Source organism: Pelobates fuscus, chromosome 2, assembly GCF_036172605.1.
Source record: "Pelobates fuscus isolate aPelFus1 chromosome 2, aPelFus1.pri, whole genome shotgun sequence".
In the NCBI taxonomy this organism is placed as follows: Eukaryota; Metazoa; Chordata; class Amphibia; order Anura; family Pelobatidae; genus Pelobates; species Pelobates fuscus.
In genome coordinates, this window is record NC_086318.1 from 113,696,698 (window position 1) to 113,768,786 (window position 72,089).

Consider the following 72,089-nt stretch of genomic DNA (forward strand, 5'->3'; position numbering starts at 1 on the left):
CATCTTTTTTTAGCACATACACACTTAAGTTCTAACCTTTTTAGTATCAATTGAAGTAATCAAAGCACAAGCCTGACATGCATTTCTAAATTACTTTCTTTTGACTCAATATCATGAGGTACAACTAATGTATTAGTTTATTGATAAGTATTATTGTTTTTATTGGTGTGCCTGGGACCTGTCTGGACACACCTTCTCTGTATAAAACATTTGTTTCACCATTAAAGGATCACTCTAGTGCCAGGAAAGCATACTCGTTTTCCTGGCACTAGAGTGCCCTGAGGGTGCCCCCACCCTCAGGGACCTCCTCCCGCCCGGCTCTGGAAAGGGGAAAAGGGTTAAAACTTACCTTTTTCCAGCGCTGGGCGGGGAGCTCTCCTCCTCCTCTCCGCCTCCGTTCCTCCCCGTCGGCTGAATGCGCACGCGCGGCAAGAGCTGCGCGCACATTCAGCCGGTCACATAGGAAAGCATTCATAATGCTTTCCTATGGACGCTTGCGTGCTCTCACTGTGATTTTCACAGTGAGAATCACGCAAGCGCCTCTAGCGGCTGTCAGTGAGACAGCCACTAGAGGAAATAGGGGAAGGCTTAACTAATTGATAAACATAGCAGTTTCTCTGAAACTGCTATGTTTATAAAAAAATTAGTTAACCCTAGCTGGACCTGGCACCCAGACCACTTCATTAAGCTGAAGTGGTCTGGGTGCCTAGAGTGGTCCTTTAATCATCCTTCGTAATCTTGGTCTGCGAGAGGCCTCTTCTCCCCAACTCTCTGTTTGTTTTCCCCAAGGTTCAGTCCTTGGTCCCCTACTGTTCTAAATCTATACTACATTCCTTGGTAAACTCATCAGCTTCTTTTGGCTTCCAATATAATTTCTATGCGGATGACACTACCTCTCCTGATCTCTCCCAGCCCCTTTTGAATCATGTCTCTGACTGACACAACTTCTGGTCTTAAGTGTTGCTATTCCTGTTTCTACCTCCCTCCACATTAACAGCGTTACCATCAACTCCACCATGAAGGCTCGCTGCCTAGGTTTTCTCTTTGACTCCGACCTCTCCTTCACCCTCATGTCAAGTCAATTGCTGAATCTTGACGCTTCCATCTCAAAAATATTGCGTGCAATCGCCCCTACTATACGCCAGGCACAGATATTGTGCTGGTCTATGCCACTATCTTTCCTTGCCTTGACTACTGCAATCCTCTTCTCAGTGGTCTCACGTATTCCCAACTTGCCCCGTTACAGTCTATAATAATTACGGAGGCGATGCTCATCTTCCTGTCCGCTTGCACCTCAGCCCTCTGTCAGTACCTACACTGGCTTCGCGTAAGATAAAGGGCTCAATTGAAAATTCTGGTTCTTGCTTTCAGATCTCTACATAATGCAGCTCCCAACTATCTATCCTCCCTAATACACAAGTATGTCCCGTCTAGGCCCCTACTCTCTACCAAAGACGTAAGTTTATCCTGTGTTTCGTACTACACCCTCTAATGCTCCACTGTTCTTGTGGAAATCTCTTATCCGTTAAATGGTCACCCACTCCTTCACAAAAAATCACTAAAACTCACTTCTTTGCGAAAGCATATCAATTAAACTGTTAATAGCTCCCAAGTGATTCCTCTCCTGCAAATGTCATTATAAATGCACACTAAGTCTTCAGTGAATACTCTTCTAGCAATCTACTTATCTGTTACCCTTTGTGTCCCTTTACCCCACTCCCTCTAGCATGTAAGCTCATTGAGCAGGGCCCTCAACCCCTCTGTTCCTGTGCGTCCAACTCGTCTGGTTACAATTACTTGTCTGTTAGTCCACCCATTGTACAGCGCTGCAGAATTTGTTGGCGCTTTAATAAACATATTAATACAATTTAAACAGGCAGAGTAAGCTCAGAATTACATGTTGTCTCAGTGATTTTGTTCCCCAAGCATGCTTGAAATGGCAAGTCAGCGGATGGATGTGATCTATGAATCATGGGAATTATTTTCTAACAGTCACTGCATTCACTGTCAGCCCCCCAGCCTTATTATGGCTCCCCAAACTCTTAGGATCCCACAAAAATCAACACAGAGAACTGGTGACACAACGCGGAGATAGGCAAGTACTAAGCAGCCACCAATGACTAAGCTGACAAAGGACGTGTTACTACATATAACCTCTTTTTCCTAATTTTTTTAGTTAAAGGGACACTATAGTCACCCAGACCACTTCAGCTCAATGAAGTGGTCTGGGTGCAATGTCCCTCAGGTTTTAACCCTGCAGATGCAAACACTGCAGTTTCAGAGACACTGCTATGTTTACATTTGGGGTTAAGCCAGCCACTAGAGGCGCATCTGCGATGCTGGAGGCATATTATGCCTCCATCACGCAGAGCGTCCATAGGAAAGCATTGAGATATGCTTTCCTATGGACACTTTGAATGTGCGCGGCACTTGCCGCGCATGTGCATTCAGGTCTGCTGACGTTGGACGGGGGAGCTGACGTCGGCAGGGGAGGAGAGGTCCCTGGTGCGGAGGGAGCCCGGCGCTGGAATAAGGTAAGCTGCTGAAGGGGTTTTAACCCCTTCAGCGCCACGGGAGGGGGACCCTGAGGGTGGGCGAACCCTCAGGGCAATATAGTGTCAGGAAAACCTCCATGTTTTCCTGACACTATAGTGATCCTTTAACACCGTTTAAAAAAACGAGAAGGGGCAGATCAGGGGAACATATAACACAACATTAAAATATAGAATAATGACATGGCCGCTTTAAGAGAAAGCAGCCTCACACAATCCCTACATGGTCACCCCCTGTCTTTTCACACGACGTGCGCGTTCCAGCTCAGTCCAACGTGCGCGTTCCAGCTCAGTCCAACGTGCGCGCGCGCCACGTGCTCGCTGCTCCAGAAGTCAATTCAGGACTTGGTCACATGACAGCGCCCCCACGTGATCACGTGAACACACACACAGAGTTCCAACACATAGTTTCAAACATGGAGGGCGACGAGGACCGCGAGGCGCTCCTGCCGGGGGCCACCGACCGGCCGAAGATGGCGGCAATCTGCGATCCCAGCCGGCTCGCCCACAGGATCGTGGTGCTGATCCTGATGTGTTTCCTTGGATTCGGTGAGTGAACCCATCACACTTCCTGAGCTGTAAGGGTTACCCTGGTCCAGCATTTATCCCAAGATCGGTGCTCTCCTTCATTGCAATATCTCGCTTTACATTCAAGTGTACAACTCATGGGGTGTACTGTGAAGTTCAATGGATTCATACTAAACCTGAATACTGTTTGACACCTCTCCCCCCCTCCCCCCAGGGGATTTAATGGAAACACGTTGGACTAGTATGTTCACATTGTATGTTCAATGGGGCTACCGAATATACTAGTGATGGCCTATGCCTTGTTATGGGGGGATGATAGACTTGGGGTGATTAAGTGGGGTTTGCACACTCGGCAATAAAAAAAAGCACTCAAGACTGGTCAATTAGGATTTGGAGTAACTCACAATTTCAGTTTTATGCACAGCATAATCTTTTAGGCGGGGACTTTGCAGAGAGTTAGAACTTCTAAGGGTGTGACTTATAGATACTATAGGCACCAAAACAACTTTAGTTCTATGAAGCAGTCTTGGTGTATTCATTGGTGTATTACACTCCGGGCACCAAAACAACTTCCTCTAAATGAAGATGTTATGGTGCCAGGAGGCCCTCAAGGACACTCTTATCTCAAGGCGTTAAACTGTACTTGAATGGTTTAACCACAAAGTTGTCTGCAGAGGCGATTTCCGCTCCCTACAGCGTGGCATCTGAAGCGGAACTGTCGCTCTCAGCCAATCATTGGTGCCTCCCGACGGCAGTCTGTGCTTCCTGAAAGTGCAATTTCATAAGCCAGATGCCACGCTATTTCTTGTACGTTAATCACACATTACAGGCTAGGGACACCTCTAGTGGCCATTCCTCAGATGGTTACGAGAGGTGCTTCCTGGGACAGTACTGCACTGATATTCAGTGTCTCCACCCTCTGCATGGAGACACTGAACTTTGATTCAATGCATCTCTATGAGGAGATGCTGATTGGCCAGGTAAGCATTTGGTTTCACCCCTGTCCCGCCTCCTTGGCTTAGCTCATCAGAATTGACAATCTCAGCCAATCCAGTGCATTCTTATGGAAAAGAATTGGGATTGGTTGAGATCATCATCACTTCTGATGTCAGTCAAGGAGGCTGATCAGGGCAGAGCCAACACCAGCAGACTGGAATAAAGGTAATATTTTACTATACTTGGGAGAGCAAGGGTGGGCTGTGGGAGGCTAGATAATGATCTTAACACTATAGGGTCAGAAATACTTGTTTGGGGCAAAGCTAAATGGTGCTTGATTCATGATTTTCAGGTTAAAACATTTGTGAAGAGTGAAACCTCTAAAGGTAAGCAGACACCACGGACTTCCTTTAAAGGACCACTATAGGCACCCAGACCACTTTAGCTTAATGAAGTGGTCTGGCTGCCAGGTCCATCTAGGATTAACCCTTTTACAAATGGGTTAATCCAGCCTCTAGTGGCTGTCTCATTTACAGCCGCTAGAGGCGCTTCTCACTGTGATTTTCACAGTGAGAAGACGCCAGTGTCCATAGGAAAGCATTGAGAATGCTTTCCTTTGAGACTGGCTGAATGCGTGCGTGCATTCAGCCGATGATGGGAAAAGTGGAGGAGAGTCTCCAGCGCCAAGGGAGCACGGCACTGGAAAAAAGGTAAGGGATTAACCCCTTCCTCCAACTTCAGCCCGGCGGGAGGGGGACCCAGAGGGTGAGGGGGACCCAAGGACCCTATAGAGCTAGGAAAATGAGTGTGTTTTCCTGGCACTATAGTGGTCCTTTAATCACACATAGGAGGTTTGACTAGGGCTACATAGACAAAACTATTTTAATTAGGATAGTGCAGGGACATGATCTTTATACAAAAAACACTTCATCAAACTAAAGTGGTTTTTGGTGCTTCGTGTCCTTTTAATAGGTCAATTGAACTAAGAAAAACTGATCCAAATGTTATACCCCCACCACTAAATCTTACAGTTGCTACTTTGCAGCCATAATGGTAGCTTTCTTCTAGTATTTATAAAACCTTGACCTTTTTAATTACTATTCACAGTCTAATAATCACTCCAGACAACACTTTTGCAATTATCTAAAAACCTATAATCTGGTAGCTTTGTACTAGTCCAGTTGCTGCTTAGCAGTACATGCATACATAGATAGGTATGTGGAAAAACACAACGAGGGAACCGGCTGTTAATCTAAATAAGAATGAATAAAGAAAAATATAGTGTAATACAGTTTACAATATAAACACTGCACAATATGAAATGCACTCACAGGATTTCGAACAATTCAAGCTTGTAAGGTGCCTCCCCTGAAGATGGGGGGGGGGGGGGGGGAGATAATATCCCCTGGATATTATCACTCCAACACAGGACTCCGGGTGAAGTTTTGAAAAAGCGGCTTTAATTCAATATTAAAAAATAAAGATAAAATGAATATAAATAAGGTCCTACGCGTTTCGTCCCTTTAAGAAAATAGGGACTTCCTCAGGGACCACAATATTAAAATGCAATTGATACAATACAATCAAAAAAGATATAGATAGGTATGTGTTTGTCTGATTGACCAAGTTTTAGTCTTTTGTTTTTTGTTTTACATTTTTTTGTATACTTCTAATAAACTGTAATTGTGATCTAAGCTTTAATTCACTTAAGTGTACATATGGCACTATATATATATATATATATATATATATATATATATATATATATACACAATCTGTTATTTTTAAAATGTGTTTATTAAATGTTTAAACTCACATCAGCATTGTAGTGTACAATGGTCAGTTAAAGGTCATCTGTTGTACTATTTATTTTTACCAAACAACGTATTTCACATTAATAATATTTTATGTGCTGCAATGTTTCTGAAGTTTCTTAAGTTGAAATGCCTTTTAAAATTTGTTTATACAGGTAATGGCACACTTGATAGGGCTCATTTTTTGGGAGGGATTAATTTCCTGGAGTTACTCCCTTTCGTGTGATAACACTGCTAAGGCTTGAAGCCCAGACTTTCATTTCCTATTTTTAACTTTCCAAAGAAAAGAATAGAGAACACATGCAAATACCATGAATACGCTGAGTAATATATATATATATATATATATATATATATATATATATATATATATATATATATATTGTATATTTTTTTCTTTTTTTATAGTTTTGCTAATGTTTGCATAATAATATTTAGTTACTAAAAGGGCTGCCATACTTAAGGAAATCCTACCATTTACAGAATTCAAATCTAGATCATTTATTTTTAAATAAAGCTGCTACATGATTGGTACTTTGAAATTTGATGGTACATTAACAGTACTTTTTAAACAAAATCTCCGCAGTTATGTTAGTGAAAGTTATATGAACAGGAAGTTATCGACCTTCATACAAGAAATTGCAGATCAGTTCGTAGTAGGAAAAAAATAACTTGCTTTATATATGCGGTATCATTGTTTTCAACAATAGAAGTAAAAATGTCTATGGGAAAGGCATGCATAGACTTTCACTTTGTTTTATTAGTTTTTTTTTTTTTTATCCTAAGAGGCCATTTATATCCAGTGTATCTTTATGCATTCCCTAAAGCAGCCAGAGGCAACATTTGGCACTCCAGATGTTTTGGACTACACCTCCCATGATGCTTTGCCAGCGTTATGGATGTAATCCACAACATCTGGAGTACTGAAGGTTGCCTATCCCTGCCCTAAAGTATTATAAAATATTTTAGATCGGAATTGTTAACTTAGAAAGAATGGTGTTGCAACAAGTTGTTAAAATTATTGCTTTCACTCTACTTTTCAGTTCTGGATATTTGCTATACAGCACAATGAATAATTCATATTTTGCACGCACACAAAGTACTCTGTACTAATCTTAATGGTACAAATAGTTAGACCCTGAAAAATAGCCCATTTTCCAAAGTGTGTGGGTAGCATCTAACCTAAAAAAGATCTTGGGAAACCTCCAGAAACAAAAGCTCAATCATAACTGCGTGTGGATGTGCAACAAAAGTGATGAATAAAGTGCATTTTTTTGTTTAGTAACAATCTTTGTATTTTCTTACAGGTAGCTATTTTTGCTATGATAATCCGGCTGCTCTGCAAACTCAGGTCCAGCTTGTAAGTTGATTCATTTTGTTTTCAATGTCTTTTGTTGCTTTAGAATGGCTGGGTATCAAACAAGTGCGTACATTAAAGGAACACTATAGTCACCTAAATTACTTTAGCTAAATAAAGCAGTTTTGTGTATAGATCATTCCCCTGCAATTTCACTGCTCAATTCACTGTCATTTAGGAGTTAAATCACGTTGTTTCTGTTTATGCAGCCCTAGTCACACCTCCCCTGGCTATGATTGACAGAGCCTGCATAAAAAAAAAAAACTGGTTTCACTTTCAAACAGATGTAATTGTATCTCAATCTCTAAATTGAACTTTAATCACATACAGGAGGCTCTTGCAGGGTCTAGCAAGCTATTAACATAGAACATAGAAACAGAACTTGCAATAAAGAAAGCCTAAATAGGGCTCTCTTTACAGGAAGTGTTTATGGAAGGCTGTGCAAGTCACATGCAGGGAGGTGTGACTAGGGTTCATAAACAAAGGGATTTAACTCCTAAATGGCAGAGGATTGAGCAGTGATGCTGCAGGGGCATGTTCTATACATCAAAACTGCTTCATTAAGCGAAAGTTGTTCAGGTGACTATAGTGTCCCTTTAACTTCTTACTATTTTTGGTACTGTCAATGAAGTTATATCTGTCTAATACTATGAAATCATGACTTAGCATGAGCTGAGTTGGAAAATGGATACAAAGTGTAGGCATTGGTCATCAGATATTCCACAGTGCACTCTGAGCACCAAAACCACTACAGCATTAGCTGCCCAACTGTGGTTGACAATAGGCCAAAATATATAGATCTATAAATTAAATTGATATTCCTTGCTCAATATTTGATCAAAAGTCCACATTTAACTGTTTTCTTTTCTGACTAAAGCAATGTTTTTTTTTAAATTTTTTATTGCAGCATATATTTTTAGGATTACTAATCTGTAAAGCCTGCTGCTGTTAAAGGTCCACTTTAGTCATCCAGGCCACTTCCTCTCCAGGCAATCCTAAATTACATATATTTACCTAAAAGATATTGTCATAAGTAGGTTTTGATTTCCACATCCATGGTTTACAAATATAGGTTTACTGTTTCTTTAAATGTAGGTTTGTATAAGCTAATTTAATGGTTTTTATTAAACTTTTTTTTCTTTTGCAGGACATGAAAGTGAATACTGCCAGCTTCATGCAGCTGTATGCTTTTTACTCTTGGCCCAATGTTGTTCTTTGTTTCTTTGGAGGATTTCTGATTGATCGTGTGTTTGGAATTAGGTAATCCTGGATTAAAGTGAACATAGATATTGGCTGTATAGTTTGTTCCTGTCAGCTTCTGTAGTTTTTACATATTGTAAGTCTGGCTGTACATGTCTATCGGGAATTAGTTCATTAGCACAGTGTGCTACACAGGTGTTGCTGTCCACTTGACCTACATGCTCAATTATACTTGGTGTATCTCAATTTGTACATTACAGAATTTAAGGAACAGCCACCAAGTGTTCTATCTAGATAGACGTATCCTTATGCGTGTTTGACTGTGCAGTGAAGTTATTATGTTGTGGTTCATGACCTTTTCTGTCTCCTTGTCTCATAGGTGGGGCACTATAATATTTAGCCTGTTTGTTTGTGTTGGGCAAGTAAGTACCATCTTATATTTCATTTTCACCATAAAATTGTGTGTTCGTGGAACTAATCTTTTAATCTGCTTCAAGTGCCAATGTCATCACAGACAGTGTAGAAGAACATGATATGCTTATACCATAATACAAATAGTTCGTACTTTTTTTTTTTTTTTTTGAAAGACACATGACAAGTTTGAAGGACTGCTAAACCTTACAAACAAACATTATTTTTAGTTTAATGGTGCAAAAATGTAGAATTACATCGCAACTGTAAAATAACTTTTACATGAATCTAACCTTAAACGAGTGTTTCACATATATTTATTTCACCAAGTTCATTTCAGTTTGTTCTTAAGAAAACCAATCTTGATACATGATTATTTTTCAAAGTTATTTCTTTTTTTTCTCTCCTCTCTTAGGTAATATTTGCTGCAGGTGCCTTATTTAATGCCTACTGGTTGATGGAAACTGGGCGACTAGTATTTGGGTGAGTGCAGCTGTTTTAAAATAGGATCCCTTCCTTTTAGTGTTGTGGTCCTTGCAGATTTACTCGCAACTTTAGCAAGTGTTGCACAGTTACATCCCACTCACCATTAATTGTACTCTGTACTCCTTTTCAGTATTGGCGGGGAATCACTTGCTGTTGCTCAGAATACATATGCTGTCAGTTGGTTCAAAGGAAAGGAACTGAATCTGGTGTTTGGATTGCAGCTTAGTATGGCAAGAGTGGTGAGTACGGACTATTATAATGATCGCCCAGTCACAGGAACTTTACATGATGTTTGCTGTTATTAAAAAAAAACAAAAAACATTTAAATTCAATTGTAAACAATCAGGGTTATTTACTAAAGGGAAAATTGTTGTGAAAGTGAATTTTAAGGCAAAAGTAACCGCACTGCAACATAGCTGACTTAGGGATTTTTTTTTTTTTTGTTTAGCTATTTTGGCCTTTTAAAATTTCCTTTCAATTTTCACTGTCGTGAATAACCCTGAATGGCCGATCTTAAGTGGAAAATAACTTTAGTACTGCAGTGTTAAGACGCAATTGGAAGTAGAAGTAATTGTTATGCAACATATATATAAGCTTCTGAAATAATGGAAACAAATTGTATTCATTTTTATTTCTCTTTAGGGCAGCACGGTGAATATGAATATTATGGGGCTGGTGTATTCCCGGATAAAGGATCTCATGGGCTCTGCTGGTTATACGACACTTGGTGTGACACTCATGATTGGTAATTGCCTCTTAGTTTTTTTGCAGGAGGATGTATTTAAAAAATATATAAAAGTAAATCTTTAACTCCTTAAGGACACATGTCATGTCATGATTCCCTTTTATTCCAGAAGTGTGGTCCTTAAGGGGTTAAAGTATGCTTTTAGATGGTGGTTGTATAAGCTACAAGGAGTTGAAACAGATTAAAATATCCATTCCTGATTAGACTTCATACAGCATTCCTTCCTTACAGCTGTCTGAGTCCACATAGAGATGTAATAATATATCAAATATTTGTAGGCAGACTATAGTGTGCATTGTCTAGAATTAACTTACTGACTTGCATGAAGGCATACATTCTTCCAATTTGTTGTAACAGAATATTTTAATAACCTTTCTTCTGTTTATTTGCAGGGGGTATAACGTGCCTGTTTTCTTTAGCATGTGCGTTAGTACTTGGTTATTTGGACAAGCGAGCTGAGAAAATTTTGAACAAAGAGCAGGGAAAAACAGGTTTGTAATCTAGGTAACTGTTTACCAAAGGTGATATTCTGTAGGTAAATGTTATCTGAAATCCAAGCAGGGTGATTGACTAAAATCTAATCTGTCAGGAATTCAAAGTGAATTAGGCCATATTAACTGAAAAGTCATAGCTGGGAATTAATTATGTGTTTAGGCTATTTAATCGTGCAATATGAAACTTACTTGAAATTATTGACAAGTCATGCTTCAGAAAGTAGAGCGTATTAAGGACAGACAACTGCTTGTGTTTCTGCTTTTCAAACATTTCTTCTACAATTTAACACAGATCCTGAATTTTATATTCTGACCCATTGCACACATTTGATAATACATGTTATTAAAGAACGCTAACAGCATCATAACCACTTCAACCTACTGTATTGGTAAGGGTGCCAGGAGTGTACTGGTGTACTCCTGGTGTTTAGAATGCTTTGACAACTTACCGGGATCCTGTGCTCAAGGATCAGAATACAGGACCGCTGTCAGCTGACGATCTCAGCCAGCGACCGTAGCCCTACTTATTTCATTGGAGCCAACTGGATACTCCTGCAAGGTTTAACAAATTATAATGGGATGTTCCCATGGCGCTTTTGCCACCGTGACAGCAGTCTGTAGTAATGGTTCTTTTAAGAACTGTTTATACATATATTTAAAGTGCACTTTTGTAAGAGCAGTGCATAGATAAAAACTATTGACTCATTATATATTATATTGTGTGTGTGTGTGTATTTATGTGTGTAACAAATATATATTTAATACAATGTTAAACAAAAATCTGCACACCAGTCAAGCCATAAGACTTGCTATTCCTAAAGAAATTACAAGTTTGCAGTGATGTTACTACTACAAAGGATTCTGGGTGGGCATATGCAAATTAGTTCAACAAAGGGCACTTTAAATGTGTGTGTGTGTGTGTGTGGTTTTTGAATTAATAACAAAGGGAAATTACATCTGTAACATTGATCAACGATTTGTCCCTAGCGGGTCTTTTTATATATGTAAAATTTGTATCTTGTTATAATTTTTTTTTTTTTTATTGGAATAATAGTATACCAGCTCTTCAAGTATTCTGCTACTAGCCAGGCCCTAAACATTACTCACCAGTGCAAAATTTTTACTCTCCAACAGTGAGTGTACATTTTGAGCTCCATATACACTATTAACATATATATATATATATGTAATTTCCATATTTTATGGGATGTGTGAATGCTATAATATTGTGGCCATCAAGAATACCACAACCACAACGTAACTCTTTTATATGTAAAAATAAAATGCTTAATTGTCATTGGGTAAATGCAGAGTTTAAAAAGAAACAATGGTACATTATTATATTATTTTGTATCTTTAGCTTCGTACCAAAAGCAGTTTGAAACCCATTCTTCCTTTTTACTGTTGTGGTAGAGAATTTTAAGTGTGCTTTCATTCTACAGGTGAAGTCATTAAACTAACTGATGTCAAGGACTTCTCCCTCTCTCTCTGGCTGATATTTATGGTCTGCGTGTGTTACTACGTTGCTGTGTTTCCTTTTATCGGGCTTGGAAAGTAAGTATTCTGTAACTCTCAAAAGTAGGTATTTACTCCCTTTTTAGGAATATTGCGCCCAGGTGTGTACATGTTATATGTACTCGCTTTTTTTGAGAATCTAAATACACTTGTTATATAGGCTAGTGTGGTTTACTCTACCTTAAACAGATCTGGCCACATTTATCAGCGGATTCCATATGATGGAATTGCAGTAAAGTTTGTTCATGGTCAGATAAATAGAACTGTTCTCCTCTTCAGAATGCACTAGACTGTTGAAGGGTACATGTCATGACAATACAACTTTAATCTTAAATAAGAGTATCTATCATCTGTACATTGTGCTAGCAGAATTTCCTCCGTCAGTTCAGACTTGTACAGCAACTTGTAATTTGATTATATTAATAACATTAATGTTATTCTTTATGTAATTCTTTATTTTTGTTGTGCATAAAGATTAACATTAACAATCATGCTTGCTACGCCACAACAGCAGACATAAACATTTCAAGAGACAGGATATTATGGCATGTGATTGAAACTGCACTTTTTAATTTTTTTGAAAAGTGAGACAAGTTAAATCAAGATGTGTCAGTAAATGAAAATGCATAAGGGTTAATGAAAACATGCTTTGGAGCCTGATACTGAGTGAGTAAGTATAAGATTAGTTACGTGGCTAGTATGCAAGCTAGGTGAAGTAACACAAGATAAACATGCTGGGCTAAATACAGGCTAATTCAAGGGTGAATATATTCACTGTGGTCTGGGGTCCTCTTGAGTGTCATGCTGCCTGTTAAAGTTCACGGTCTCGTTTGTGTGGCATGGCAGGACCATGTTAGTATATGGTCGTGTTGCAATGAGTCCAGGAGGCCTTGGGTAGAGTCGCTTTCATCTGATGCATTCTTTCAGGGAACAGCAGGAGCCCATCAGTGGTCTGCTGCTGTGCAGGTGTGAGTGTGGTTCCCTTGCAAAGTCTCATGCCCTCAGATTTTTGGGGTATTTACCTGTTTTTATGTCGCGTTTGTCAGGAACTGATTCTCTGCACATCTTTCCAGCCCGGCAGTTAGGCTCCGCCCCATTTTGGGAACTTTTAACATTTATGGGAAAAAGAGAAAACCCAGAGGGGTGTCTTACAAGAAGACAACCACAAGGGTAGGAACCCAGTCCAATCTTAATGTTAATTAAGTAGCAAAAAACTTTATTAAAGTCTATTAAAAACTGGGACAGCTGAGTGATGAACAGAGTCATATAAGGAGAGAGATAATGGCATGGAAGGATGGCTTGAAATAAGCCAAAAAATGAAAAAAACCCTCACAAAAAAACGAGAGGGAGACAGTATGCTAAACCATGCAAAAATCAGGGTACAACAGCAGTAGGGGAGAGAAAAAGGGAAGGAGGGAGGAAGGGAAGATACACACTCCCAAACTAATCCCTTGCTCACTGTGCTAGCCCTTACTCTCCTAGATAACTCCTTCGTGGGTGTTCTAATCTAGACTCAGTCCACACATCTAAAGCCCCAGGTTCTATACACTAAACAAACATAAGTACAGAGTGCTAAGTGCTCAAGAAAGTGAAAACAGACTAATCCCGACGCGCATTTCGGCGTAACCGTACGCCGTCATCAGGGGTATCTGAAGAAAGGCTGTCCCCGCGGTTTATTTTATATCTGTACCTCATTAAATCCACCTGTGTAGCTGCCAATCCGGGTGCTCGAAACATTCGGCCGTTTTGCGAGTGGGGCTGAGGGGGCGTGGTATGACGCACCGCAAGCCCCGCCCCCACTAGCACGTAATGAACGGCCGGAGAATAAACGAACACGCACAGATCGGAAGAGAGGGGATTAACCCTTAGAGTGCACAGTTATCCCCAATTGACGTTATGGATAGCAATACTTTAGTTTACTGTGGTATATACTACATGTAAAAACGGAGGAAAAAAGTAATTCATAATTGTAACCCATGAGTGAATATCAAATAGCCAGATGGACAATTTTGTGAGAACCTGGCAAAAAAGAAACAGATACGGTGTTTCCACTTATGATGTATCCAACATTATCAATGAATCAATAATTGAGTATACTCCTAAACAGTGCATATACACACAGGTAATAGTCTTAAATTTAAAGGTCATAGCAAGGGATATATAATAAGGCACTCAGATAAAGGAGATTAGGTAGATAACATGCCATCAATACATGATGGAAATATAGACCAGGGGTAGCCACAAGATGTGAAATAGAAATAATAAAGAATTATATACATATATACAAGCTTAACTTTAGATATCATTATTTATCAAAATTTGGCAGTACTTTTAGATAAATGGGGAGTAGGAGAAGCCTTCATTCAGCCCCATGGGTGACAGTGTTTTTAAATGATAAATCCAAAATGCCTCCCTTTGTCTTAGTCTTAAGTCCCAATTCCCTTTTCTAGGAGGTTGTGGTATGTGTTCGAGATCCATGAATCGAATGCCTGCTGAAGAATGGTTGTGGTGTTGATGTAAATGTCTTGAGACAGGCGTCTCCAAATGTCTCCTGACAGAGTTCACGTGCTCACGTATCTTAAGTCTAAAATGACGAAACGTCTTGCCCACATATTTTAGGCCACAGGAGCAAGTCAACAAATAGATTACTCCTGTTGTGTGACAGTTGAAAAAGGAACGAGGTTTGAAATTCTTCAGATCACTACTGTCAGGGACCATCTTGGATTGTCTACTGATAAATGGGCACGCACTGCAGTGGCCGCATTGAAACGTACCCATTGGTAAGTATTTCTGAAAATAGCCAGAGGGGGAGGTGGTCGAGAGATGGCTAGGTGCTAGAATGTCTCTCAAGTTTCTACCTCTTCTTGCTGTAATCGAAGGGAATGGTGGCAGTATTTCTTTAAGGTGCTTATCAGATTTAAGGATAGGCCAGAACTTATTAAAGACATTTGACATAGTATCCCATCCTGCATCAAACGTACCAATGCAGCGTATTTTGTTTTCCTCAGTCTTACGACTCCCATCTGTAATCAGAGTTTCCCGTTCAGTATGGATTGCCCTAAGGTATGCTCTTTTTAGAACCCTATTAGGGTAACCCTTGGCCTTAAACATATGACGCAAGTCATTCGCCTTTAGTTTAAACTCTTCCATGGTAGAGCAGTTCCGGCGAAGTCTCAAGTATTGGCCTATAGGGATTCCAGATTTGAGTGGTGTGGGGTGATGACTTGACCAACATAACAGGTTATTGGAGGCCGTCTTTTTTCTATACAGAGTTGTTTCGATTTTGCCTCCAGATACCTGTAAAGTTAGGTCTAGAAAACAAAGTTTTTGACCCCCTACTTCACTAGTGAACCGTAAATTGAAATCATTAATATTAAGCAGACGTACAAATTCATTGAATTTGTCTGATGTGTCTAGCCATATTAGAAACACATCGTCGATATATCTTTTCCATTAAAAGATCTGATCGATGTAAGATTTCAGCTTTGGGTCTATCCTGATACATCTCTCCCACCAGCCAAGATGGAGATTGGCATATGAGGGCGCGCAAGACGTCCCCATAGCTGTACCAGTGGTCTGGTGGAAGATTTTGCCATTAAACAGGAAGACATTACGAGTTAGAATGAATTCAAGTAGTTCAATCACAAAATTCACATAGTGTTCAGGTAAGTCCGTTTCAAGTTTCAGCAGTTCATGGGTATGTTTGATACCAAGGTTATGGGGAATTGAGCTATAAAGGGCCTCCACGTCTAGGCTGCATAGAATAGCGTTTGGAGGTAGGGTGAGGTTGGTTAGTAGGTTCAGCATTTGTTTGGTATCTCTGAGAAAAGATGGTAGCTTCTGTACTACTGGAGACAAGATTTTATCAACATAAATGCTCGCATTTTGAGTTAAGTTGTCACAACCGGAGACAATCGGCCTACCGGTTGGATCTGTTAGCGATTTGTGCACTTTAGGCAGACAGTAAAAGGTAGATATACATGGTTGTTTTGTGCACATAAACCCAAACTCATCTAGATTGATGAGTTGATGATTAACTGCTTTTGTAAGTAAGCTTTTTAACTCAATTTGGAATTGTTTCGTAGGATCTTTAGCTAGTACACGATAAGTACTTTCATCAGATAATAATCTTTCAGCTATACGAATATAGTGGTCTTTATTGAGTACCACCACATTCCCCCCCTTATCAGAGGGTTTAAAAATCAAATTCGTATAGTTCTGTAGTTTTTTCAGAGCTAGTACTTCCTGTGAACTGAGATTACCGCTGGGGGATAGATCAAAATCCTCCATATTTATATTTTCAATTTCCCTAGTTACCATTTCAAGAAATGCCTCCAGATTTTTATAATCTTGAAAATGTGGAGTGAACGTACTCTTGGGTTTCAAATTAGTATATGGAATGTCATGATGTGTAGAACCATCCCCAGAGTTAAGTAGTTCCACAAGAGTATCAAGGCACTCCAGGTCTTTTGGTGATAGACCCAAATTTTGTTACTTAGTTTCTTTTCGTACTGCATGTTATTTATATAGAGCCAACTTCCTCACAAATAGATTAACATCCTTGGTCCAGGTGAACTTGCTAAATGTCGGAACGGGTACAAATGATAGTCCCTTCTCCAGTACGCTAAGTTCAGTTGCACCAAGGGTGGTATCTGAGAGGTTAATGACGCGCAGAGAAGACTCTTTCATTCCCTGCGTCGTCTCTGACCTCGGTATCTGGTGTGTGGACCCTAAATTAAGTCCGCTTGTCTCAGGCCTAAAAAATCCACCCCTTTCTTAAGGATACTTTTGGGTGGATTTCTAGGGGTGGGAACTTGGGACTTTTCTGTTTCCGTATCTGTTGAGTCATACTCAGATGTACTGAATTGATCAGAGTCCACTTTTGACCTCTTTTTAAAGGAACGGTAGACTCTACCTTGTTCAAAATCCTTTATGTCTCTCATGTATTTCTGATGTTTCCTCACTTTTATTATATGTGAGAATTTATCCAGATTGGATTTCAATTTTATTTCTAGTGTCTCAAATTGTGGTTCTGCTTTAAATCCCTGGACCAACTCAATTTATTTGTCCAATTCAAGTTGAACATTGGTTAATTTCATAGACTCATATTTACAGATGATATTCATAAAGGTATTTGAGCACTTAGATGCTGCCTCATCCCATTCCTTATAAAACTCTTCCATCTCAACTTGTCTTGCCGGGAAAGTCTGAACCCTTAACCCTCTAGGTATAATATTTTTGGAAATATATTTTTCAAGGGTAGAGACTTCCCAGCTTATCTTTATCTGCTGTTTGAAGAGTTTGGTTAGTTTATTGAAACTAGTATGAATATTAGGGGGAGACAGTGTTTCTAATGTGCTATCTGTACAGAAAACGGAATCAACGTCCGCACACCAGGTACTTGCATTGGGCTTATTGGATAGAAAGCCAGCCATTACAAATTTAAAAAGAGTAACAAAACTGATAAATAGTAATGATGGTGACCATTTAGGTGAATAACACCAATTTATGAAAGAGGATGTATGAAGAAGATGTTGTTTGTCTTACTGCAAGTGTAACAGCCACTGAAAACAGCACTGGTGCTCTCAGCAAGAGTCAGGGGTGTTGGAAATAAGTTAAAATATGGCCTTTTATCAGTGTTAAGGGAAGAAACACTTAATTGTATGACGTGACTCAATTCAGATAATTAGAAAACTGCAAACTTCTGTCATGGGTTTTTGATAAGCAAGTTGTTGACTAGGCCCATTGATCTGTAAAGTTGTGTGTAATATTTGTTTTCCTTCTTTTTAGGGTCTTCTTCATAGAAAAATTCAATTTTTCACCATTACAAGCAGGTGCAATAAACAGGTACTTTTTTTCCCTCCGTTTTATTTTTCCTCCTTTTTTTTTTTTTTCCCCCCTGACCTTTATTCATACTCCCAAAATCTTATTTACCAATGTGTTGAGAATGTACCTTTTGCTGCCTGCATATAATAGTCTCTATTATATTACTATTATAGATCCACCAGTCACCATAACCAGCATAATCTCAATTACGTTTTTATGGTGCCAGGAGTTCGAGTGCCATTGTACTTGTGAATATGGCATCAGTCTGCTCTTCCTGGCAACTTCTGCCAGTGGTCCGAGGCTTCAATCATGAAGCCCCCAGGCTTGGCGCCGCTGATAGTCTGTGAATGTCAGCTGAAACTCTCAGCCTATCTATAGCTCCCCATTTAGAACACTGAGTGATAAAGCTACGGGCAGTGCTGCTATATTTTTCTGCACATTTTGAATACAAAAACAAAGCAATTTGGCTTGCAGAATTTTGATGAAGATGATTTTCTTTTTGTGTGTTTTCTCACCAAATGTAGTGTGGTCTACATCATCTCAGCGCCTCTGTCACCCTTATTTGGATTTATGGTTGATCGAATTGGGAAGAACATTATCTGGGTAATGTGTGCGGTGGTAGCGACACTCTGTGCCCATATGATGTTGGCCTTTACTTTCTGGAATCCTTGGATTGCTATGGTAGGTTGTCACTGATACAATAGTTCACGTCTACCATTTTCTTCGAAAGTGTAGCATATGGTTTAGCCTTGCTGACTTCTAAATACCTTGATTTGCTTATGGCTTTTAAAGTCCTTTATCTGCCTTTAGAGAAGATACTGTTGATATTTGTATATTGTAATCAATCTGTTTTTGAAATGTGTTCATTTTTCTCACCCCTAGAGTTTACTGGGAGTTTCCTATTCTTTGTTAGCTTGCGCTCTGTGGCCCATGGTAGCTTTTGTTGTTCCAGAACATCAGCTGGGTACTGCATATGGATTGTAAGTATTACCAATCATCTTTTATTATATTTATACATTTAAGATGCTGAATCTTTTCAAGGTGTATTTAGTTTTTTTTTATATATAATCTGGCAGAGGTAATTTGTCTGATTTATTTTTTATGTTTTCTATCTTTCAGCATGCAGTCGATCCAGAACCTCGGTCTTGCTATTATTGCCATTGTTTCGGGTATCATACTGGACACTAGTGGATATCTCTTTCTAGAAGTTTTTTTTAGTGCTTGCATTTGTGGTAAGTCTTGCATGCATTGATTGCAGTTTATTGGTAATACAAATATACTGATTGCTAGACTTTAGAAAACAAAAAATGCCTACCTTTTTCCTCTGTTAGGTTAGTGAAGGAGAAAAATAGTCTTTGTGTATGAATTGAGTGAATAACCCATCTGGCAAAGTCTGACCACTCACTGGTCAATCTGATCACTTCTGGCCATGTATATCAGAGGACCAGAGGCATGTGCTATTATACCTGGCTGGTACCTTGATTGATTAGACATTAGAGCTTTTCTAATCGTCACCAAAGGGCTGGAACTCAGCAATTTCAGAAGTAGGGGATAATGGACGATTAGTCCATACTTACAGCTGCACTACCCAAAAAAGCTCATGGTGTTTTGATATACAAATTTATCTGTTTGTTTTCAATGGATTCATACAATAAAATTCTGAGAAACAAATACCTATTTTTTTTATTTTTCCCCTTATTATTTGTATGTATTTTAACACTTTTCTCTTATTCTCAGTGGCCATTATAGCAGTGGTTATGCTGTATTTTGTCAACCTTGTTAGAGGTAAGAAAAATGTTTTTCTCACTTTTTGTCTGTCTGTGCGAAGAGATTTAACAATATGCTTATGTTTTTATTATGCTTTTGTAGCTGGTGTTTCAGATTTCCATTGACATGTTGCTCGTCCACATCTGTTCCTTTGTTCACTCTTCACACTTTGCACCATTTCTTACACTGGCTTAAAGTGCCACCACTTCCTTCTGCTGACGGACTGACAAAAATTGACTATATCTATGTTATAAATGGTTTAATAGATTCTGGTCATGGCTCAGTCTTTCTTGTGTTTATGCTGTTCCAGTTGATGACCACTGTCCTCCCAAGCGCACATCTAAAATCAATATTCTAGTGGCTTGCTACATTCCTTGCTTCCTGGATCTCTATGGCATCAAACTCTTCGTGATCTTAATGATCATATTTACAAAAGTCCTATTGCTGAGCGGTCATAAATATTGCAAGTAGGAATGTGCATACTATCCTCAGCATTGTGATGTCTTTAAGCCCATACTGTATAATTTAGGACTCCAATAGCCTCTCATGCCATCGTTGCAAGCTGTTCTTCAAAGACCCCATGCCAGCAGTGTCCTACTTATTTGCCATTAGCAAATGTAAGGTCATTAAGGTGTTAAAGTAATTACACCCAGACATCACACTCTACTTGTCATCTGGTTATTCCACTGTTCCTCTTCCATTGTGTTTAGCCAGACCTAAATTCTTTTGTTGGAAGCATGTAGACTACAGTGATTTATAGATAATGTAAATGTGTTTTGTTCTAGGTGGAGATCTCAATTTATCTTCTTGGGAGAGAGCGAAACTGCTGAAGCAAGCGGCTATTGAGTAAGTAGTTTTGTTTTATGTTTTATAATGAAAAGTGTGCATATTTGCATGTTTGTCTTGCATATCATTTGAGCCTGCTGATCTAATCTGTATTATTAATTTGGCATATAATCGTACATGATTTGTCTTGGTGCTGAATCAAATCACGTTGCTTTACCCTTGGAATTGTGGTCTAGTTTTCCCTGTGCTTATTTCCCTGCCTCTCTCCATGTAGTTCTTGGAATCCTTTGCTTTGTGCTTTTGGCTTTGCCATTGATGTTTAATAATTCTGATTTAATGGACATGTCTGATCACTTGGTGGGTAACTAGTGTTTTTTTTTTTTCGTTTTTTTTAAACCGACCGGTCTGTTACTATACATAGGTCACGAGGTCATGTATTTAGACTGGAAGAAAGGAGATTTAGTCTTAGGCAAGGGAAATTTTTTTTTTTTAACAGTAAGAACAATAAGTATGGGGCATCCTCTGTCTGAAGAGGTGGTTTTATCAGTCTGTACAGATGTTTAAACAGCAACTGGATGAATACTTGCAAAAACATTTCAAAAAACATAAACAATTTCTCAACCGCAGAATGGCAGTCAAATCTTTCCTTGGACCAAGGAGCTGTTGCACCACTAATTAAAAATTATATCCCTGCTTTCAAAGGAAAGATTTGACTGCCATTCTGCGATCAAGAAGATTGTTTTTGGTTTTTGAAATTTTTGTTTTTTGAAATAGTTTGTTTTAAAATTGCAAAGCGCTTCAAACTGGGTTTTCTGCCTTCTTTTGGATCAACATAAAAAACAGATGTGAGGATGGCTGAACTTGATGGCACATGTCTATTTTCAGCCTATGTAACCATGTATGTTTAGCTAGAGATGCTAGAGATCAGGATGATGCTTTTGTAGTATTCTCTCCCAGAATCTGTACTACTTTTCTCTATTTCTGATCTAGTGTTTTTTTTTTTTTTTTATAAACAAAAGACAAAGTAGGGACAACTGTCTTCTGTATATATCCTACGCCTGACATTTTCTGACACAATGAGGATCTTAAAGGATCACTATAGTGTCAGGAAAACAAAGCGGTTTTCCTTACACTATAGTGCCGTGAGGGAGCCCCCACCCTCAGGGTCCCCCTCCCGTGGCACTGAAAGGGTTAAAACCCCTTCAGCAGCTTACCTTATTCCAGCGCAGGGCTCCCTCGGCGATGGTGACCTCTCCTCCCCTGCCGACGTCAGCTCCCCTGTCCAACGTCATCAGAGCCGAATGCACATGCGCGGCAAGTGCTCCACGCGCATTCAAAGTGTCCATAGGAAAGCATTTCTCAATGCTTTCCTATGGAGGCATAACATGCCTCCAGCGTCGCAGATGCGCCTCTAGTGGCTGTCCGGAAGACAGCCATTAGAGGCTGGCTTAACCCCAAATGTAAACACAGCAGTTTCTCTGAAACTGCTAGGTTTGCATCTGAAGGGTTAAAACCTGAGGGACCTGGCACCCAGACCACTTAATTGAGCTGAAGTGGTCTGGGTGACTATAGTGTCCCTTTGAAACAGGAAATGGAGCTGATTTAAGCTCCTTCTTTGGTCAACGAAAGTCAAGTGTAGTAAAAATACATCGGACAAAGTAGTCCCTTTATCTTAAAGAAAACTAGATCAGAAGTAACAAAAAAACAAACAGATTCTGAGAGAGGTAGAGGAAACAATAGGATAGAGGTAAGTTTGGCATGATGGTGCCGTTTCAAATAATATATTATTTAATAATTACCAACCCTGAAAGTTTACAATCCTATTTAGGATGGGACTCAAGTACTTAAAGGGACACTCCAGACCTTTAAATCACTTTGGTTTGCTGAAAGGCTTTGTGTACAGTGTGCCCTTTATTTATTTTAAGCAGACAACCGGTCCTGTTACTTCCGGTTTGCTCTTGGCTCAATAGGGCTAAACTCAACGGGCAGCAATTGCCCAGATCACTTGGCTTGCGAAGACTTCATTGAGCTGCATTGGAAAGTCTGTAATTGGACAGTGTCAAAGTCTGGGCGGGGTTAGAAGAGGAGGGCTTGTAAAGGCAGCAGACAAGCAGGTTTTTCAGGCTGTTTTTAGATATAACCCCAATGGAAAAAATACACAATTAAATGCACGTTTTCATTTGGGGTATAGCTACAAACCAATGATTGTTTTAAAACCTTTTTTGGCATTTGTACATTGGAGTGTCCCTTTAAAGGGCTGAGATGATCAGCTCATGCCCACAGCATATCACCGGCTAACCTTTTCTCATACAGCAGTACAGGGAGGAAGGAAGCTGGCTGGCAGCTGTGTCCGGCGTTTTTATAATCTCTGAAGATAAGGAGCGCAGACACTCTTGCCCCCCTAACCACTTAAATCTGCTTCCTGTAATCTCACATTTTCTAAATCACGGAGATACATTTATACCAAGGCTAGTATATGCAAAGGCTTCTTGTTGAAGGAAACATGATCTAAGATAACCGGGTGTTAAGTGTATATCTTGCTTTCCTGTGAGGAGTTAAACATTTGCTTGTGAGCTATGATCAGATAAAAAAAAAAAACCTGCCATATTTTGACTTTGTGGCTTTGGGTAACCCATACATTCTTTACACTGGATTTATGGAATATTTGGTTATCTGCAGTCTTTCATGTGACTTCATTAATCCACTCATTTGGATATTCAGGAAAATGCATAGTTCTCTGGGAGACCAGCTTGGTAGTTGCATTTTTCTTATTTATTCTTGTCATTGAGGTCATTGACAATTTTTACAATTTAATCATTTTATTTAACAAAAATGTTTACCAATTCAGTGAACATGCCAACCATATGTTATGGAAACATTTAAACAAGCTAGGGTTTTATCATAGAGGGAGGAAACCCTACAAATATGTGTATACAAGACGTTGCCTTATTTTTTTTCCCCTTAAATTTTGGTCTCATTTTTCCCACTCTTGTCAAATAAAAGCAACTCACTTGGGGTTATTTACTAAAGTGAGAAATGACAGAAATTCTAGGTGATTTTCTTATTTAAGAAAAAGTTAATGACCTGGAAGCACAACAGACTTGGAGAATTTTCCCAGCTCAGCTACTTTGGCCACAATGACTGTTGGAATTTCACTGAAATTCCAACTAAATAGTCAAAATATATACTATGACAAAGTAGTGACTACTTTCTCCTGTATATTCTCTATGCCAGACAAAACGTAACAAAAGATGGAGCTACCACTTCAGGTTTTGTCATTTCTGCCAAGCGCCACTAGTGACTGAAAGAAGGCATTGCCTATGGATCTGTTGCACTTTTGCGCATGTGCGAGAGTACAAACTCTGTGTGCTCTTGGCAACTGAAGTGCCAGCAGCTGAGGAGGACTGAACTGACGAAGATGGATGTGTCCTCAAGGGACAACTTCAGGTAAGTAAGCTCATCTTTCCATGCACCCTGCAGTCAACATCGGGCTTTTTGCAGAATATGCAAATACCCCAGATGGTGAAAGAGCCACTTTACGTAAAGAATTCTGATCTTTGTCACAAAAAATTTAAAGGGACCCTCCAGCCAAGCCTCTTTACTCACCTGGTTCTAGCGCCGGGAGCCTCGTGAAGCTGCGCCCCCCTATTTCGTCGCACATGCACACATACTTCAGAGTGCGGCATTTATGCCGCCCTCTGAAGTCCTTAGCGCACTACCGCGCATGCTCGCGGTGTGTGCGGCCGCGAGCTGAGCTGAGTGACAGCTCAGCTCGCGATCTTTGTCCATCCCCCTCCTCTGCTGACAGGCTGGAGAGAGAAGGCGCGCACACAGTGCCTTCTCTCTCCTGCACACGTCAGACGTATTTTAATATGTCTGACGTGTACAGGGCCTTTTTAGGGCCCTGCATGATAGGAAGTCCCTCTGGTGGCCGTCTGAGTGACGGCCACTGGAGGTATTCCTATCAATCAATGTAAACACTGTATTTTCTCCGAAAATACAGTGTTTACATTAGATTGCCTGTAGGGAGCTATAGATCATACCTGAACAACTACATTAAGCTGTAGTTGTTCAGGTGACTATAGTGTCCCTTTAAATTATAGAACTGCTTATAAGCCATTCATCACTAAATATATTTCACTGTTTCTTCTTGACACAGTATACCCCAGTAACGTTCAAATATGACTGCTACCAGGGAGTTTAATATATGGTTTTATCAGAATTGGAGCAAATGCTATGTAGGTATAAATTAATTTCTAATGTAAGATTATGGTTTAAGTATATATATATATATATATATATATATATATATATGTATATATGTATATATATATATATATATATATGTATATATGTGTATATATATGTGTATATATATATATATGTAACATTATATTCCACTATAGAAGGCATAGTAAATTTAGCTTTTTAGGATGGGATGCTTGTTTCAGATTGATGCGTTTTTGGTGTAGAAGTTTTTCTAGTATGTCTACATAAACCGATATCAGGTTAGTTTACTGATTTCTGACTATGCTGTTGTAATACAGAACGTTTTAGTACCAGAATAAATTGTAATGATTAGAACAACTTCTAGAACTCCCACCATCTGATCATCCACGATCGTGTTGACTAAATTGTTGTATGTGCTTTGCATTAACTTTTATTTATTTTTGCATACACTCTTGGCGGCTGTTACCTGCTTTCCCCGCTCTGTCTTTCCATAGCAAGTGTAAAAGATGTTTTATGTAATGAATGTAAGGCCTTGTTCTTTTTCAGCTGGAATTGTCTATGTGGAGATCCATAAAGTTAGTCTTCTGTTAGAAATAAGTTTTAAAAAAAAAGTTAATATGACCGTTTTGGCTAACCAACAACTTTAGCTTTAGCTTAGAGAAAGTATGAGCATTTTGTATCTCCTGCACGGTTTATTGAACTTTAAAGGGACACTCAATGCAACGCAACAACTTTAACTTAATGAAGCAGTGTTGAGTAGAGATTTTTCCCATGCAGTGTCACTGCTCAATTCTCGGCCATGTAGGCTTTAAATCAGTTTTGCTTCTGTCCATACAGCCCTAGTCACACCTCCTTTGGCTGTGACTCCCAAAGCTTGAATGAAAAAATATGTAATTTTCAATCAGATCGTTACTTTAGAGGTTTTTATCCCCTGCTCTGTAAATTGAATTTTAATGACACACGAGGCTCCTGCAGGGTCTAGAAGGCTATCAACAGAGTAGACTATAAGAAATTAAACAGACCGTAATTAAGGCAGTTTAAACATTAGATCTCTCTTTACAGTAAGTGTTAGGAAGGCTGTGTAAGTCACATGCAGGGAGCTGCGACGGCATAAGCAAAGTAATTTAATTCCTAAATGGCATTGAGCAGTGAGTCTGCAGGGGCATCATCTATACACCAAACCTGCTTCATTCAGCTAAAGCTGTATTTGTGCCTATAGTGTCCCTTTAATCCTTCCATGTGAAACATTGCCATTTTTGTAGCAACTGCAATGTTTACGTTGCAGGGTTAAATTCAATTGTAGTAGCTGTCATGGGTGCCAAGTCCTCCAGAACCAAATGAAACTCCATTCTGGTATTAAATGGTATTATAGCAGCATTTTATTGGAGAACTGTGGTGTTTGGCCGCTCATTCGTATCTCCAATTCAGTGCTTCTCTATGAGGATAAGCATTTTGGATAATTCCAGCAGACATGCTGACGTCTTTCAAGCCAGAGGGGGCAGATGCAGTGGCAGAGTGTCTGCGCTGGAAACGATGTAAGTAATCATTTAAAGGGACACTCCAGACCCCTGAAGCACTTTGCATGAAGTGTGTGTTCTCTCTTGGGACTTTTGTAATTGATACAACCCCTGGCTGTCAGACAACCCATTCTCAGAACACATGTCTTGCAAAGACTTTTCATTCGCTGTATTGGGAAGTCTGTGATTGGACAGCCACAGAAAGCTATGGCAAAAAAACACATTATTATAGTGGATACATATTTTCATTTGGGGAACATCTACCAAACACTGATTTTTTTTTTTTTGGGGGGTGTTTGGCAGCAGGGTGTCCCTTTAACTTTTTTTTTACTAGCAAAGAGAGATGGTTAAAAGGTAACTTGTGGTCTAAAAGGGACTTCTAGATGCTTGTGGCTCTCTAACTTTCTGATGTGTGCAGCTGCAGTCCACTGGTGGAAGCTCAATATTGGTGTAAACAATCCTATTTTTCATGTAGCCAAAATACGAAATGGATAGTGTTGGCTTATCCTATCGGTTTATTCACTAAAGTCCTAGTTGTAGGAAACTGACGTCTGTATGGCAAAATTAAAGCTAAAATAAAGGAAAATAATCTCCACTTCAGCTATATAGTCACAGCTTAGCGATTTAAGCTTTAATGGTGCCATTTCAATGTCACATGTGAACTTCAGTGAATAAACTCTTTAGGAATTCCTTCTGAAACAATATTTCTTCCATGTAGACTTCGTAAATCTATAGATCAGAAACACTGCAACCTTATACATCAGAAAGAAGCCAATCAACTGGAGCATTTACTTATTAAAGTGTTGGTTGCTTTGTCATTTATAGACTTAAAGAGGCACTCCAGGCAGCAAAACAACTTCATCTAACTGAAGTTCTTATGGTGCCAGGAGGGCCCCAGATGCACTCCCTCCTTACCTTACGAACAGTTTAACCCCAATGTTGCCGCAAGTGCCAATATCATCTCCACAGGGGACTGTTAGCCAGTATTAAAAGGCATAAGCCATTTTAAGATCTTTTAAAATGGCTGTGACTGTTGTAATGTAGCATATATTAAAGGAACACTAAACGGTCAGGAATACAAACATGTATCAGAAATTATCTCAGCCAATCACAATGCTCTCTCATAGGAAAGCATTGGATTGGCTCATATCGTCAGTTCTGATCTCGGCAAAGCGGGTGGGAGCAGACCCAAACTCTGCCCTAGCTAATCAGCATTTCCTCATAGAAATGCGTTGAATCAATGCATGTCTATGGGGAATGTACTGCATCTCCATGCAGAGCGTGACGACGCTGAACATCAGTGCTCCACATTGTGCAACACTGACCCACGAAGCACCTCTAGTGTCCGTCTTAAGTGTTGGCCACTAGAGACCTTTCCAGGCTGTAATGTAAACACTGCTTTTCTCTGAAAAGGCAGTGTTTACATGAAAATGCCTGAAGGGATTGATTATACTCATCAGAACAACTACATTAAGCTCAAGTTGTTCTGGTGACTATAGTATCCTTTTAACATACACTACAATTCATCAAAGTGGAACCTCACACTAGTTATCATTTAAATGTGCTTTAATAGGTGTAAAGGATGTACATTTTAGTTAAAAAATAAATATACATTTATATATGTATGTCTCTTAATGCAAATTGTTCTGTTATCTAGATTAGTGTCTATAGAAGTACAAGTTATAACTTTTATATTTCACAACAATGTTTTGCAGAGATGAAATTTGAATAGCAAATGTCTACCTCAAGTATGCAGAATACGGGCAACAACATGTCAACTCGAAGAGTCTTAATGTCTTCTGAGCTTGATTACAAATAGCTATATGCATGTTTAACAACCTGTTTTAAACTACGTGTACAGTAAGACTGTATTTTGGCTGATGGTAATTAAGGACCTTTCGGTACAATAATCATGCATCTTTTTTATTTTATGTATGTTTTTTTTTTTATTTCTGTCAATGACATGATAGTAATGGATCTTTTGGTACATAACAGCATATGTAATTTTATATAGAAGATTATGAAAACAAAAAATATCTACAAATTTTAGGTAGTTCGTATGTTTGTCTTTAACTTGATCATGTAATAGTTTTCATTACTTATCTATTTTCTGTTTAGTAGAGAATTGTTTGCGATTTTATAGCACTTGACTTTGAAGAAAAAACATTACTAATTTAGACAGCAGCTTTAATTTGTGAAAATTATATATTTTTTATTTAAGCCTGCTATAAGGATTGTAATTCTGTCTTGCACGTAACTGCTTTGTTGGGGGTTGATTTCTTTCTTTCAATATTGGCTATATGTGTATATATATTTTTATATATTTCTGGAGGGCTTTAGTTACTGATCAGAGTCCTTTGTCTGCTTTGATAGCAGAGTGCAATGTTCAGAGTGTCCGTGCTGTTTAACATACTGTATTCCGGCAAAGCAAAAACAAGCCATTATTTAATTTTTTTTATAACAAAAGTTTACTCATACCTTAAGGGTATTGGTTAGTTTTTTAAGCGCTCTGTCGCTTTATGAGGTCTTTGCATATTTTGCAAAGACTCCAGATGGTGACTGCTCTGCTTGCCTTTCAGATTGCGGGCAGATTGCGGGGTTGGGGAGTCCTTTTTTGTCTTAATAAATCCCAAAGTTATCTATCAGCCGCACTTATAGGTTATTGAAAATGTTACAACTTTTTTCCCTTGCTTTTTACTTTTATATTTGTAAGCACTTATTTTATCTTTTTTTTCTCTCTCTCTCTCCAAATGTCCTTTATTTAGGGTAATAAGGGTGCATGTTGCCCCATAATTTAGCCATTCTGTTAGAACGTGCAAAATGCCGCTGTTATTGTAAAAAATGCTGGGTGATTTTAATATAAAAATAGATTCCATTTGCATCAAAGAGAGTAATTGTTCACTGTGTCGTGCCTAAAGAAATCATAAAGGGAAAAGTAAACTCTTGTGTGTGACACAATACTAATGCCGTGACATATTTTATCCTGATTTTATGGTTTTGTTAGTCTGAATGATTTGTGTCATATATTCTGTTTTGCTTTTGACCTTACACCTGCTGGTTATGACATTTCTTACTTGCTGTTATTTGATATGTACATTTAGGAATAATGACTTTTCCCCCAATGAGGTTCCCTTTATTTAAGGTACTTACTTGTTCCTGGCTTAGATCCTTTTGATATGGTCTATTCCAGGTATAAAAAAACATTTGCATAACATATGTTTTTTTATGCCGTGAAAAAAATGGAAGCGCTGCAACTCTGTCATTTTAATGATTCTTTAAATACATCCAAATATTGACCTGCCAAGACAATTAATGTTGAAACATTGAATGGTCTACATTTGGATGTGTTATGTCTTCTACATTGAATTAAAGTTGCAGTGTTTCCATTTCCTCATGACTCGTGGTTGTGATCTAAAGTTTGTAGTCCTTTAATACTGTTGATACACCGGGAGACGAGTAGCAGTCCTGTGTTCACTGTCTTCATATATATTGTGTGTATATGTTATGGCTTGGGTGACCACTGTCATTGGATCTGAACAACAAATCATGTTTTCATTAGGTCCTAAAAGTTGCACAAATGGCTCTGTCATATAATCTGTTCAAATGACTTCCATGATGGTTATACATGTGAGCTTACCTGAAGAGATCCAGATATGTGTTTTCTTTACATAATGTGGATTTGCATTCATTGACTAAAAACCCATACTGCAAGTTATGATTGTAGTCTTCACGTTTGTCATAGAACTGTCTGAATAGTCCTGTAAAATCTTTGCTATTATCTAGTTGACCCTATGGTTTCCTCTTGGGTTAGTTAAACTTTCTTTTAGCTTATTTAATGATCAGGTAACAAAATGATTTCAGAACAGTATAGCCATCCAGTCTGCTGAGTAAATCCCCCTGGTAAAAAAATATGGTCTAATTTGTATGGCTGTTCTGGCTTATACAGTTTGTTTTCCCGTTGACTGCAATGTCTGGCTTAATACACCGCTTGGGGTCATCTATTTGGTTTATGACACTCACTCATTGTGTTTGTTTTAGTATTTTTTTTTTCTTTTTTTAATTTTGATTTATAATGATTTGCTCAGGGATAGTTTTCATGTGAACCTTTATAAACTTGAAGCATGTAGTTTAATGCAGATACGCATGTACTTTATCTAACTTGACATAGATAAATTGTGCCACATTTTAAACCATTTTGGAGAGTAGACATTTAGTAGTTTGTTTTTCTTGTTGTTTTTATGAAAGAGTTGTCTGAAATTTAATGAACCATGCATTTAAATCTAAAATTTACAGTATTTGTCTTTTGAACTGTTAAAAAGCACTTAATGTCTCAACAAATTTTGTCACTTTGTTTTATAAAAGTAATATACTACAGAAATGTACTGTTTTTGTTGGTCTTTCACTGTTAACTTTTTATGACATAGTGATTATATTAATTTTTTATTGATCCTGTTTCCTGGACTTTAATAATAAAAAAAATAAATAATAATAAATTACTAAATAAACATTTGGCGAAATAAATGATTTGTTGTGTGTTTTGTTGAGCTTTCTTCTCAATAACAGTCAGTTTTAATAATTTCTTGTTTGGTTTGTCAGTGTTTTTTATTGGACAGTGACTCTTATTTGAGAAGTTCAATCCATTGAATGTGATTTATTTATTTTTTTCTGTATTCACAGGGCTGAGAAGGACAGGCTGCGACGTGAAAGTGTTGACTGGAATAGGATTCGTCCAATGTCTGCCTTTGCTGTGAGAGTTAGATATCTTTCCAGGCTTGGAGCAATGGTATGTATAAATACAGAGTCTTTTTAAAAAATATATTCAGGGTTATTCACTAAAGTAAGAATTCAAAGTCAATTTCAAATTTAGGGTCTAAATAACCAAAATGGAAAAATTCTCTAATTCAGCTATGCTTTCAGTTTGGCTACTCTGAATTTGAAATTCACTTTTTCACTTTATTTATTTTTTATTTTTATTTTTTTTACTGCGAATACAATGCAAGCAGAATCGGCTCATACCTCTCCCAAGCCAGGAAGAGGCTTCTTCAACCAGTGGCCTTTTATTCTGACTTTTTTTCATAAGTTGTTCTTGTTCCTTGCACAACTTGGGTGGATTTTGGATGTTGAAGGAGGAAGTAACATTCTTTATTTGATGTTGCTGGGAGAGGGATGGGCAATGTTAGAGTTGCAGCTATATTTACAAATAGAAATCGAAATGCTAGACGTGCTAAAATAGTGTGAGTGGGGGACAAAATGAGAAAACAATCCCTCGCCACCCAAATCTCTAGTATATTACAAAAACCCAGTGGTTTAAGAAAAGATTATTGATGCAGCTTCACACCTGTGTGTTGGACCCTCTCACCAGCACCATCAAAATTACCAGTTATATATATATATATATATATATATATATATATATATATATATATATATATATATATATATATATATATATATACACACACATACACACACACACACAACAGTGGAGCGGCAACTTCAAATTTTCTTTGGATATCTGGTTTAGATGCCAGTAGGTGAGTGTATGCAGCCGGACGCCACTACTCACAAGTGTTTTGTTTTCCTGTGGAACAATCTCTGCGTGCTGGACAAGTGCAGGCTCCAAGCGAGTGATCGTATAGCTAGTTGGGAGAATATACCGCCGTTACTCCGATATTGAAAATTGCGAGTCTGAAGTAATGGCGTCACTACATCTACGCGTTTCGCAGTAGGCTTCCTCAGGACGTCCGGATCACGTTCAGATCTTAAAATAATTGCAAACACTTTTTTTTTTCCTGAGGACATACTATTATCTTAAAGGACCACTATAGTGCCAAGAAAACAAACTCGTTCTGCTGGCACTATAGTATTAATAGGTCCCCCCCCACCCTCATGGCCCCCTCCTGCTGGGCTGAAGTGGGAGGAACGGTTTAAAAATCTTACCTTTCTCCAGCGCCGGGCTCCCTCGGCACTGGGGACTCTCCTCCTCCTTCTAATGTCATCGGCTGAATGCGCATGCACGCCAAGAGCCGCGCGTGCATTCAGTCAGTCCATAGGAAAGCATTTCTCAATGCTTTCCTATGGACGCTGGCGTCTTCTCACTGTGAGAATCACAGTGAGAAGCGCAGAAGCGCCTCTAGCGGATGTCAACGAGACAGACACTAGAGGCTGGATTAACCCTATTGCAAACATAGCAGTTTCTATGAAACTGCTATGTTTACAGCAGGCAGGGTTAACCCTAGATGGACCGGGCACCCAGACCACTTCATTAAGCTGAAGTGGTCTGGGTGCATATAGTTGTCCTTTAATATTAAAGTAGAACTTTGTCAAATCCCAGTCCTGCCTCTGTGAAATATCTGCATACTTAAGTAAATCTTTGAATTTTGCACATTTCCCTTTTTAATAGATGTAAAAAAGCAAATGTAAAGTATTATTTATATTGTACAGAAACAAAGCTTGTTTTTCTTGCAATATGAGCTATCTTCCGCAATTTGCCTTTATTATCCCGCATTTTGCACAAGGTGTTTTTCAGTGTAAAGCATTGTTTAGGCCTTGTCTTTATTTTTTTTGTTTTTTGCTTCCCAAGCACTACCAAGCCTTAATAGCAAACCAGTAACCAACCTCATGCTGATGATTTGCATGAACAATGAAACAGCTGTCCATGAGTGGTTCACTAGCTTTGCATCTTTTCCCAAGTTGTGTATACAGCAAACACAGACTCAAAGGAATCCATGTTTAAAATGGAATGAGGCAAAATTGGGATTCTTTGTAAAACTAATTTGCATTTGCCCACCCAGAATCCTTTGCGGTGGTAACATCACTGCAGATTTGTGATTTTTGTGGGAAAGGCAAGTCTTAAGGCTTGACTGGTGTGCAGATTTTTGTTTAACATTGCATCAACTATCCACAGACTATAGGTGGAAGGGGTTTTCAATCACAATTTTTTCCCCACCATAGCCTTTTTGTTTTTTAAATTAAGCATATATTAAACATGTTACTCTTTAAATAAAAGGAATAGAACTGTGTGATCGGGGAAAGATGAAACATGAGAGACTTTGCTTCCAGCAAGTTTGGTGTTGTAGCTTACTGATTACTTGCTCTGGCCTATATATCCTTGACCCTTTTTGTTGCCAAAGTGTGTTTTGCTCTAAGAAGGGAAGCTCCTGGGAAACAGATCTGTAAGTGGCTGACCTGCATCATGATTTTGTGCCCCATTATGTGTAATTGCTTTATTACTAAAGACTTTCCTTTTCAAAAGGGATGTAGAACACACAGATGGCTATGACCTTTCAAAACAGAATTTAGTTTAACAGAAACAAGGCATTTAGTGACTTCTCTAATAGTGAGAATATGGAGCATTTTCAGCAAACTATCTTCTTTGGATTTTATTAGAGTACGGTGTAGAGTGTCGGGAATCAGAAGTGAATTTCAAATTTAAGCAAAAATAACCAAACTGGAACAATTTAGTTTTTTTTCTTTTTGTTTGTTTATGTTTTTAAATTCACCTTTTTTCACTTTAGTGAATTACCTTACCAAACCATGTATTCACAAGTGTAATGTGTATGTATAAAACACACTCTTATTTTTCCATATTTTCTGCAGATCTATTAAACATTTGCTATTTACATAAAGTACAAATACGTAGAGAGAGAGAGATATATATATATATATAGTTTTGTGGTAATTATAGGTAGGTTAATGTATTAAAGGGACACTATAGGCACCTAGACCACTTCATCTCATTGAGGTGGTATGGGTGCACTGTCCCTGTCTGTTTAACCCTATAATCTAAAACATCAGAGAAACTGCTATGTTTACATTGCAGGGTTTAGTCCAAATCTAGTGGCTGTCTAATACGTTAGGGAGAGAGACACTATTGCATTAGGAATACAAGTTTGTATTTCTAATTCTGTAGTGTTTCTTTAAAGATCCAAAAATGCAAAATTGCCAGATATTGAACAAAAAAGGATATATTCATACATGTATTTTATAAAACGCCTCTTCTTGTTTATTCTTACTAAAGATTAATATTATTTCCTTTTCTTCCGTAGCTGCCGGACCATTTAACCAGCCATCAATCGGCACTGAGCCACAGGAGTGTTCTGAAATAATGTTTTACCCAGGGAATGGTACTCATCGATGTCATATGGTTTACATAGCACATGGTTTTTCAAACCTCCTATCTTGCACATAGGGTTTATATAAAATCATGTGTATACTCTGTGTCCACTATTCTACACAATACAAATCATGTGAAGAAACTTGGTAGATTTGTAAGTGGAATATTATTTTTTTTCTATGGCAAATTGCACTACGACATCTAATATTACCTTTTCAAGCTGTTTTCTGTTGGTAGCATCACCTTCACCTTGGATGTGTGATGCCATTGTGTAGCAATATTAACATTCTAATCTAAAATCCAACCATTTCATTGTCATGTAATAACACATTGGAAATCCAATAGTGTAAAAAAATTAAAAAACTTTCTTACAGGGATAAACCAGATGTTAGATTTTAAGAATCTGTTTCTCTGAGTTACCAATTGCAATAGAATAATCTAATGTTATAAGCTAGACACTATATGGTAAATATTGTATTAAAACTGAAATGTCATAAAAAAATGCAAATGGGCAAAACTAGTATAAATGCTTATACATAATGCTTTATACTAAATACCCGGTGTCTGAGCAGAACTTTAAAGTGGACTTGTCACTTCCTATGTTTATATAATGTTATGTTTACTTATCCCTCTATATAAAAAAATGTGTATGAGGTGTAAAAATGAAATATAGATATCCCCACCTCTTTATCCAGCTATTGGGTGCCTCTATATAAGCTATTTCCTTTGCACCTGGCAGTCAGCTTAGTGAAAACCTACAGAGAAGGTGAGAAATTAAACAATATTTCTGTTTCACCTTTTCATTGCCTTGTCTGAATGGGATTATGACATCCTTTGCTAAATCTATAATATATATATATATATAAAAAAAAAAAGGTTTACACAGGTTATGGGTGATTTTCAATATTTTATTTAGTGGTGTAAAATTCAGAGAAGCTGCAGTTCCTCTTTAACACCCCTTTTAAATTAAGCTTTAAAAGGCTCCTATAGAGCTCTTAAAAACCCCGTTTTCCTGGTACTATAGGGTTAATAGGTCCCTCTCCCGCTGGGATGTAGGGGTTAAAAACTCTTTCAGCCACTTACCTTAATCCATTGCAGGGCTCCCTCGGCGCTGGTGACCTCTCCTCCCCCTGCCTTCGTCAGCTCCCGAGTGGAGCCGCATTCAAACCTGCCCATAGAGAAGCATTACTCAATGCTTTGCTATAGGGATCTTATTTGATGCTGGACTCCACGAGCCATCCAGTGTGCGTTCTCGTTGGTCTTTGAATGGTGCAAGATTTTTAAAAACTATTTTTTTGTGTATTCCAGTGCCTTATGATGGTGATTATGATAAAACAATTGATGGTAGCATAATGGGATAATGAACATGATTTCAGCAAGCATATCGTACCAACTGAAGCATGTGTAAGGGCTCTGCTTGTACATACTACATTAAAATATATATATTTTTTTTGATCCAGTACCATCACACACACCAACACACACACACACCCTCCCCCCCCCCCCCCCCCCCCCAATAAAAATATCGCTGCTTCGTTTTGTATGTGCCATGATTTTTCATTGGAATGTGGTTTTCTTTATAGTTCTAAATTCAGGTATTAGCATATTTAGAAATGGTTTTGGCGAAAAAGGTCAGGTGCACATGCTGTGACTCACACGGTGATGCACCTTATATTAACGTGCCAAAGTCGGTTGCTGCCAAAGAAACTTCGTATGCTGGATTTATTGCAGGTTAGATAAATTGTAATCACTTGTTACATGTTTTTGTTATGATTTTAGAACAAAATATCAAATGTGAAAAAGTTTTGTATGAAAAAATTGCACACTGTATTATTACACTAATTGTACTTTTATGATTGTCGTTTTTTTGTAGCAGGGCTTGTCATGATTAAAGATTGTGAAATAGAGGTAGTAACTACAGGTTTAACATGTGCTAAGACCAACAAGTTAACTTAAAGTACGGATTATTTATACGTTTATTCCAAAAATTTTATCTGGATTTTACCTTTATTTTTATTTTTTTTTCTTATCTATTCTCGGAACACTCATTTCATTAATGGCATTATAAAACACTGCACACATACTGTATATTCTTCTAAACACAATGTAATAAATTTAAATGTCAAGTGTGTCGCATATTTGTTTTATAGTGACCCAATAAGCTGTATTGCTTAACATCTGATGAAATGAACCCATAATCTTCTTTACGGGTAATTGAGTCATGCTGCTTGCAATTGAATGTTTCTGGTACATTGGTTTGTTGAGTGTGTTTTTTGAAGTATTTCGTTGTTTGTTAGGTTTCTATGTAATGTGTTCCACCAACATAATGAGACTGGTATATACTTGGTTTGTATGAATTTTTTTTAATTTTATGTATCTTTTGAATTATTAAATGATGTTTTCATGTTTTTTTTAATATGATGATATGCAAGAATGAAGATGTGACTCTAAATAAAAAAAATAATTCTATTATGTTTGAAGTTAAACACTATCAGAAACACTGTTTGGATTCATTTATTGGAAAACTGGAGATTTAAGAAAGTCTTGTTTTTTTATTTTTGTTTTTTTAACTACCATAGACAAAATGACATGCCTAACAATAAATAAATAATCCTTTTAAGCATTGGTTTTCCATTTTAACTACACATTTAACTACACATAAATGCTTCCCCTCCAATCTCTGATTTAGGAGAGAGATCCCTTTTTACCTATTTAGAATTTGCAGAGCATCTTATCCCATCATACATTGTACAAAGGGCATAAAACACCCATAATCTAGTAAACATTTTACTTTTATGGGGTATGGTGAGTATCTTATGCCTTGATGCAAAGCTCCTATTTACTTTTTATACTCCCGTTTTACTATTTTTTTTTTTTTTTTTTAACTTAGAAAATGCCAGATACATGATTACAGGGGTCTGCATCTAAATAAAATGAGATAAAACTTTATTATTTTACATAATATGCAACAAAACCATTTTCTATTTTATCAGAGCTATCTCACTGGGTATATTTCTGGTGGTGATCTTGTATATTTTATTTTTGTATGATTTCACATCACACAGTGGTAAATGTGCGTCATACACTATATCAAAAAACGAATGCAGCAAACATTCTATTGTATAGACAATTTGAGAGGGATTTGACAGTAAGATAATCTGAGCTCACGAGCCATCTATTACTACAGTGATGCAAAGTGCCTGACTCCCCCAAGTATAACAGCAAGACAAAAATGTGTGGTGATTGTCATCTAGGCTAAACACAGCTATGACATTTTAGAATCACAAGGGATATCCAAACAGGCTAGTAATAGGTACGTTGGAGTGCTATGGTAAAAGGCAAAGTGAAATAACATAGGTGGCATTAATAATATTGTGAAGTGGACATCAGCCAGCCGGGCTCCCAGGAACATTGTTAGAGGTGCCAGGTGATATTCTTGGGCCACCATCTGGTGTAAACTGAGCAACCCTCTTCACATCCCAGCACTAGAAGGAGCTGCCAATAGGTTGTAATGCAACTGCATATGGACGATGCCAAGGTTCTGTAGTAAGGCAGCAAATTACTTGGCCTCTGTAAGCTTGAAGGGTGTCTGCTATCTTTAGTAGTATAAGGCAGGGCTTGACAAATTTGCTTTCAGTCAAGGAGCTAGCTAAAAAAAATTAGGAGACATTTTTTTCAAAGTCAAAAATACAATTCTTAAAGGGACCTTATAGTCACCAGAAACACTGCAGCTTACGGTAATTTAGTGACTGGTGTCTATAGCCTGTCCCTGTAGGTTTTTCAATGTAAGCACCTACATTCAGCGTGGAGGCGGTGCCGAACGCTCCCCATAGAGATGCGTTGCTTTAATGCTTCACTATGAGAAGATGATGATAATCTCAGTTATGGAGGCAGGCCAGCTGCAGCGAGACTGGCACGGCATTGGAAAACAGGTGAGTAAAAACACCATTCCCATGTGATCGGAGAACACACATAGACACACACACATACAAAAAAGGTGAAAAGTTAGTCACTGTTTCCTACCTTTTGGGGTATGAGAGTGCCTTCCCTGGGGTCTATTGGTACTGGGCACAGCAGCAGACAGATTGTTGGGGATGGCTGTGGCTAATGGGAGTGGGCTGCTACTGGTCAAGACTCCTCCACCTGCCTTTGTTTTTTTTTTTGCAGTATATGTTCACAAGCTGACCTAGCCAGAGCCCGACCTTTGCATACGACAACACAACACAGGGTGGTCCCTATTATTGGCAACATATATGTGCACATTTTAACAGAATTGTGAACTTGTAGCATGGTACAATGATAACTTAGTTAACACTATAAGTATAATGTAGTCTGAGTTATCCCTCAGGTCATCTGCATATACAACGGCATCTTTAGGAATTCTGCTCCATACCCTATAGCGTGAGGGAGGAGCCAGGAGGGGAGCGCAGAGGCACCACAAGGCCCCTCCAAAACAGGGGGTGCGGACATCCCGACTAGCCTCAGAAAGCACCACGGGGCAGATTAAGCGCTCAGTGGGCTGCCGTCCCACGGCTCCCAGAGCCTCTGGAATGCTCCCGTGGACCCCGTACCCTAGCAGTCAGATCATCCATTAGGTGGACCTCTTTAATCCTTGTTATTACACTTGCTATGTGTGGTGCCTCTTGTTGTAGCCACGTGAATACTATCACTCGTCTTGTGGCTATAGTAATTTTGTGTATTAGTGTTAGCTTCCGTCAATGGATCTATTCAGTAGATACATCCAAGGGCCTCCACCTGTCTTGATATCACATACAGCTCACTGTGAGCCAGAAAGAAGTGAAGGGATCTGCAATTACTTCCTCCTGGCGCTAAAGCCGTGCAGGGTAACGATTGTGCAGGCGGTCAGGTCTGTGAAATGGGGGCGGGCGGCAAACAGAGAAAATTTTACCAGGTGTCCTGCTAGCTTGCTAGTTCTCTGTGCGGCCTCAGCACCAGGAGAAAGTAATTACAGATCACTTCCTCCTGGTACACCGGCGCACAGAAAGCTATGCGGGGATTGAAATAGGACGAGGAGGAGTAAACGGGCTGACCAATCCCAGGCGCCAGGGCAAAATTCTTAGTTGCCATGGCGCCTGGGATTTGTTGGGCCCTGGGTTGCCCCAGCATTCTGGAATGTATAAGCATCATAGAATATTAGTCACAGATTTGGACAGATCAGCATGGATAGATACTGTGTGTGAGATTCAAATATATAAGTTGAGCTGCACACCTGACAGGCATTCTTTCCATGTTGATCACATATTGAATAATCACATCTCTTGGAGATGGTGGTGCGTTAGGTGATTTAGCAACATAATAATAGTCGTTGATAAGGATGATCTTAGATTGCAATAAACCATGAAATAAGGTTTTTATGAAAGGCTGCAATTCCCCCACATCTATGGCGTCAGAGATGCCTCTAACCTTTATGTTTTTGAAGTGTCTTCTTGGGCCAACAGTTTCAGCAACAGCTCATAATGAGCTTTTAGTTGCTTTAATTGAGTATTTAGAATAGAGGTCTGCAGGGATCTTACATCATGGAAGTTTTTTTCCATGGCCATTACTCTATCTGTTAAGGTATGAATGTGCTCCCTGATAACTGCTCGGTTTGCATGAAAAAGTAGCTTGATGTCTTATACTAAAGATTTAATATCCTTTATGACTGGTGTATCTTCATTGGAAGACCAGAGGTGTAATCCATTTTTATTTATTTTTTTTCTCTTTGTGTTTTCTTTTTTTTTTTTTTTGTCCTCTTTCCTTTGTCAACTGGAGTGAATAGGACTTACTCGAGGATAAGTACATCCACATAAAGTGGGTAAAATCAATTCTTTTCTGCTTTATTATGACAGACAAAGAAATGTCTGCACTGTAGGGCTGTTGCTCATACCTCCAAAGAAACACTTTCATACATAACTACATACTACTTAATTTCGAATATACAAACAAGTCAGGCATTACTCACACGCACACTAATGCACTTCACAGATACGCATCACACAAATAACACCCATACAATATCAACATACGTTAATGCTCTTCACAAATGAACTCCTGCATTCACACACAAAAACTGAAACACTAATCAAATAACTGCTGAAATACACTAATTTGCACGCGCTGACCTAACATAGAAATATACCCCTACCTTTAAACAATCTGATAATGTTTTTGAAATATACCCGAACACTCTCTTGCATACTCCATAGATTACACACACCTTGGTCCACACACCGAGACACTCTGCATTTGCATACATAACACATGAAAAGACAATTTTGTACACAAAAACATTCTTGCGTTCACCCGCTCCAATGTGTTATTGAATTCATACATACAGATATTACAAACAAATGCACACATATATTTACAGTAACACATTATGCATATACATAAATATAACCGGAGTGTTACTAGATAAACAAGCAAGCACCTATACTCACAATACACACAAACATGCTTTCATACATGTTCCCTTTACACTATATGCACACATACAAATGCACACACAGTTTATACAGTAAACTTTACAAAAATTGCACAATGTTGGCCAAATTTAGAAACATTTTACAACTCAAATATTTTTAGCCTGTGTATTTTGCCCAGAACTTTAAATTTCATTGTCTGGTCTCCAATTTTCCATATTTTGTGTAAAAGTAACTATTACTATATTTGTACATGTGTATACTGGACAAGGGGGCCAAGGAACAAAGTTTGTCTGTGAGCTCCGATGGCTGTCAGCCCATCACGGTCTTTCAGTTGGTTCCATTGAGGTAACGGAAGTGACCGGCACATTTTGCTAGTGTTCTTGCCTTCTTTTACAAGTGCCTGTAAGCCAGCATCCACAGGACTCCATTACCTGTCCTCCATGGCTGTAGCTGTACTAACCTGTGCCACGAGCCAGCCAGGGTCCTCTGCTCGAACAGCACGCTGCTCGAGCACTTCTGCAGCCACACAAGCCACGCACGGCTCTATCACTGTGCGTTCTGAGGAGGCCAAAACGAACTGTTGTGCGGTCCACCACGTGTAATTAAGAGGGGTGCGACCACGCTTTTAAAGGGGAAATGGGAGCCCCAAGTAGTTTCTGGCTCCTATTGGTCCTTGTACACACACATTTTGGGGATGCAGGTTTTACGTGGACCAATCATAAGTTACTGTTAAGGTATTTAAACATCCCTAGCCCTTTACTATGTGCCCAATTGTGGTTTTTGTTCCTGTACCCTTTATTGCATTTCTTGAGCTATTATTTTGTATTCTGGTATTGATGTTGGCTTTGTTTCTGACTCCTTGTTTTAACCCATTCCTGTGTTATTTGCCTGTCTGACTGATTACAGTGTATCTGACTCCATCTAGTTTTTGTTTTTGCTGTCTTTGTTACCCTGACCGTGGCTCATTACTGACTAAGCTTTTTCTTGTCCAAAATTAAGTCCGGCCATTCTTAGGCCCGGTTATGCTTTATTTCTCTTGCTGTCCTGAATCCTGCGTCTTGGGGTATTACACCGTGACAATGATTAAACTGGGAAAAATGCTTCTGATAAAATCAAGTTTATTTAACTTTGACCCCAAGATAATGCACAAACTGTTGGCTATTAACACAGGAAGGCTTTTGTACATTTGCATTCTTGGAGACTTCAATATTCCCATTAACCCACCTTTGACCCCAGCAGCCTCTAAACTACTTTCAATTACTTCCTCCCTCGGACTATTGCAGTGGGCTAACTCTCCCATCCATGTAACTGGCAATACCCTCGACCTTATTTTCTCTTATTCATGTACAGTATCTAATATCTGCAATACTCCATTTCCTCTCTCTGATCACCACCTCTTATCATTTGCTCTCAATTACCCCCTCACCCAACAACCTCAGCCTAACCCCCCTCAACTCAGGACGAACCTTAACTCTATTGACTTCCAGCAGCTGTCAGCTGACATTGATTCACAACTGCTATCCATCCCTTCCCTCTCCTGTCCCTCACTGGCTATCTCCACATATAACACTACCCTCACCTCTGCCTTCAATGCTGCAGCCCTGCTCCAAACATGCAGCTCGAGGAGGACACAACCCCAACCTTGGCATACTAAATCAACACACTATCTGCAGTGTTGCTCCCGTTGTGCTGAACGCTCCTGGAGGAAGTCCCGCACCCAGGCAGACTTTCTCCATTATAGATTCATGTTGCATTTATACAGCGCAGCCTTTGGCCTCACCAAACAGTCATACTTTTCCTCTCTCATTAGTTCATGCTCCCACAATCCCAGACGTCTTTTTGACACCTTTAACTCACTTCTGCGCCCTGCTGTGTCCACCCCCCCAAACTAACCTTACAGCTGATAGCTTTGCATGCTACTTTACCAACAGCTAAGGAAACAATTCTCCCCTCCTTGCCGTTCTCTTTCTCAACCACACATAAATCATGCCTTCCCTGCCCTTCAGACTTTCTCCCCGGCTACTGAGCAAGAGGTGGCTGCACTTCTCCATTCCTCTCGCCCCACCACTTGCCCGCTCGATCCTGTCCCATCTCACCTCATCAGATCTCTCTACCCTTGTCTTGTGCCTACCCTAACACACATCTTTAACTGCTCTCTCTCTTCTGGCACTGTTCCTGCTGACCTTAAACATGCCACTGTAGTACCTATCCTGAAAAAACATCTCTTGACCCATCCTCCCCCTCTAACTATCATCCCATATCCCTGCTCCCTTTCTCATCAAAGCTTTTGGAAAGTCTTATCCTTACCCGTGTGTCTCGCTTCCTCAATTCCAACTCTCTCCTTGACCCTCTTCAGTCTTGCTTCCGCCCTCTCCACTCTACTGAGACTGCTCTCATCAAAGTCACTAATGACCTAATCGCAGCTAAATCCAAAGGTCACTACTCCATATTAATTCTCCTTGAACTCTGCTGCCTTTTGACACCGTTGATCATGCTCTCCTCCTTCAAACTCTTCAATCGCTCAGTCTCTGTGACTCTGTCCTCTCTTGGTTTTCCTCCTATCTCTCCCAACGCTCATTCAGTGTCTCCTTTTCCAAGCATACCTCCTCCCCTCGTCCTGTCTCGGTTGGAGTTCCCCAAGGCTCTGTCCTTGGTCCCCTTCTATTTTCTCTTTATACTGCCTCTTTTGGATTCCACTACCACCTGTACGCTGATGACACCCAGATATACCTCTTCTCCCTGGACCTCTCCCCTGCCGTCCTGCAACGTGTCACTGCTTGCCTTTCTTCCTTCTCTGACTGGATGTCCTCACACTTTCTGAAACTCAACCTCTCTAAAACTGAACTCCTTGTCTTTCCTCCTCCTAATACTGTTCCTCCTCTCTCGCTCTCCCTTCAAGCCAGTGATATCCACATAAGTCCATCCTTGCAAGCACGCTGTCTTGGCGTCATACCTGACTCTGGCCTTACATTTGAGCCTCACATCCAGTTTGTTGCCAAATCCTGTAGGTTCCAACTCAAAAATATAGCCCGCATCTGCCCCCCTTTTTTTTTTTCTTTTTTTTTTCTTCTTTTTTTTTCTTCTTTATTTTTGTTGTGCTTTGGGTAACATAACAAATAAGCTCTTGGTGCCCCAATAGCATTCCTCGAGCACATTTTCAGGCAAAACAATAGGGACATTAGGATTATCAGCACACATTTTGTAAACGAGATATTAGTAATGATTAGGACATGGTATTGGCAAATGTAGGTCGCAATAAACAGCGTTGTGGGTACAAGAGGTTAAGACACATGACTGAACAAGGCTATAGGCATGTACAATTCTTCGTTAGTGTGTTGGTCTTATGAGGCCTATGCACTTTAATTTATGCGTTGTAGGCAGGTTAAACTAATTGTCTAGGCATAGAATCTAAGACATTAACATACATCTACATGAACATAGTAAAAGGTGATATGTCTAGGGTTTCAGTAGGTTGGTTAAGCGGATATAACAAATCTAAGTATACCAAATAAAAAGTACTGTTAGACTATGAAGGTATGATGCTAAACAGTAGTTTGAATCTGAGAGAGTCCTATCAATGCAGTGCATAACGATAAGCATATCTGTGCGTCAATATCTTAAAACTGAAAAAAGGTAAAATTAGAGAGTACTGTGAGTCCACAAACCAGTCCCCTTCAACCCATGCCGGTTCTTGGCATGCCGGGCTTCGGTGTCAGCCCGTGGGTGATTGCTGTCAGGTACGGTGTGGTGGCTCCTGGGCATCCCCGCTGATTAGGTCTGTGCTGGTAGCTGCCTGTACCGACCTGGGAGACTGGGGACTTCTCGTTCGCAGCGTGAGCCGGGATGTAGACTCTATCGCTGTGGGCCTTGCGCTTGCCGGTCGTCCGTGGTCTCACTGATGTGGGTCGCACGCCTGGGTGCTGTTTCGTCTGCGTGGAGGCGGGAGTCCCCTTCTGCCCCAGGGTTGCATGAGGGCTGGTGCTTGTAGGCCACGAGCCTGGAGACCATTGTGGGCCAGGTTCAACCCTTTCGGGATGGTGCGAGGAATCATGGCAGGTCGCTTGGGGCTTCGCTTAGCTGTTCCCCGCTTGTGTGGCCGGCACCTCAGGGGCTTGCCCCTTGTTGCTCTCAGCCCGGGAGGGCTTAAAATGTGGGGATCGGACTCTTGGGTTGTGGTGTTGCCCTGAAGCGGACCCTCACTCACCCGACTGCCGTCGGCTCCGAACGTAGCAGAGGAGATTCGGCGTGGCACTTCAGTCCCTAAGCGTGCCTCTAGCTTAGCCCAGAAGCGTTCAAAAATAAGCGTAATGGAGTCACTTGCTTGTTCCCAGGTGTGCATCGCTTCTGGTTGTGTTTGTAGCTTGTCTGATGTTGATGGCTGATAATGCGCCGCCATCTTGGGTGTTCCCGTCACCGCGTGTCTTTTAGAGGTGTTTGTGCCTGTTGCTTGGTGCTGGGTTCGGGACACTCCGTCCGGCGGGGACCGGGATATCCCCCACCGGTCCATAGGGGGGGTGCACGATTTGCACTCGCTTGTTGCGTTCCGCATCAGGTTGGAAGGAGGCCGTCCTTTCCCCGTGCGTCCGCTAGGCCTCATTCTATTGCCGCGGTTCCCGGTCAGGATTGGTGCCGAGTCTGATATCAGCGCGTTCCAGAGTGCCTCCTCTAGCCGATAGGCTGATATGTGGAGGTGTCTCAGCGTTTTTCCTCGGGTTATCCGTCGAGTTTGGGCCATCACGGCAGGAGCTCTGGTACAGTGCGTCTAGTCAGGTTGCCCGCTTGGCTCCGCCCCCCTTTCTTACGCAAGATGCGACCAAAGAGCTTGTCCATGCTCTAGTAATTACCCGCATGGATTACTGTAACCCTCTCCTGATTGGTCTCCCCAAAAGCCGTATTGCCCCGCTACAGTCTGTAATGAAAGACTGATTTTCCTCTCTAGTCGGTCCTCTCACACATCACCCCTCTGCCAGTCCTTACTTTGGCTCCCTGTATCCTATAGGAGTCAATTCAAGTGCTAACCCATACATAGTTACATCCCCCCTCTCATAATATTGTAAAGCGCTACGGAATCTGTTGGCGCTATATAAATGGCAATAATAATAATCCAAAAGTAACTTTTATATTGTTATACAACTCCTTTGCAAATTCATTTAAATTTCAGTCAATAAACATTAAAAAAAACATTTATTTATTTTTATTCTTCATGATGTGTCTGACGAGAGATAATGTATTGTATACAGTATATAGATCAGCCTTTCATGAGCAAGTTTTACAGCCCTGTTTTAAATATACAGAACAAAATGACCACTAGATGTCACTAGTTATCCTAGTTAAATTGAGCAGTCTAGCATAGCATGCCTGTTCTGTTTGCATAAATTCGGATGAGTATTAATATATACAAATTTAATTACTCCTAGTGTTTGTTGTAAAGTATGTTGCTTCCTGACCTGAATAGGAATAATTGTTCACCATGTATCCAAAATGAAACAGTCTGACTGTATACATGGGAGATTCATATTATTAACTGTTTTACTTACAATTTAGTTTTTTCTGCATTAGATTTTGGTCAAATGTAAATGGTGCAATCTAATAGTTATGAAACATTGCAATTATGAGCAGTAGAGGTCGGCAATATACCGCTCTCTGATTTACGCTGAAAACCCATCTGCTGATATTAGCAGAGGGTTTCGTTAGGGTTATGGTAAAGTTAGCAGTAGAATTAGGGGTAATTTCCCTCCCTCCCGCCCCTCCACCCCCCTTCTATTTTTAACATTTTGTTCACACTCCGTATTGTAGTATTGTATACATTTAGAATAATAAATGAAAAACTATAATATATATTGGGGCCCTATAGAGTAGCACGAATTCTAGGGTTTTTTTTTGGTTCAGGACAATTGCCTCTGGTCCTTAAGGGGTTAATTGCTTTTTCCTTGAACCTTGTTGTTTGTGGACTTTTGTATTTTTATTTAGCAGCCGCCAACATTTTCCACAGTGCAGTGAAATGCGTAAACAAACGAGTACATGATAAATTTATGGATGCGGGAACAAGAGGTGATGAGGGCAATAATGGATTTCATAGCAAAAACTGCTCCAAGCACCGTAACAGCTCACTGGTTATGATGCCTGATGTACCCTGGTCCCCTCCTCCCCCATGTAAATAGTCAAACAGTTTCACAACTTACCTGTAGTCCATCAGGTGCCCAGTACGTGAAACCCACATGTCTTATTTAATTTTAAAAAATGCTAATTATATACGTGATTCATGACAAATTAGAAAGCAGAGCCCCTAAAACTATTGATTATGGAAAAAAATATCACACTGAAACAATGTTTATCTTAAGAGAGAAAAGAATAACTGACATTAATAATGACTACAGTATATTGAGGCAAAAGTGAGGCAGCACTTTGTAAAGAAATGGTTCCCGGTTAAATCAAAGTTACCAATATTTAGCTTTTCATCATAATGGATCTCTAGACGCAGTTATGTTTAAACGTATTTTAGGAACATCAGTAGAAAGCTTGATGTAGGACCAAGATCAAATTATTTATAGATAATTACAGATGCACATAATGATACCCAAACTGGATGCAATATTAAACTTAAAATTGTTTAAATTATGAAACTGCCAAAATACTATGCTGGTTAGGATATAATAAGGACTTCACAAATTGTTCTACCTGATTCTGACACATCTGTATTTTCCAAAACTGTGGAACACGTGCTATTATACAGCAAACTGCTGCAGAATATGTTGACGCTATATATATATATATATATATATATATATAAATAAAAAATGTTCAAAGTCTGGCACTCTACCTTAAAGTTGATTCACTTGCAAAGAAAGCCTCGGTGCTGCAAAGCGTAGGTATATATACAGGACATAGGAAGAGCACTCCAGAGGTCTTATTCAAAGGTGTTTATTCGGTGAAAAAATCAATCGACGTTTCGACCATACGGTCTTTATCAAGATCTTTATCTTGATAAAGACCGTATGGTCGAAACGTCGATTGATTTTTTTCACCGAATAAACACCTTTGAATAAGACCTCTGGAGTGCTCTTCCTATGTCCTGTATATATATATATATATATATATATATATATATATATATATATATATATATATATATATATATATTATATAATAAAAACTGGATCCACAAATTACAGATGGATCTGGTCCAGCAGTACCTAAAAAGATTCAAAAGAATTTAAAATAAGTATTTTCTTTCTAACAGAGTACATTGTGAGTTCATTAATCAAAGAATAGTGTAGAGTTGACATATACTAAATAAAGACATTTACTAAATCATGAATTATCGAGAATACACCAAATTGTAGAAGCTACCTGAATTGGAAACATTTTCCAACCAAAGTATTATTTGCACTCCTGTTCAAAAACCCATTTATTAAAGGTTAATCGCTTGAGATGATTTTTTGTTGTTGATTTTTCCCTGTTTTGGGTGAAATTGCCTAAATGCATTTTTAAAATGTTTACATTTCTCTTTGCAGGATATATCTGTCCATAAAAGTGTTTCTCCCATTTTTTTTTCTCAGTAACATATTTAGTTCAATAAAGACAGTGCCAGAAAACGTCTAGTATCGCCCCCAAGAATGTGATGAATATTTGATAGATTCACCTGTGGCAATCATATTTTACCATACCAGCTTATTACATTTTTCATATTTTGTGGCAATTTGCATACAGTGATATAATGCCTCATCAATACATACATTGGTCATTAATTGCTGCATATTAATTTTCATAATCTTCAATGAGAGATACTACATTCCCATTTAGTCATGGTTGTTATCATTTTCCTTAATTAATTTCTATTGGTTTATATATAAATGAAAGCAGCATTTCTAAATCTGTTGTACAAAACCACTGTTAGGGCAAATAAAAAAGGTTAATAAAGGCGGCGGAGCTAACCACCAAACTGAATGGCCGCATGCTGAGATAGCTCTGAGCGGGCCTACGGTCAATCCTCACACATCGGGCACCCCAAAAAAATCACTAAAAGGCTCAAAAACCACTGCAAAGACTTATGCCAGCAAATCAGGAGCTTTGTCAAAGTTTTTCTGCGACAATAAAGAACTCCCAACGAGGCCCCTCGGGCCACAACATGGTGCCGACTTCCCCGCAAGAAGGCTCAGCACCGTCGAGCCTGGGAGGATCCAAGCACTCAACACATTCTGCAGTTGTCAACCTCCAGGAGATACTCAAAAATCTACCTGCCAAAGGTGATATTGCAAACATGCTGGGGAAGTTGGAGCGATCCTTTCAACACAAACTAGACGCCATCGGCATGGACATCCGTCACATTAGCGACAGAGTGAGCAAACTAGAGAATAATAGGGTCTTTCTGCAGACTCAAATGCATCAACTGCAATCCTCCCTAAAGTCCCACACCTCCTACCTATCATACCTGCACAGATCCATGGACGATATAGACAACCGCAGGAGGTGAAATAACCTCCGCATTAAGGACATACCGGAGCAAGACCAAGAAAATCTCAAGTCAATGCGGACGGACTTATTTAATTTAATCCTGGGCAAACTTTCCGACACAAAAGTGTGGTTGGATAGAGCACATAGAGCGCTGCGGCCATGTGGCCTACCTGCCGAAATGCCTTGTGATGTGGTCTACAGACTGCGCTACTTCAATTATAAAGAAGAGATACTACGGAGTCTACGCTAAACTCCCCCGTCAGGATTCAACCCCACACTTTAGAAACAGCAGATACCCTACCGGCTATTTTAACAACTTCCCTGAAGCCAAGGCTAGAGGCGTAGCCATTCTTATAGCAAATGCAGTCCCCTTTACATACAAAGCAGACTTCTCAGATGACTGGTAGAATCCTGTCAGTAAAGGGTCAAATTGGTCACACCATGGTTACGCTAGCCAATCTATATCTCCAAAACAGACGACAATGTAAAGCTTTCCGTAAATTTCTCATGACTGTCAAATCCTTTTAAGAGGGGATTCTGATTCTGGGGGCAACTCACCACACTGCTAGACTCTGCACAACTGTTTGACTGTTAGCGCAACTCCCACCCCCATTCCAGGGAGTACTCCTACTTCTCAGAAACAACAGGGACATACTCCAGGATTGATATGCTTTTTCTCCCCCACATATTCCTACACCTAATACACACCTGTACATATAGCTCCATCACTTTTATCATTATAATGGAACGATTTCTTCAAGGTATTCGCATGAATAGGGATATCCACGGCATTAAAAACTGATAAACAAGCGTTTAACCTGACGGCTTTCGCAGATGACCTCCTATTCATAATCACCAAACCACTATCCTCTATGCATGCTTTACTAGAGGAAATCTCTATTTACAATAGTTTGTCGAACTTCAATGTTAATTTTATGAAAAGCGAAGCCCTCCCACTATGTATAGACCCCCACACCAAAGGGTCTATGGGCCAAGACTGCAGCCAAATACCTGGGAGTTCACCTCCCCCATGATCTCACTAAAATATACTCTCTAAACTTCCCAACTCTCCTGCAGACAATACAAGAAGACCTGGCCAAATGGAATAAACCATTGTTCAGCTGGCTTTGCCGTATCCACATACTCAAAATGAACACTCTGCCCAAAGTTCTGTATCTACTGCAAACTCTACCCATCACCCTACCCAACTCCTTCTTCAAGACCATAACACGCCTCAATACCTTCATTTGGTCTCATAAACACCCCAGAATTGCTCTCCGAGTCCTCACGAGCCCTAAGCCACAGGGGTACTGGGACTACCTAACACTGAGACATACCATAGGGCGGTGATACTCACCAGGATACATGAATGGGCACAACCCACGAACCCAAAATATTGGGTACACCTGGAAAGCCTTGGATTCTGGAGTCCATTGTGCACAATGCCATGGCAGGAGAGAGGAGAAAACCTCTTGGCCCCGCACTACACCTCTCACCCCACTATACCTACCACATTGAAGGTCTGACAACAGCTCCGACCGCTATCTACTATTTCCAAACACCCCTCGCCATGGCCCATTATACCCCCTGACTTATAACCTACAGTTCCGTCCCTGGTCAAACTGGAATGTCCTTCGCCACATTCCACAACTTGCCATATCTTGCTAGGCTCTTTGCTCAACGATCAGCATCTAAAACCCCTTGCAGAAATTATCCCGATGACTCCCCACACCCCTCTACAACAGTTTATTTACTCTCAACTCTCCCATCTTTTCAAAACAAACCCTCTTCTTCTGGAGGGGGCTAGGGACCTCACTACATTTGAAAAGGCGTGCTGTGCCCACAATATTAAAACTAAGCATCTTTCCGCCTTCTATAAAACAATCCAACATAATAGCTTACCGACACTCCCGAAACTCATGACCCAATGGGCTACAGAACTCCGCATCACCTGTACAGATGTAGAATACAAACGTTTGTTCACTAATATCTTTTGCACATCAGTCAGCCATGCCACCCATGAAAGCAATTTCAAAAAAGTCTCCAGATGGCATTACACACCCTCATACCTCCACCGCCTCTTTCATAATACCTCAGATTTATGCTGGAGGTGTGGACAGAAACAGGGTACACATCTGGTGGACATGCAAAGTAACCCAGCACTTCTGGACACACATACTAACACTGATCCAACTGATTATAGGCATACAACTACCACACACTCCAAAGGTGCTACTCGTTTTACTATACCCAACTTGGATACCCAAAGCGCAACACACACTGATAAATCATCTCTTAACTGCGGCCAACCTACAAGTAGCAGACAACCTAGACAGAATCAGACCCCGTCCTTCTCCCCACCCTTATGATTTATTGATGTATGTATTGTCATGTTTCTCCTACGGTAGTGTAAAATGTATTATATACAGATCTGTCACATACGATACTGCAATGTAACCCAGAAGTGTAGATATAACATCAACTAAAGACACAATTTGTACTACTGAACTGTTGTATGCTGTACCATTAATGATTTGTTTGTATCATGCACTATACTCAATAAAAAGTTTTTAGTTTTTTTTTAAAAAGGTTAATAAAAGTGCAGCTCTAACGAACCTTACTAGGCAATACATAAATAGTATTAATAGTAGTAAAGTAACAAAACTACTCCAAATCCTCATAAAGAAGCTTCTTGTAACATTTAATTTTCTTACATTGAAAATACATACCTTAATTCCTAAAACTATAGTGTTCTACGCTTTATATGCAGGCCCCCATAATCTAAATAAAGGGTACTGTTTAGCTTTTTTTATCCAGAGCCAAGATCTAGTCCCCTGCAGGAACCAGAGGAAGCTGTGATGTGTTTATTAGAATCTGATAGATAACGCAAGAAATAATGCACAAAAGCTGTGATGCCTCTCCAGCTTAGACCAGAAATCCCAGGGGAGGTGTTGGGAATATGTAATATATGAATTTGACAAATATATAGAAAAGGGTAGAAAGAATAGGAGATAATCAAAATCTTTGGCTGGTCCCCAGTTCCATAAGAATCAGGGATGCCGGCATTTCGGTTCTAGACTGCCCTTACGGGTGGGATCAGTCTGAAATGCCTTAGAACGAGTTCTCTCTGTAATGGCCCAAGTAACCAAAAACCTTTTTTGTGACCTGAGTAGGGATTTACAGATTGCCAAGCTACCGAGTTCCTCTAAGCTTTTGATTGATCTCAGAGTTCTCATATTCTTTTTTTTTTTTTTTTTTAAATCACTAACGTACCAGTCAAGATAGTAAAATAGTCCTGAGAATACCAAGGTCTGCAACTGACATGAGGATACAATGAGGAAGAAGAAAACACTAATTCAAACAGAGGAGCATTAGGTTTCAACAGGGATTCACCTTTCAACATTTTAAATAGACAATGGGGCAGGGTTGTTTTGAGAAATATTGTTATACATTCACACAACAACAACAACAGGGAGTTCATAGAAAAGAGGGACAGAGGGATTTGGTCCCAAAATAGGGAATGCCACAATACTTGGGAGGATTGATTTAATGCATCTCTATGAGGAAATGCTGATTGGCCAGGGCTATGTTCAGCTTGTGCTGGCTTTGCCTCCTTGACATTCACAGCCAATCCTATGGGAAAGCATTGTGACTGGCTCAGAGAATCACTTCTGATGATGTCAGCCAAGCAGGCAGATCAGGGGCAGAGGCAGCAGTTGCAGACTTGAATACAAGTAAGATTTTACTGTGACGGAACGCTGGCTCGCCGACCGAGTACCTCCGCCAATCGATGCTCCTAGCAAGAAGAAGAACAGCTCTTACAAGAACTTACCCTGGGGAGTATAGTGTGATTATGGCAGTCCCCAGAGTGTAGTCATCCCATTCCCCAAGCATGAGCCAAGGCTTCAAGAAAGGGTCAAGCAGGTCTGTTTAATGAGCACCAAAGGACTTTCTTTTATACAAGATTTTCTACAAGGTTACCACCCACGTGGTCTTGTGGAACAGCCAATCAAACACATTACAATACAGTCAGACACTCCCAGCCAAGGCACACAAACCCTCCCCTCTGCCTGTGATATAATTACTTAACACAATGGGCTAACTTAATTATCACAGGCAGAGAAATATACAGTTTTACACAATATTCATAACTTCCAAACCATACATGCAAGTCACATATTCTGAACCAGCATAAGCAGTATACAAACATATGTCAAAATCATACAATTTGGTCCAATGGTTCAAAAGTCCTATTTGACCGACTGCAAGTATGGCTTTCCTGCCCAAAACAGTTCCACAGATTTAGGCTGCGCAGCCAGTCTGTCTTCTCCTCTATCCTGGAGATAATTGGCTTAAGTGGGTGTGGTAAGTTAATTATCTCCAGGTACAGCGAATATTTCAATTTACAACAACAGTAAAAAATACATAATTCCTATTATACTGAAACCCCACATTCAACCTATCCCCAGATAGCTTGGATCTGAGCGCTCAATATATCCGAACAGCGCTCAGATCCTACGAACAGAATAAAATCGCAATGGGGTTAAAGTTTAGCAAGGGCTGATGAGAGATTGAGGACGGACAAAGCAGCCAGTTGCATTTAAAGGGCCAGAACAGTCTTTTAAACACCAATAAGTCAAAATAGTGTTTTTAACTGGCAAAGTCTCCCAGGGACCATAGTCACATGGCAGGACGCTGGCAATTAGTCCTCTCCAGGCACAAGTGGCGAAGGGCACTTCGTCACATTTACTATATTTAGGGAGGCATGAGGGGCTAGATGGTGGTTTTAACACTATATATATTGTGTTTCTGACCCTATAGTTTTCCTTTAATCAATGAAACTGGCAATGTTGGACTTTTGGGGCTAAACACCTTGGGACATTATGTAAAAATTCCTTAAAGCGGCCCTGTCACTGCCTGGGGTCTGGTGGCCGAGAGGCAGGGAAAGGTGAGATTTACTTACCTGGACATGTCCCTTGTGGGTGCCGACATCTTCATTGGTTGGGCGATTGATGCTTGTGGACAGCGGTAGTTCCTTCCAGTGTCTAAAAGTGTAAGACATAGGAAAAATACTGAGACAAAGCAAAGCACTTTGTCTCAATATATCTCTTGACTCGGTTGGAATGTGAGTGAAATTTCAGCACTGTCGGAATTAGTATGTCATAAAGTTTTTTTTATGAAATTAACTTTTTTTTGAAGGTGGGGTTGGGTTAGGTTGTTTGACAGTGCAGCTTTAACAAATGTGAGTAATTATAATTTGCAAAACTGTTATTCTTTCATTTTTTATTTTCCTATTGGAAACATTTGGCTCTCCAGTTCTCCACATATTCAGTACTGTTCAGCAACAAATCCCCTGGTATTGCTATGGCAATGCTCTTTCTTAAACATCCATAAGTTATTCGGCTTGTCAATGCTCCACTGACCCTTCAAAGCGGCTGGACAAATCCCTGTTTTTATAGTGACGGCACTGGGATTCCATAGGTTCTAAAAGGGTTAAGGTTTGCCGGAACCTGTAAACTCTAAAGAGCTGTGAATTTTAAGATGTTTTTATTTAAAAGGCATCAACATATTATCCAGTGTTCATAAATGTGTATCTGCTGGTACTTAATAAATAATAATAATATTATTGCGAATAGCTATTCTGTCACGGTTTACATGAGGACATATTTATTCTCGGGTCATCAGAGCTTAAAAGTACCAGTTTTTTTTATCGAGTGGTGAATTATGTTCCCTGTACAGAACTCTATTACTCTAATTCTCTCCTGTGAACTGTGCAAACACTACCTTATTAAAGAATGCTGAAGCAGTCAAAATATCTTGAGTTATGGATCATTTTACTCCTTTGGTCATGTCACTATAAACCCTTGCTTTGAAGGTTCCAGTGGGGTTAGCAAAAATAAATGCTTACAAGGCCACCATAAATGTATTTCCATACCTTCTTCAAAGGCACCGTAAATAATGCAGGTGACTCGAGCATGCAGGACTGGGCTAGCTTTAGCAAGAGATACTTTTCTGCATTAGAGATTCCTCCCCACCCTCCCCATTGTTTGGGTTATTCTATTGACCTTTTAAAGTAAGACACCGATTAGAGAACAAAGCAAGCTCAAATTCAGAAAGAATGATAATGAGGATGTTGTACTGATATGTTTGTGGATCTTTTGAAATAAATTGTGAAGCCAGTAACTGCAGCTCAGAATGGAAGACAACATGAGCACCTACTGTGTGGATTATCTGTGAATGTTGCAGCTGCATGGTTCAAAAATTTTAACTTTTTAAGCAACATCATTTGGTTGCTTATTTTAATTTGGATTTGTGGACTGGCTTGCCTCTGTAATCTTTGCTCTTTTCATAAACCAGGGTGTACAAGACTGTGATAAGAGAGTGAATTGGTTTTATGTATAAGGTTGCATATAGAGGAGCCCAGCATAGACCGATTATAAGACTATACACCTATACAGTATGTTATGCTGAAAACATAATGGTCACTGTTGTAGAGATTTGTCTTAAAAATGGAGTAAACATTTAAAAGGGGGTAGGGGCCACCAATGCAATGTGCTTAATGGTCCCATTAGTTTCCATGGTGATTAACCCACTTTTAGTACCTTATACCTCTTTGTAGAACAGAACAATTAGCTAAATTATCCCCTTTGTTCTTTTTCTCTTTTTAGGTAGCATGTGATTGCGTGATCTGTGGCAGTTCATTTTCTACTGTGTAACTATTCTATTTTCGAACATACTGAGTGTGACACCACCTACTATTCTCGCCTCTTCAGTTTAAGGAGATCCTGTAAGAGAAGGTGGACACCACTGATGCACAAACTTGTACTACTTCCATCTTTACATTATTTGTTCAAAGGGCATAGAACAACTAGGCACGTACTACAAAAGTTTGCGGTCATATCCTACTATTAGTAGTTAAAGGAACACTGTAGTGTCAGCAATACAAACATTTATTTCTGATGCTATAGTGCAGGAATCGCTGTTAAGGTCTCTGTCCCCTCTCTCAGTGGATATCAAAGGTTTTAAACTTACCTCTTCTCCCTGGCTGCACCAGTCTTGCCGCAGCTCACCCACCTTGGGAGCATTGCCTCCATGGCTGAGATCATCAATCTTGATGATCTCAGCCAAACCTATGGGAAAGTATTGGGAGGCTATTGCGCATACTCAGCAAAACGCTGCCCTGGCCAATCAGCATCTCCTGATAGATATGCATTGAATCAATGCATTTCAATGGGGAATATTCAGCGCCTCCATACAGAGTGTGGAGACCTTCAACAGAGGTATTGCACACTGCGCAGCAATGGACCAAGAAGCACCTCTTGTCGCAATCTAAGTGACCTCCACAAGAGGTGTTCATAGACAGCACTGTAAACACTGCCTTTTCTCTGGAAAGACAGTGTTTACAGTGCTAACACTGCATGGACATGCTATAGACATTAGAACCACTAGTTTACGCTGTAGTGATTCTGGTGACTATAGTGTATTTTTTTTAGCGGGCTACAGTTTACTCAGATTCCTCTACAATGGTGTGTACCTGAGGATCTGAGGCTTTTGGAAAATCTGTGCTTTAAGTCTGCAGGTTCTTGTATAATTTCAAGATGACAGTAATTATTGAATTATCAAAGACAAGTTTCAGGGATAAAAAAATAATCAGAAACTAAAAAAATCATGGTGTGGCTATTAGCAATCATAAATATTTATTTATGGAACTCTATACATGCACATATAGATCTCCAAGGAACAGTATATGCATTATAAGAAGGAGAGAAACTTATGCTTTGGTACATGAGGCAGAGGAGGGGGGAATGTCAGCAGACCATTTAAAATAGAAGATGTATAGCTATTCATATCCAAGGAAGCATCAGACCAGTCAGAGTAGAACAATATTGTGAAGAATGTAACCACCTGTGTGTGTTTTAGAGGAAATCTCTCTATAATTGAGTTAATATTACCTTCCTACAACCTGCTGTTACAGAATGAACCTTAGCTTGTATTTTTGAACAGGCATAATTCCAGTCATTTTCTTGATATATCCTTGTTTTGTTCTAATGATTGTGTTTATATCTATAATCAATAACAGGAACTCCTCTTTGTCCTAGATGTCCCTTTCAGCCCCTGTGCAATGTTAGCTGGGAACATTCAGTGACTAAGATACACTGAATATTCTGCAGAGCTTGCTGGTTGGCCTCTAGGCTCCCTCTCTGCCCCCGTGATTTAAAGGCTCATTTTCAACACTCAAATATTAATTTGTTGTATCACTTTTTAGAACAGAACACTTTAAAGGGACACTCCAGGCAGCCAGACCAATTCTGTCCATTGGAGTGGTCTGGGTGCCAACTCACATCACCCTTAACCCTGCTAGTGTAATTATTGCAGTTTTATAAACTGCAATAATTACCTTGCACGGTTAAAGGGACACTCCAGGCACCCAGACCACTTATGCCAATTGGAGTGGTCTGGGTGCCAACTTCCACTACCCTTAACCCTGCAACTGTAAATATTGCAGTTTTCATAAACTGCAATATTTACATTGCAGGGTTAACTCCTCCTCTAGTGGCTGTCTACTAGACAACCATTAGAGGGCACTTCTTGCTTCATAGCACAGATTTGTGCTATAGCGTCGCTGGATGTCCTCACACTATGTGAGGACCTCCAGCGTTGCTAAAATCCCCATAGGGAAGCATTGAAAGCATTTTTCAATGCTTTCCTATGGGGAGGTCTAATGCTCGTGCGCATTAGGTCTCACTCTGCCGGCGGCTGCGCATGCGCAATTGGCCTCCCCCGCTGGATGACGTCGGCGGGGGAAGAGTGTGGGCGGACCCTGGACCAGCGCCGAGGAACATCGGCGCTGGACTCCGGTAAGTCACTGAAGGGGTTTTAACCCCTTCAGCAACCTGGGATGGGGGGTGGGAGGGAGAGGGGACCTGCAGCGCCAGGAAAACGGTTTGTTTTCCTGGCACTGGAGTGTCCCTTTAAGTCCTCCTCTAGTGGCTGTCTATCACTATGTGAGGACGCCCAGCGTTGCCGAAATATGTTTCCTGTCACTGGAGAATCCCTTTAATAAATATCCCTCATTCCTTCTTCCCTATCTTACGGAGTAGGCTTGTGGAAAGAGCCATTGATCACTACCTCCAGTATCTGGCTGAGAGCTCTGATTCTTGCATAAGAGCATGCTACTTCTATTTAGAGAACAATGGAGGCACACACTGCTGGTTGGTGAGCTCTGATGGAAAGGGGTCAATGTGATTGCAGCCTGGAAGTCCCTAGTGACAGATTAATGGAACAAACCATAGTTTCAGGTCTGGGTCCCAAGCCAGGGATCAGGTATCCTGTTCTCATTACAACTACGGTGGATGAGGATCGAAAATATGAAATTGGTGTAATAAATGATGACGCATTAAAATAATTTATTGCGACTATGACATATCAAAATAAAAACAAATATATACCTATCACTATCAAATACAGACAGTTGATGCTATTAACAAGAGAAATACAAACATATGCCTGAGAGCAAAACCCCATAATTTGGTCACCTTTCGTTAGCAAGATATTCTACTAGCCACCATAAATCACTGGTTTTATTGCATCCTGATGTAGGCAAGCAGAAATATATTTTCTTTTATAGAGGGGACACAGTTATGTATATCAGCACACAGGTTTATTACAACGCCACAAATCAGTCTTATTAATCCAACATGAATTTTAAATCATATTGAACAGACCAGTAAATCACATTTTACAATAAGAAAATATTTTCACCTAGAAACAGCAGTCTCTTTTATTGTTGCACCATTGATACTCTTATCTGCAGCTATAGGTTTTACAGATATTTAGTGTATGCTTATACATAAATATATAAATATGTATAAACACCGGTATATATATATATATATATATATATATATATACCTTTACATAATTACAGGAATAAATAGACGGAAAAGTGGAAAATTCTGTGAATCCATAGTATCATTGAAAATTAAATATGTCAAGTGAAAATCTCCTAATCTGATGAATTCTAATCTTTTTCAAAATATCAAAACTTTAATAGTTCTCACCTCTAGGAAGACGTTTAAAGATGGATACCAGTTTTTGACTCCAAAGGTAGCTGCATGCAGTCAACTGCAACTTTTTTCCCTAGCTGATTGATTGCCAGACCTGATTTACAGTGCTTTGGGGAATATTATAGCTGCCTTCTGGGGAAATTATTTCTCTAATGGAAAGCTGGTGCTGCTTTGTTCCAGGATTTACCTTACAGGCTTCAGGCCATTTATTCTAAACTTGGCACATAACTTCCAACATAATATTCTACCTGCATTTTCTTCTCAAAGTTCTCTCTCCTGTACATCACCAAAGTTGACATTACTGATGTTAAACCATAACAACTTCAGTATCTTTTTACATTTTCTACCCAGTACCTAGTACCAGGATAACTAGGCTGGAGACCTTCGTGATCAATGATGCATGATATTATTTGGAAAAAGATGATTCTAATTGACTAGTGCTAACATATGAATATAACATTTACAAATATAATAATCCTTATTCTTATTAATCGAACGTCTGCTGAGAATCAATTATACATGATTTGTTAATGATGTGCTTTAGTAATTATAGGCAATATTAAGAAGCAGTGTTAGTCAAGGTATTAATATAATGAGTTTGTTTGGACAAAAAAAAAACCAAAGACATACAATGAATAAAAAAATGTTGGATAATGTTTAATTGAGAAACATTGAATATGTCAAGCTTGATGTGATTGACCTCCCATATGTCACCTGTTCTGAATACAGTGGGTTCTTTGGCAGCCTAGTGCTAGGCTTCATAGTGTAGGGCAGTGAGAAAGTGAACATGTGGATATTAATTTTATGCCATAGAACATGTGCTGGGCAGACTGGGCTAGTGGCACAGTTGCTGGGCACACTGGACTCTCTGACAAAGAAAGTTGGCAAAAATGCTCTCAAAATAATTTTTACAAATTTAGTATAGCATATACTTGCTTGGTAGACATTGCTTACCTAGATTTCAGTAAGGCTTTTGACACTGTTCTACATAGAAGACTCATCAATAAACTGCGATCTTTAACTTTGGATTCCAATATTGAGTGACAGGCAACAGAGGGTTGTGATCAATGGAGTATATTCGAAGCATGGGCTTGTCATCAGTGGGGTACTTCAGGGATCTGTACTTGTTCCAGAAGGAATAAGCCAAATGGCAAATGGTTTTGTGTAAATTTAAAAAATGGTCAGAGTTGTGGCAACTGACATTTAATGTGGATAAGTGCAAGATAATGCATCTTGGACGTAAAAACCCAAGGGCAGAGTACAGAATATTTGATAGACTCCTAACCTCAACATCTGAGGAAAGGGATTTAGGGGTGATTATTTCTGATGACTTAAAGGTAGGCAGACAATGTAATAGAGCAGCAGGAAATGCTAGCAGAATGCTTGGTTGTATAGGGAGAGGTATTAGCAGTAGAAAGAGGGAAGTGCTCATGCCATTGTAAGGAACACTGGTGAGACCTCACTTGGAGTATTGTACGCAGTACTGGAGAACGTATCTTCAGAAGGATATTGATACTTTGGGAAGAGTTCAGAGAAGGGTTCTATGAATTGCAGGATAAAACTTACCAGGAAAGGTTAAAGGAACTTAACATGTATAGCTTGGAAGAAAGATGAGACAGGGGGGATTTGATAGAAACATTTAAATACATAAAGAAAATCAACACAGTAAAGGAGCAGACTATATTTAAAAGATGTAAAACTACCACAACAAGAGGACATAGTCCTAAATTAGAGGGACAATGGTTTAAAAATAATATCCAGAAGTATTACTTTACTGAGAGGGTAGTGGATGCATGGAATAGCCTTCCAGCTGAAGTGGTAGAGGTTAACACAGTGAGGGACTTTAAGCATGCGTGGGATAGGCATAAGGCTATCCTAACTATAAGATAAGGCCAGGGACTAATGAAAGTATTTAGAAAATTGGGCAGACTAGATGGGCTGAATGGTTCTTATCTGCCGTCACATTTTATGTTTCTATGTTGGTACAACGTAATAAAAAATGGCTGCTTGGCAAATGACTGCGAGCTGTTGGACTTTACTCAGCATTTCCACGCTTTTTACAACATTGAAAATTCTGTGGCAGCCATATGTGCATGTTCTGAACAATCATTTGCATTGGAAGCTTGAGAAGCACAGAAGAAACCAGTGTTGCATTTTTGACACATATTCCACAACTCGAAGAAAAACATCTGAGTCAAAATATAAATATTGTGCAATAAATCAGACATCAACTTTTCCGTACTTTCTGCACGATCTGTGCTTTTTGCTCTAGAGACTCTAAATTAGGCTGTTTATATAGCAAAGGTAGTATCAGATATAAGGCACTATGCATATAGAAACATGTACACTTGCAAATAAGTGCATTCGCAAAATGTCACAATCTAAAAAGTTATACTTGGCAGCTATTATCTTTCTCCCCACCACCTTGTCCGTCACTCGGACATCTACTTGCCTTTCATCATTTGCCTTTTTCAAGACTGATTCCAGAAGCCATATAATATCCTCCTTGATGACAGAATAATCTCCAGTCTATATAAAGTGCCAACCATTAGGAAACTATGTAAATGAATAAATACCATCATCCAAGCACACCAACTGACCTTACCACACATACACCCCAGGTCAGGTTATTACGTCCTTCAAATATTCTCTCTTTATTGAGCTCATGTCCATGTTGTTCTGCTATAACTTGCCCCCTGTCTTACCCTCGTCTCCACCAGCCCCATATGTTCAATCCTTCACTAACACTATGAGGCTGCACATTGTGCTAACCATCATTCTAATACCACATTCTGTCCAAATGTTCAACACAATGCTGGTTTAACTCATATTTATGTGTTATATTGTACTCTTTATTACCATGCAGTGGGTGCTTTTTTTTTTTTAAATTCTGCCAATTTCTTATTTTAGCAATGTTCTTTGCTATGTATATAAGGGAATTACTGAATATAAGTTGTTTGTCACAACATGTCTCTAAAACACGCAACACCACAAGCAGCATACACACAATACCACAGGCAGCCGTCCCCGCACACATACCACCCCAAGTAGCTTGCACATGCAACACCGCAACTCGTCTCCCCTTCACCCGAAATGCCGCAAGCAGCCTCCACACACATACAGACACATCATCACACAGCCTTGCTCCACTTAATATATCCGACCTTGCACCAGTTGCATTCACTTTCCAATCAGAAGATTAAATCCAGCCCTAGTGACTCACTGACCTAATGTTTGAATTGAAGAATGGATCGCCAAGCTACTACCATGTACATCAGTTGAGACCAAGACAAAAAAATGTTAAGAAGCAGTGACCTAATCTAAGGAATGATAAAGTAATTTGACATATTGCTTTGTATGGCTGTATATCTCACTGTGCTTTTAAATCTTCCCTTTTTTAATAAACACATTTTTCATTTTTAAATTCCCCACGGTATCTGAATAGTATTTTTAAGAATATATTTTTCATAAAATGCATCTCTGGTTTATTGGATATTTCTCTAAAGGCCTTAAACTAACCAATAGCTAATAAAATGAAGTCATGCTAATGTGAAAGCACGCAAAGCTGGTTTATGTGCTCTATAAAACATGGTTTAACTGGCCTAGTTTGGCTTGTTTTATTATGATGATTTATATGTGGCTGGGCGCAATAAACATGTACGTGGAATACCCTCATCATGAAAATTCTAACTTAAATATATCTTTGCCTACCATCTATTTTTATATTAACAGTACCTTAATCCCAAGTCTCAGAACCAATACTTTTTATTTGCTAAAAGTATGTCTAATTTATCTTACCAGTAACCTAATTTTTTTTTGTACCTTTTTAACTGGCTTATGGTTTTTATACATTGTATATGTTGATTCGATGGCAAATTACATCTTATGCACTATATGGATCAATAGGGAATGTGTATGACTGAGACCGGGAAGACAAAAGTTTTATTAAATAAAAACTGAAGCTAATATAATTAATTGACTGGCACAAACATATGAAGCAATGACAATATACTGCAGATTATCCATTCTGTCAAGCAGATATTCAATATAGTAGGAAGGCATATTTACTCAATCTGTATAGATGTATATGACAGGGTTATTAAATGAATTCAAATCTGGATGTGAAAATGTAGAGTAAAAATGGCCAAGATATGACTAGCTGAATGGGAATTTTGTTTTCAGATCAGTAATTTTTGCCAAACTCTCGCCATTCAGGATTTTATTTTCCCCAATTTGGAGTTTGGTGAATAACCTTGTCAGGTTTATTTAACTTCTTAGTAGTCGTAGTCGTACTTAGGGGCAGTGGCAAAACTCTCATTCACAGCACAACATCTCAAATTTCACTGCATTTATTTTCTCCTACAAAAAGGAAAAATAAATGTCGAAATGTAAAACAATCTGGGATAGGGCCTGCTTGAATGAATGGTATCTGACCATAAACCCTTTCTACTAGGGGAGACACTAACCTTGAAACCTAGTTAAAGTATTGTTTATGAGATAATACTCGGTGAGTGCTTACTATACTAGCAATACTTACTATTACTTAAAGATGTACAGCCTATTATTTAATGCTAACCTGACCTGAATTTTTCATGATCTTTTTCTGGATTCTATATTTATGCAGATTGTAATATATTTGCTATGTCTCAGATCCTGCTATTTTATGAGACTCTGTGAATGTATCACAGCACGAAAAAAAAAATCGAAATCAAAATATTTTTGGCCCCCCACCAAAAATACATGAAAGAATTCTGTTCTGCTAAGATGCCCAATCACACCTGTTCATTAGTGTCCTATGATCTTCTTACCTAGTGTAATAGGAATGATGTTGTAGATCCACTAGATGATGAAAGGTAAACATGACACACAAACGCACAGGCTTGGTGCACCGACTAAAAAAAATGAAATTAAAAAAAAATGCTAAGAAAAAAATTGAGCCCTCTAATTCTTTGAAAAATGGATTTAGGTCTGGCTTAGAAGTGATTATATAATTATTATTGTTAGACATGTTGTCAGCAAGGGCATGCAGGTGAAAAGGGTTGTGGATCAAGCTGCTGTAAAGATATTAGACTTTATCAGATTTCGCAACATATGATAAGTTAAAGGGAAAGGACAGGTAAGGAGATTAGTTTTCAATTATGTATCGTCCCTTGTGTCAGGCAACGCTGAGACACTTTGGGAAGAGATGGGTTTAATTTATTTTTCTCTTGTACGTTCTCTGCACAGAAAACGAAAAGGAAAAAATCTCACCAATGACAAGGAAAGATAAGTTGCTCTATTTGTAGGCTGAAGGGAATGAAGATCAAGAAAGGAATTTATTTACTCTGGATTTGTTCTGTTGTTTTGTTTTGATCTATCGGTAGGAAACAAAGGCTTTAGCGTCCACTGCTCATTTTATTTCAGTAATTTAAAAGCAGTCTTAAAGGGACAGTAACACTACAACATACTTGATTCCACTGAAGGTAATTGTAAGGTAAGAAGGCTTATTTACTAAATATTGAATTGTGGCAAATAAATTTAAGACAAATTTGATAAAATCAGACTAAAACATGTGAGCTGTGACTATAGCTGATTTAGAGAACTTTTTTAGCGTGGCATTTTTTGGCCTGAATATTGCAATTGGGTTATCAATTTGATGCAATTTATTGTTTAGAGAATAACCCCTATTATGCTCTAAATCACAAATAGTCTTTATTCTGTTCATCTCTTTACTACAAAGTAGAAAAACTGAACGTGTTACTGTCTATATCAGTGTTTCCCAAACCAGTCTTCAGGAGTTATCAGCAGTCCAAGTTTTGAAAGTATCTTGGAAAAAAACAAGAAATACTTAAATCCTGGATTGTTGGTGGGCCATGAAGACCAGTTTGGGAACCACTGCTCAATATATTCTGATAACTATGTATAGTGAGTGTGTGTAGCAGACTGGTATTATATTAAGAACATGATTATCCCCTCAGATGAATTGAGTACACCTACCCTAGAGAAGTGATTGCTTGTTATGAACCCCAAATGCATCTGCACGTTAGGCCTCAAGTGGTTGTTGTTTCCCAAATATGTGTACCTACATAATAATAACAAAGTATTTAACCAGGAAGAGTACATTCAGATTACTCTGGTTTTTTTAAGTACATCCTGGGGATGTTATCTTAGCCCAGCATTTCCTAATTAGTACCAATTGGGGTTCTGCCAAAAGTTTAAAAAATAAAATGGCCACGGGCGGCGAGGGAGCAGTGAACAGTGATCTCCCTGCTCAGCTCCCTAATGCACAGAGCAGTGATGCTGGAGCTGGAATATGATGTCACTCCGGCTCCGGCATCACTAAGAGGCACGCAAGGGAGCTGAGCAGGGAGATCACTGCTCCCTCGCTGCCCGCACGCCAACTGCTCAGCAGCCCCACTGGACCCCAGTGACTGCACACTCAGCACGCCAGCCACTCAGCCGCCCCACTGGGCCACAGGGACCCCATGCCCCTAAAGGTAGGGGGGTAAAATGTGTCTGTTAGGGAGTTTGTATGTGTTTGTGTATCTGTCAAAGAGTATATGTGTGTTTGTCAGTAAGAGTGAATGTGTGCTTGTCAGTGAGTGTGTGAGAGTGTATGTGTTTGTCAGTGAGAATGTATCTGTTCTTGTCAGTGAGAGTGTATATGTGGTTCCACGATGTTGATACACTATGTCAAAGGGTTTCACTGGAAAAATTAACTGGGAACCCCTGCCTTAGACCAACATCCTGGGGTTGTTACAATTACCCAATTTAATGGTACTCATTTTATTCACCTCGGAAGGATGAAGGTTAACCCTGCCAGGCTTTGAACCGATTCTACTGATGATGCATTAGCCCACTGAGCTATCTAAAATAGTTTTGAACAGGGCATAACATCTAATTGGATTAGAAGTTGAGTTAATAGGGTGAAATGGGAATAACCCAGTAATTCAGACTTTGACTTTGAAAATATATTCTGTATATGTACAGTGCTATGGAATTTGCTGGCACTATATAAATAATAAAATACGGTAATAATAATATATATTCTGTCCAATTTCAGCCATCTTGAAGGAGCTATATATGCACCCAGACCACATTGTCTCAATATGTGCTCTATAATTAGGGTTACCAGATACCCCATGTTTTCAACGGCATATATATTTTCTCTTATTTATGAAAACGCATGAAAAAGATTTTGGGTATAATGCATATTCTGCAGGATTCTTCATTGCGTGATTACTGAATTATTCTGAATTCTACATACTACAGGACCACCATTGTGCTGCCCATCAATATGTATAAGTGATATATATCCCTGAAAACATGATGGATCTGGTAACCCCATGTATAATGCCCTGCCATGTGTCCCCCACCCACACATTTGAATCCTGAAGGAACTGCAATGTTTTCATTGTGGGGTTAACCTGCCTCCAGTGGATGCCACACTAGAGGATTTTCCATGAAATAGTGGAGTCAAACTCCACTATTTTACTCAGATCTGATCTGATTGGTGCAGCGTGGAATTTTGCCGCACATGCCCACTGGCCTTCCAATGCCTTCCTATGGGAAAGCATTGGATTGGCTGAGATCATCAATTTAAACGATTTCAGCCAAGGAGGCAGAGCTGCGTGCCAGAGACCAGCGCTGTGAAAGAGAAAAGTTAAGTAAATTCACCTTTTCAACTCTGGCAGCGGTGGCCCGTCCACCTAAACAGTGACTAGGACATTATAGCATTAGGAATAAACATTTGTATTCCTACTACTATAGTATCCCTTTAATCATGGCAAGGGAATTTTTGGAAGGCCTTTGCAATGCAAAGATTAAATAAAATAAAAAAATGCTTCAGCCCTATAAGAAAAAAGAAAGAAAAAAAGAGCATAATCTCCCAGATTGGAAATTATTTTTTTACATGTATATTTCTGGTGCATTTTTATACGATCAGACCCAAGGACTAGATGCCATGCTTGGTCAGACAAGTTCTTTTCTTCGATAGGCTAAAATAATTCCTTGAATCAGACCTGTTATTTATGTAATCCGTGCAATGCTTACAAGGTGTTCTGTTGTTTGCAAGTTCGTGTGGATTTTACACCCAGAGAGTGATTACAGAGGTTCAAACATTCAACATGTAGAAAGAAAGCATTTATACTGTGAATTCGATTCATATGGGCTCTTAGTTTCATGCTTCACCTCCCAGCAGCCCTGAGTATTTTCATTTATAGACTTACCTTGGTCTCTGACCTTCTGCCTGAACTGATCTGTTGACTTATCGTCTTATTGATTCCTCTGCTCTTCTGTGTCGGTGTGAAGAATTGACTTCTTCAGAGACTGGCATCACTAATGGTAATACACTGAGGAAGTCCTTTCCTTCACCTGGAAATGTTATGTATTTTTTTTCTAAATTACAGAAATTGGTTAAATAAAATGTAAAAAACAAAAACAAAAAACAATCCTACATGTATCCTCTAAGTGTAACAAAAAAGTTGAAATTGATGAGCCATTTTTATTATAAATATAAATATTTTTTTTTATTCTGTAAGTTCACCTGTTATTTTTTTCCAGATATTCTGTGCACATATTTCATATGAAGAAATAGAAATGTGAGTCTCTCCAGTCCACGGAGTCCATAAATCATACAATAATATAAAACAAATGACTTCTGGCAGGCGAGACTTTTAATGTCTCCCATTGAGAATAATAGGAGATGATAAGCACTTCTACTGTTTTTCCATGCTTGTTGCTAAATTATACCGGCTGTCGTTATTTCACCAAAATTATAACCTGCTTCAGCTAGGTGAGACAAAGTCAAGTTAGCAATCTAGATATATTTATCCCATTAAATCTATCCCGTATACAAGTACAATCAAGTACCTGTGAAATTGTCAAGAAAATAAAGGTTATGTTAATACAAATACAGGAATTATCACCTGAACAATCCTCTGATCTCAATCTGTATATGGATACATTGAACATTGTTTAACTACCAAGCAATCAGCATGCTCAGATGATAGCATGTAAAGTGTGCAGGAAAAGCTTTTTCTTACTAAGGTGCTTCATAGTCCAATGCTGCACAGTAAGCAGCACTGACGGTCAGCGTCTCCACGCTCTGCATGGAGACGCTGAACATTCCCCATAGAGATGCATTGATTCATTGAGTAGATGCTGATTGGTGCAGCACAGCGTTTTGCCATGCATGCGCAATAGCCTCCCAACACTTTCCTTTTGGATTGACTGAAATGATAAATTCTGTCATCTCTGCCAAGGGGGAGGAGCGAGAGTGGGATCAGCCATGGCAAGACCCATGCGGCGCTGGAATAAAGGGGAGTTTAATACTTTTTTGAAGAGTGTCAAGGTGGGATGGGGGCCGTTTTAACACTTTAGTGTCAGGAATACACATTTGTATTCCTGACAATATAGTGTTGCTTTAAGACACAGAAGTTATATATAGGCTCTAGGGAGGTCGTGAATAACAGTCGGAAACAAACCATGCAACTGGGATTTAGAAACTAGTTTGTATTTAACAGCTCATGGCTGATGTACTGACAACATTGGAAATGAGCCCCAAGTTGGTACTAAGTGCCATCAAATCCACTATCCTTAAATTACATGACCTCCAATTCTTCTTGATATTTTCATAACATTATATTTTTGATTCTAATTTACTTTGACAATTGCAGTTAAATTCCTCTAGTAAAAAGCTGTTAAACTCTGTGCTTTTTCGGAGAAGGATTCTTAAACATACCCTAAAGTAATAATGTTAGCATGCGTTCAATAACAAAAACAGTTTGCCCATTTAATTCTATTGTCCTGATAAATAAAATATGACCTAATATTAACTAAATAAATATCTTAATTTTTTTTTTTTATAAATTCTTTATTTTGCATTTTGAATTTTTAAGTTTTAGTAGGGTGGGGGTACAGAAAAAAGAACTTGGAAGGTTATTCATACAGAGTTTCGTTGGTTACAATAACAATAGCTGTAGCAGTTTAGGGTATCAGTTAGTTGCGCGACAGAGGTTAAGGTGCCACCATGGTCTAGTGCTGTCGCCTCATGACTCTGTTTTGCAGGGGAGGTTTACATATCTGTGATTCTAGTGGGGGGTAGTTCGGTAGTGTGTGATGTCGAGTCGTGTCATCTCTATCCAGAATGCTGGCGAGTCATGGTTCGTGCATTTTGGGTACTCCATGCGTCCTTGTTATTTAAGTATAGATGGTCTTAGCACGTGCAGCTCCCCGCAGGGAGTTCGTGGGGGTAGGGGAGGGATGTGTGGGTGGAGTGCGGGATAGGGTAGTCAGGCAGGCAAGGTGGTCCTTGCTCTGAGTGAGTGGGCCCGGTGTTGTGTGACCTGTTATGGCTAGGCTTGTGGGCTCTCAATGAGGGTCCCTCTAGTCTTGAGAAAGGTGGCTGTAAAATTGTGTGTTAATCTATGGGAGTTTTATGTGTGTGTCCCCATTGGGGCCACCATCCGGGTTGGGTCATGATGGTCGCAGCCCAATTGGGTAGATGTTGAGTGTTGCAGGTAGTGGTTGATCGCCCTCGGTCCCCTGCTGTGTGGCCGTGGGCTTTCTCCGTTTTGGGGTCAGTGCCCTCTTCAAAGAGGTAGTGTGTGTGCCTTCTACTGTTTGTGCTCTGGTAGCGTCAGTTTCGAGATGGGTTAGTTCATGTCCCTGTGTAGGGTGGAGGTCCAACCACTAGCTGCTCGGGTTGGGGCTTACGTGTTTGTAATAGTATTTCGGATGGCAGCTTTGTGCTAAGGGTGCCCTTTATCTAGCTAGTTGGGGTGGCCCATGGGGGTCATCACTTTTTATGCGGTTGTGGGGTCTGTGTGTGATGAGTTACGTGTGAAGTGGTGTGGGGTTCAGTTTCCGGTATGGTGCGTGTGAGTGGTTGGGGGGGTGTGTGATGTGGTGTGGGTTGAAGGGCGGTACAATTTGGGGGGCCGGGGGACCTGTATGGTCCACGGGACTGGGTTCCTTGGGTAGTCTCGCCCACCTGGTCTATCCTGCACAAATGGGTTGTCTTAACTAGGTGGGAACTCGTATAGCCATGGGTCCCACATTTTGTTGAAGTGCTTGGTGGTGTCGTGTACAAGGGCAGTGAGTTTATCCATATTCATGGCTTCATTAATTTTTTGGTTTATGAGTGTCATTGTTGGGGTGTCTGGGATCCCCCATTTTTCGGCGATAGCTCGTGCTAATTTGGCTATGAGTTTGTTCTGTGCTCTGGGAATGTCGCTAAGGGGTCTAGATACTAGCCAGAGCCATGGGTCCATCGGGATAGTGGTGTGTAGCGCCTGTGTTGCCATTTGTGCTATTTGTTGCCATAGTGTGGTCAACTTAGGGCACTCCCACCACATGTGTAGGTATGTTCCCCTATTCCCGCACCCCTTCCAACAGAGGTCCGTGTCCGTTTGCTTCATTTGTTTCAGGCGTAGTGGGGTGAGATACCATCTGAGGAGAGTTTTGTACGCTTGCTCTTTGTGGTTGACACAAATTGATATCGATGCGGTGGCTTCCCAGATGTCTACCCAGCCGTTTTGTTCCCCGATGGGGCCCAGGTCTCTTTCCCAGGCTGCCATATACGGCATAGAGCCTTCCCGTGTGTTTCTGCTTAGTAGGGAGTATATCATCGATATTTGTCCCTTACGGAGTGGATGGGTGCTGCATGCTTTTTCTAGTGGGGTGAGGGGGGTGGTGCTTGCTTTTCGTATGGCTGGTGTGTCTACAAAGCTACAGATTTGTAGGTGCCGGAAGAAGTCTCTCGTTGTGAGGGGGGTCTGCTGGGGAAGGTCCGCGAAGGGTATGATGTTATGGTTTCTGTAATATTGGTGAATGCGGATCAGGTCATTGTCCTCGAAATGGGTGAAGTCCCTCGGGGACATGCCTGGTGCAAATTTTGTGTTCCTAAGAATGGGCATTAACGGGGAGGGGCGTGAGATGAGATCGTGCTTTTCAGTGACTTTATCCCATACTTTGATCATGGTTAGGACTGCTGGGGAAGTGGGGGGGGGGGGGGGAGGGGGGGGGCAGTGGTCTGGCATCCTTTGGGAGCCATATGTGTAATGAGGGGAAGTCTGATCCAAATATATTGTGTTCCAAGTCAACCCACCTTTTAAGGCCAGGGGCGGCATGAATTTGGATTGTTTGTGTCAATTGGGTTGAGTGAAAGTATTGAGTGAGATTGGGAAGTCCCAGTCCCCCCTGTCTGTTTGGTATATATAGTGTTCGGCGTGCTATCCGTGCTCTTTTTCCGGCCCATATAAACTGATCTATCTTGGTTTGCAGTTTTTTGAAGTCGGAGGTGTTGATCGGGATTGGGAGGGTTTGAAATAGGTATCCAGGAGATCGTCATGTCTTTCCATCTTTCAAGATCTTGTGTGGCGGTGTCGATCAGGGGTGCATAGTTTAAGTTGTAGGTTTGTGTGAGGTCTGCTGGGAGCGTGATGCCCAGGTATTTGATCGCAGTGTGTTGGTATGTGAACGGATGTCGCGATTGGAGCGTATGAAGTGTGGGTAGGTCTATCTGGATCGGGAGGGCTTCTGTTTTCTCCAGGTTGAGTTTGTAGCCGGAGACGTCTGCGTAGTTTGCTAGTTCCGTGGACAAGGGTGGGAGGGAGTTCAGTGGGTCCGTGATGGTTAGAAGGACGTCGTCCGCATATGCTGCAACCTTATATGTTTCTTCCCTGATGTGAATTCCTTGTATGTCCTTGTGGGTACGAATGATCTGTAGTAGTGGTTCAAGGGATAGGGCAAATAATATTGGAGAGAGTGGGCATCCCTGTCGTGTGTCATTCTCAATGTGGAAGGAGGGGGGCGTGGTGGAGTGTAAGAGGAGGGTGGCCGAGGGAGATGAGTAGAGGGATCTCAGTGCGTCCATAAAGGTG

The 72,089-nt window shown here is 39.7% G+C and overlaps 1 protein-coding gene across 3 annotated transcripts; it reads left to right on the forward strand.

The window, feature by feature from the left end:
- Positions 1-2,924: 2,924 nt before the first annotated feature.
- Positions 2,925-35,133, forward strand: MFSD1 (major facilitator superfamily domain containing 1). 3 transcript variants are annotated; one of them, XR_010086589.1, is made up of 17 exons: positions 2,925-3,101; positions 7,138-7,190; positions 8,335-8,447; positions 8,767-8,809; positions 9,214-9,281; positions 9,415-9,523; positions 9,927-10,029; positions 10,422-10,520; positions 11,966-12,077; positions 17,829-17,885; positions 18,389-18,545; positions 18,747-18,844; positions 18,984-19,096; positions 19,602-19,649; positions 20,417-20,477; positions 27,880-28,435; positions 28,518-28,607. XR_010086589.1 is itself a non-coding variant. In XM_063442591.1 (17 exons), the coding sequence occupies exons 1-17, from the start codon at positions 2,969-2,971 to the stop codon at positions 34,270-34,272; spliced, it is 1,533 nt and encodes a 510-aa protein (XP_063298661.1). In that variant the 5' UTR covers positions 2,925-2,968; the 3' UTR covers positions 34,273-35,133. The 3 variants fall into 3 exon arrangements, 2 of the variants coding, with proteins under 2 accessions (XP_063298661.1, XP_063298662.1); XM_063442591.1 differs by lacking the exons at positions 27,880-28,435; positions 28,518-28,607 and adding exons at positions 30,842-30,947; positions 34,213-35,133; XM_063442592.1 differs by lacking the exons at positions 27,880-28,435; positions 28,518-28,607 and having other exon boundaries at positions 20,417-20,481.
- Positions 35,134-72,089: the final 36,956 nt, after the last annotated feature.

What these genes read in the sequence shown, in the direction of transcription:
- MFSD1 (XM_063442591.1), top strand. Translation starts at nt 2,969, where the DNA reads ATGGAGGGCGACGAGGACCGCGAGGCGCTCCTGCCGGGGGCCACCGAC. An exon ending in GATGTGTTTCCTTGGATTCG is followed by an intron (nt 3,102 to 7,137) that starts GTGAGTGAACCC and finishes ATTTTCTTACAG; the next exon opens with GTAGCTATTTTTGCTATGAT. An exon ending in TTTCCAGGCTTGGAGCAATG is followed by an intron (nt 30,948 to 34,212) that starts GTATGTATAAAT and finishes TTTCTTCCGTAG; the next exon opens with CTGCCGGACCATTTAACCAG.